This window comes from Ambystoma mexicanum, chromosome 4q (genome assembly GCF_040938575.1).
Source record: "Ambystoma mexicanum isolate Mex_15411 chromosome 4q, UKY_AmexF1_1, whole genome shotgun sequence".
In the NCBI taxonomy this organism is placed as follows: domain Eukaryota; kingdom Metazoa; phylum Chordata; class Amphibia; order Caudata; family Ambystomatidae; genus Ambystoma; species Ambystoma mexicanum.
In genome coordinates, this window is record NC_090928.1 from 980,429,383 (window position 1) to 980,490,330 (window position 60,948).

Sequence of the window (60,948 nt, forward strand, 5' to 3'; positions counted from 1 at the left end):
GAGATGGGTAGCGCCATCCAAAACAGCGCACCAGGCAGTAAGAGGCTGACAGACCTACATTTGGTGCACTTTGCCAGATATTGGGGGAATTCTGGCAGAAATAAGGATGCTCCAAGGAGACATCATGGCCAGACCTCAAGGGGTGAGTCGACACAGTGGAGAACAAGGGGGAAAATCTGGAAAGTAACAAGATGAAAGCCGACCTTGTGGAGATGCACCTCAATGCCAGGATGACTGAGCTGGAAATGCGAGAGGAGGAGGTCACCCTCAAGATGGACCATCTGGAAAATCGCAAGAGCAGAAATAACCTCTGCATATTGGGACTAAAAGAGGAGGATGGAGAGACTCCTGGACATGTGGAGTGAAAGCTGCAGGGGACAGTCGATCTCCTTTTCCCGGCGGAGGGGTAAAAGTTGTGCAATCGGACAGGACGCACAGAGGTGGCAAACCAAACAGTAGTGGCCTGAGATCAGTTATAGTACGATTCACAAGATACAAGGACAAAGTAGAGGTTCTGGCCCGAGCACGGGTGAGACAGGGCTTGGAGTATGAAGGCCCACACATACAGGTCTACCAGGACCTATCCAACCTAAGATTGTCCAGAAGAAGGGACTGGTGAACGCTCACAAAGTGGCTTATGGAAAGCGGCATCAGGTACCAATCGGCGTACCCTTTTGCTCTACAATTTGAGGTGGATGCAATAGAATATCGGATAACATCAGCAGATGAAGCAGAACAAGCCCAGTGCCACTTGACGTGAGACATGGCTGCGGGCGCCGACCTGTGCCAGGGACCAGCTGGCACCGTAAGCAGGCCCCTCCCCCCCTCCACAGGAGGAGAGGGCAAACGACAGAAATGTATGCAGCTGAATGGGCCGTCCCCACAGAAGAACTTAGGGACGCCTCTGCCCTAGCACTGAGAGACAGGTGGCATGGCATGCGCTGAGGTTGGCTTTTGGGTAGAGAGGGCGTGTGGCACCCCTTTCAATGCCTGGTGGGGGACAACTCCTGCTCGAACCTGGTGGCCCTCAGTGGGAAGGAGGGCGTCTCTATGTTTGTTTCTCTTGCAAGTTGTGAGTGGCAGTTTAAAATGTTATTGTTTTTGTGTCAGTTAAATGGTAATAGGGGAAGACACACCGCTCGAAGGGGTAGGGATGGGTGTTGGGACATGACACTGCTTAGTATGCGAACGGGGCTTGTGGGTCATGGCACGATGACTGGATGTGTGGTGAGCTAAGCACCCCGGACACAAGGGTTACACCTTTTTCTCAGTGCCCCACGCCACATACACGAGAATTGATTATTCATACTGCTCAGGGACCAGGGAGGAAGAGTTACGCAATGTGAGCTCAGGCCAATCGGGTGGTCAGATCATGACATGGAACTGGATGTGGGAGAGATCAGCAGGGCGGATTTGCATTGGAGGTGCAATGACTCATTGTTTAGTGACCTGATTTTTTATGAGCAAATTGTAGCCGACATATAATATTTTCAAATTAATGATACAGGGCAAGTGGATATTAATGTTGTATGGGATGCGGTGAAGGCCAGCTGGAGGGGGATGTTAATGAGAGAGGGTGCTTGTAGAAAAAGGGAGCGCAAGTTACAGGAAGAGAATCTGCGGAAGGATATTACAGAAAGGGAGTTCAAAATGCAGGCAGTGGAAGGATAAGCAGAGGAGGACCTAACGAGGGTGCAGATGAAGAGGGCAGAGTTGAAAGTGCTCAAAGTGGGGGAGATGCTGCAGAAACTAAACTATCTCAAGCAACAATTGTATAATAATTGAGACAAGGCAGATGTGCCGCTGGTGATTCGGCTCGAAGCGCAGAGGGCAGAAAGATGGGTTGAGGCGGTGTGCGACGAGGGAGGACAGTCCAGAGGAAGATTGTACGAGATAGCAGACTACTTTCTGTGATATTATGAATCTCTGTATGGCACGAAATGCCTGAGGGCAGCTCAGGACTCAGAGGGATACCTCGCAGAGGTGAATATGATGGGTCTCTCGGATGCAGAGGTGGCAGTGCTTGAGAGTGTGATTACCGCAGAAGAGGTGCAGGCAGTCATGCACAGGCTCCCCAGTGGGAAATCCCCAGGGGAGGATGGATATACACTGTTTTCTGAGAAGATTGGAAGGACCCCTCCTTTGCCAAATGACTAAACTATATAACATCATATTGTAGATGGGTGCAGCGCCAAAGTCGTTCAAGGATGGACTGTGGAGTGACCCAACGCAGTACCCCTCATATGGCCCCATCTCACTATTAAATGTTAACGAGAAGATCTTTACGAATATTGGCCACCCACCTTGAGGGGGAGATGCCGCGCCTGGTGAACCCAGACCAGGTAGGTTGTATTGCCGGCGACAGGATGCAGATGCCATATGTAAAACCTTTTAACCTTATGGAATATGCATATAAAGAGTGAGGTGATTACACTCTTCTCAGCTTAGATGCTGAGAAAGTATTTGACAAAGTCGAGTGGGGCTTCTTATTCACAGTGCTCCGTGAATTGAGATTTGGAGACAGAATGATATACGCTATTGATGCAATATATGCAGATCTGGTGGCGAGGGCGGTGGTAAGTGGGAAGACCTCTAGGGAATTCCATCTGCCTTTGGAGGGGCACCAGGTAGGGCTGCCCACTCTCAACCCTTTTGTTTGCTCTGTCCATAGAGCAGCTGGGGATTAAAATGAGACAGAGGCACAGATTGAGGATATAAAAGTGGGAGAGGTGGAATACATCCTGAGCCTATACACGGACAACGTGCTCCTTCACATTGGTAACATTGCCAGCTCTGCCCGGGGTATAGTCAGATTTCTGGGGAACTATGGGCGGTTGTCAGGGTTCAAAGTCAACACCAATAAATCAATCCTTTTCCTCTTCTGTCGAGATGAAGGGGACTGAGGAGAAGATCTGAGGGACTTGGAGATTCTGATTGAGCGACACAAGCTTAAATACCTGGGAGTGATGATACCAAGAAACCTGGATAACCTTTATGTCACGCACTCCGCTCCACACACCGTGCACTCTGCATCACACATCTCTGTCAGCAACCACGAGATCCCCTTGGCCCGCCCTTGTTCCCCGATCTCTTCACATTCCTCTCCCAAGTTACGGGACTCATGTCTGCAGCATATCACCTCCTGTGTGCAAGCGCGGGTTGCCACCAGCAGCACGCATTCCCGATTGCGCCCGTTTCCTCACTGGCAACTCCCTTGGTGCCTGAAAGACCGGCGAAGCAGCCGTGTACTTCCGCGTCGCCTAACTGCAGCCTCCTGCTCACGTGATCCAAGATTCTCCCCACGTGATGAGGTCACGCGTCACGTGACCAGGAAGTAACCAGCATTTAAACGCACATGCGAAGTTCGTCACCACAGCTAGGTGACACGGTAACCGCGACTACTCTGGTTCGGGGGTTCTCTTGACTCCAGACCTGGGAATGCCAAGTGTATGAAATTCGGTGTGAGAGTGCCATGAACACAGAGCTTGCGATGTACCCATTTTTAGGGGTCTCCTTGAAACAGCGGCGGTGTCAGAGCAAAGGCCCTGTGCAAGCTGGTCAGTCCACTGGTTGACCCAGGGACACTTCCGAGAAGGCTTACTTGCAGGGTTTGATGAAGGTGCTGAGAATAGTTGGTCCCACTATTCTAATGGGTGGCAGTGTCTTCGCAGTCCTTCTAGTTCGATCAGATGGAGAGGAGTCCAGCTGGACAACAACGGGCTAAGGGTGCCAAACGTTCCAGCGGGTCACCAGCGGTTCTTGGTTTCAGTATACTTGGATCCCATCCTTTGTTCTGTGAGAACTCAAGAGATGGACCTGGTATGGGTGTTTGAAGCCTTCTCTTATCCAGAATCTCCTTCTCGCCAAAACGAATAGGACCCAATGGGAGATCAGCTCACATACAGGCACACCAGACGTGGACCAATCACGGACCACGGTGGTCCCAGTCATTCACAGCACACCAGACTCTCTGGCACCCAGGATTTGGATTGCAACTAGACAGTCCACATCCTGGGGGCAAACACACAAGGCATGCAGAAGCCTGTGAAAGATTGGCACTTCGTGGGAAAATGCATGCCCAAATAAGGACTGATCCGGATCGTCTCGACCTGGGAAAGGTGAAGGGGCAAGATGGCCAAAGGACAGGACAAAGAACCTCGTGGCATGGCCATTTTGGAGCCAGGCCACCTTTCTGTTCCAACCGCGGTAAACGCGGTTTGCATGGCGAGAAAGTGTTAAAAATACATGAAAAGATAAGAAGCCACCAGCCACAAGGCACATCTGCACTTCTACTAAAAAATCTTTCGTGGCTATCTAGGGCCTTTGGAAATGACAGGAAGACCCTAGCACTCTGTACAGTAAGGTACATTGTGCACTTGTAACATGTTGCAGAAAAGTTGCAAAATTGGAATGCACTAAGGGAAACAAAGTCTCCCAGTACTGACTGTCTTTAAGGGCATGTCAGTTTCCCCATAACAAAGTGAGCGAAAAGCCCAGGGGAGTGCAGCTGAAGACTGTGCTTCACTGGCAAAGTCAGACTATTGTGTTTAAACAGCAGCAAAAAGTTGGGGGGTACACAACTGGAGGGAAAACTTCACATAAATGGGAATCTTTCCTAACACCCCTGTCCCCCGATCAGGGATAATATCCAAGACCCATCCTGGTTTCAGGATTGGTATGAGGCAGGGCGAGAGAGAGTGGGGCAGGTAGTGAAAGGGGAGGAATTTGTGGAGATTGGGGTTTTGGAGGAGAGTTTACACATCGACACACTGTCAGTGTTTAAGTACCTCCAACTGAAGGGAGTTTTGATATCAGTCAAATGGAAGTAGAAAGGACAACGAGGGCTAACGAAAACTGAGGAAGTGCTCTGCGTTGAGACATCCATGAAGGGATTGATCTCTAAACTGTATCAAACCCTCCTAGCAGCAATAGGAGGAGACATTGGGAGGCACAGGAGGAAGTGGGAATTGGACCTGGGATTTGGGAAGTTGATGATGAGTTATGGAGGCTGCTCTGTATAAACTGCATGGTATTAAATCACTTTACAGATAGCAGTAGGACCTGGTACGCCTCTCCACAATTTTCTCTTGGGTAGACCCTTGTGGCTGGAGGGGGTTTGGTCAGAAGGCAGATTACTGGCATATGTGGTGGGGATGTGTGGAGACCCAAAGATTCTGGAAGGAGGTCCTCGGCTGGATAAAGAGTCTGGATGGGGTAGGTACCCCTTATTGTTTCTGTTTGGCCTTGAAGCGAGTGATGGGGTGGAGGAAATTATCTCATATGGGGCACTTTCTGCTGTTGGCGGTCTACCGAGTGCTTGGCTACTCAACAGAAAGTGCTTGCTTTCAGGAGAACAGCAGTGGGCGCTAAAACTCAGGGATATAGAGTTTCTGCCGGGGTTGGTGCATAATCATTGATCGTCCATGCATATGGAGTGGTCTGTTTTTCTTGATAAATATGGCTGTTGGGGGCTGGGACCTCTGCATGTGTATGGAGAGGAATAATGCAGGGCCGGAGGTGGGCCGAGTGGAGAGGAAAGGATATTTTCGTACTGCCCTCATAGAGAGGGGGCCCCTTTTGAGACGGGCATCAGCAATTGTCATGACCTTAGTTTCAGGCCAAGGAGCTCGGGCTCTCCGGCCCTCACCACAGTATTGTAACAAGACCCAAAGGGCCCTATTCTGCCCCTCTCGGGTCCCTTGGAGTCAGTCCTGGCGCCGTTGGCATCAGGCTCACATGGCAGGTGCGGTTTTCAATGGGCAATGGACTAACATGGCTGACCCCACAAGGACCAATGGGGAACTGCAACTAGCAGTCTAGCATCCAGGGCGGGGCCGGCCCTGAAGGCACCTGGGATACCTGCTGGGTATTTAAACCATGCCCGACTCGAGGCACGCGCTTCGCGTTATTCTGCTCTAACAGCGTGAGGTTCACCGGGTCCTGCTCAGCATCTTGGCCTGCATGGGCGAGAGAAGACGAAGAACCGCAGTCATCCTTACCTGCCCAGCTTCAGCTCCTCCATCTATCCGGAGTCTTCTAGGACATCAATATCTTCCTCCAGCAACATCCCTGGAAAGAAGGACGAGAATAAGACATCGAGTAAGCTTACTCACCCAGCTCTCCTGGAAGGCCATCGCCTCTCGAACATCGTCCATTGGCGAATGGTCCGTTCGATCACCTCTTCCAGGATTCCTCCCGCAACCTGCAAGAAACAACAGCACAGGTTAGCCAACTTTCAAGGTCGCTCTCAGCGTCGCGCTTCGCGCATCCTTACCTTCTCGAGCTCTGCCTCCAATATCAGCTTGTTTCCACCATCATTCCTGCAGCATCTGTAAGAAAGAAGAAGGTTATTCAGAACATCTACAATTACAGACATTTACTCTTAATACGAAAGACTTACCTGAAAAGTGGAGTCACAGCTGGTCTGGACTCCAGGCCCACGTCAGTGAAGTAACTCGACGGAACTGTGCCCAGCAACAACGCGCCCCTGCCCAGCACGGCAGGACGGAGAGCGCATCTTAACGAAAACCAAGGTGAGAGAAGTCCCAAGGGGAACCCCGGGAGGTGGTTCACGAGGGAAGGAATAGTAGCTAAAATCTACCTCCTCTCTTCTAGAACTGACCCCTGGCAGCACGAACCCCGGAGAAGGTGCAGTGTTCCCAGAAGCATCCCAGACCAGCCGAGTGGCGTCCCTGTGATACGAGGTGAGCGTTACACAATCCCCAATCGTTGTGAAAATGATGTAGTGCAGTAGTTCAAGGAAGTTGTGATAGGATTGTTCCCATCTTTGTGTGCCTTGTTTGGTGGTGTGTGGGAAGTGTGGGAGCGGGAGGGGAATTGTTTATTTCAAAGTTCTTCTTTTGAAAATGTTTAAAAACCAGCAGCAACTTGCGCATTGTGTTTATGAGATTGTGTTTATTGCTGTGTACCATTCTGGCGGCTAATAAAGTTCATTTTGGGAGAAAAAAAGTTCTAATGTAGAAATGGGTCCTCTTTCTTCCTATGTTTTCTCTGGCCCTTCACTGTCTATCCAGCACTTCTGGTTAAGGTCAACAATGTTCCACTGCTACACAAAAACGCAGGGGTTCTCCCCTATATTTCGCTCTTCTCCAACTGTTTCACTCTACAGTTTTTAAAGGGGACAACGTCTTCCTTGAGATCCTCCAGTTCTTTTATTCCCATAGTTTTAAGGAAAATACTTATTTTACCTTGACTTCTTCTCCCTTTCACATTCAGCACTTTAGAGTCTTTCCGCTTCACCCCAGAGGAATGGCTCTTGCCTTTGAATTCCTATACATGTTACATTTTACTTCCACGATTCAACTTTACTCAAGGGGCCTGTGTTTTCCCTTTGAGTTTTCCCTTAAGAACGCAGTTCTTTGCAATGTTCAATTTCTCACACTCGTTCATTCTTCTACCCTTGGTATACTCTCCTGCCAGGGTATTTGTAACTTTCTTATTGATCCTTAAAAGGGGTATGAATCCTTCCTTTTGATGGCACAAGTTCAGGTTAACTTAATCCCTCAATCCTGGTTTACTCTCCTTCCAGGATATTACTTCACTTCTCTTCTCACTCCCGGATTATTCTCCGCCAGGATACTACTTCCTGTCTATTTTCAATCCTGGTTTACGCTCCTGCCAGGATATTACTTCACTTTTCACTCCTGGTTTGCTCTCCTGCCAGGATATTACTTCACTTCTCTTCTCCTTTCCTAGGTTTGAGTCTCAGACTCACTGTTTGCCTGGAGTACTAACTTTCCAGGGCTTTTCCCTTCTCCGTTCACTCTTTCTTTCATCCTCGTGACAATATGTGTCCAATATTCGGTCCCTGAGCCTTTCTTGATAAAGTTCACAACTGTGTTAATTCCTCTTTTCAAGTGTTGGGTGCCCGATCCTCTCTCAACACTATTTGTATGTATATCAAATCTTCTTCTCAGGCATTGGGTTTTCGAGCCACCTTTCACACTGTTCGTATATGTATTAAGTATATTAAATCCTATTCTCAAGCATTGGTTCAGCGCCCTGTTTCCAACAATGTTTTCATCCGTGTCAGTTTCTTTACTGTCTCTAATTGGGCTCTCCTGCTTTATCACTGTGACACAGCATTCGCCTGCACGCTCCCCGGTAACCCATTCATTCTCCCTGGGTTTACTGGATGGCTTTGAAGATCCTTGTGTCTCTTCTTCTGCTTCTATCTCCATCTGCTGAATTGGTGTGCGTCCCGCCAGCCGGTCAGTTTTCCCTTTTCCTTCCTTCATTCTGGGCGGCTCCAGCTGCCCACGGTCATCAAGCGGTAAGCTTCCTTCAGCTCAATCTCCCTACACACTGTTTGTTTCAGTCTGTTAGGATCCCACCAGTTGTGCAGCGTACTCAGCCTAGGGCGCTTAATCGCAGTTCTTTAACAAGCCGTCTTTCCCGGTCTAATACTGTGTCGTTCTTCTGGTGTTGGAAGTTGCCATGGCAACGTTGGAGGCCATTGTACACCAGACGTCACTCATCTGTTTGTATGGTTGCCAAGGGGAATGGCTGGGCACGCTCTCACGTGACACAGTAGGATGTAGCGTGCGCCGCCCCCCTTTCAGATTTAATGCCGCAGTCAGCCAGAAGCAAATGCTTATTGACTCGGCTCTGCTTTTTGGACTTGCCTTTTCAGATTATCCTTTGCAAACCAGTTACCGACCCGGCTACCTTCACGGATTCCCAGCCTCACCTTCTGTACCTCGCTGCCCGCATAACACAGAACTTCTGCATATTATCCCTGGACTGCCTCTTCATGCTGTTTGGATACCTCGCTGCCTGCAAAACGCTGATCCTCTGCATCGTCCCTGGACTGCCTCTTCTTGCTGTTTGGACTCCTTGCTGCCCGCAACCTGCCGCTCATCCCTTTATTACTGGACTGCCTTGCGGCTCATTACAGAGCCTGTGCACAGACTAGAGACGCTTTCCTGATATTGGTGCACCTTCCCGGTCGCTCAGGCGTCCTTGTGCCTTCGAGAATTAGGTCCCCACTAACCTCCCTTACTTTACTCCTTCCACGTATGTTGTTTTTCCTTGACTGGATTACTGGAACGCCTTTCCTCCTGGTCTCCTGTTGTCCCGAACCACCGGTAAAATAATACATAATCCACTGAACCCACTCTACCTCTGTTTCTTCAACTGATACCTAACTCCAGTTCTATTATTCTAGTAATCCCAGATCTTCTAGGAAATCCTTGGTCACCATTCCACTTACCGAAACTTTTGATGATAAAACACCACGCAGGCAGTTCACACCTCAGTTAAGAGGTTAGCTACTCTCTCGCTTTTAACACGCCTGTTTCATGTTGCATATTCGTCTCGCTAATGGCTGTTCTTTTCTGTTTTATAGCTGGCGTTGTTCGTGGTGCTTTTTTCCCTGCTCTTCCGCTTAATGAACCCTTCTGTTAGTAGATTCAAATTGATAGAGGGGTGTATTGATAGGAAGAACTCCCTCCTTGTGAGGAAACCTAGACTCTTGTCTGAGTTCCAGTCACCCGCAGTTGCCTGAGGTGAAGAGGAGTCGGTTGAGATACGCGTCAGGTGAGTTGGTTAAGGTCCGTGCTTGGTGAGTCACGACACAGTCTATGTACTGCTTCTGACGGCCGTCTCATTTCTGGCATCCCGACCGGCATCGAAAAACAAGTTACATACAGCTTCTGACTCTGCCTCTCTCACCCAAACGGAGCAACTGTGACAACTTTAAACTTCCCGGTATTGGTTAAAGGTTTCCAAAGACTAGAACGTGGTGTAGGCTTCCCGATTCTAGTCATCTTCATTGCTCCATGCCTCCTCCTCGTCTCAGTAATAAATTGGGGGATGGAATTAGGGTGATTGTTTGGGGAAACCAGGAAAATCATTTTCTATGGCATAATAGGCCATACAGGTATGTTGTAAATGCACATGGGTGCAGGGTTCAAAATTGAGGGGAGCTGAGAGCTATTTAGCTCCTGCTTTAAGCCTAGAAGAGGCATTGACAGCAACAGCTACCAGGAGCTACTTTTGGCTCCTACCTGTCCCTAAATCTCGGAGGGGTTTCCCTGCCTCAACAAAAGTATGGAACGCCTGTATCAGGATGTTAAACAAAAGATCGTTCTGTGTCCAAAAATCCTAAACTGACTCTAACCTCAATATAATTTCTACACAGGAATTCTGGTAAGCTATGTAGCTTTCTCAACATAATGTTTTAATGTGCAGAATAGAAAAGAAATAAAAGTTCTAATAGAGAAAGGGGCCCTCCCTTCCCTATGTTTTCTCTGGTCCTTCACTGTCTATCCAGCATTTCTGGATAAAGGTCAGTAATGTTCCACTGCTACACAAAAATGGGGGTGGGCGTGTACTCCCCTTTGCTTAGCCCCATTTCAGTCCATTGATGCAGTTACTAAGATTCAAACCCCTGTCTACATGTTTGTTAGTACCTAGCTCCTTTGTTTCTGCTCTGTATTGCCTTGAACCCTACTTCTCTCTATTGCCTGCCTTGTATTCCTCTTGGGCGATTAGTGTCTGGTAAGTGCTCTATTATGTATTCATTAATACACAAAAACTAGTACTGCTACATAGAAGGCTTCATCTTGATTATGTGTCATTGAGTAAAGCATGACTTAGTTTGAGAAATCAAGGAGCCTTCTCTGTTTTTTTACTAATGGAATGGATCATAATTGAAGTATTTGGCCCCGAAGGAAGATAAGTCCAGAAGAAAAAACACCATATACTCACTAGGGGTTTATGTAAATATATAGGTTGTATTGAATATACGTATTTACAGTTTAGTGTGAAACATAAAACATTGGTTGTGAAAAAGACTAAACCATAGTGTATTTTTTTCAAATCAAATCAAGAAAAAATATATATATACAACTTCAACATAGTGTGCTAAAGAGAAAACAGTAAATTGTGAGACATGAAACAAGAAAAAATGTTGTCGCTTAATCAGCAATTTGAACTCTTAATGAGTTTTCACATTGTAACAGGTTCATAAGTTGATCCAGTGGTCTAAACGTTGTCCATCTGGGTGGATTGCGTGTGTCTCGCAGTGGTTGAAAGTTAATATTAGGACACGTTTGTCCCGACTGGTTGAATCTCAGACAGTTCCAACTGGGTGTATGCCAACGTTGCAGGGGATAGTGAAAGTGGGAATCCCACTTTCTGTAGTGTTGCAATCTGAATACAGTATTGTATCACTTGACCAAATTAAGTTGGTGCAAAAGACCCCCTTGCTTGCAAAATAACGTTTCGGCGGCCTTGGCGTCCATCTTGTATCTAAGGTTAAAGGGACATGGAAGCTGCCTTCTTCAGGGCGGTTGGGTGACCCCTGTGGAGGAGAGACCAAGAGAGATAAAACAGTGTTCAATTTTTCTCAAGGTACATTGGTGTTTCTCTGCTGGATTTACAAGGGCGGATTAGTAAAAAGTAGACTGGATCAGAACTTAGAGGGAAATGAATCTCCACATGTTGAAAAGTTTTTAGGGAAAGAGGGGAGGAACCTTTAAAAAAATAGAGTGAACTAGGTATAGACTGTTGTCTCTATAGGTCTGTGGTGGGTTTAGTAAATTGAAGTCTCACCACAGACTCCTATTATGTATTCATCCCAGCCTCTGTGTATTGCTTTATACAGAGATTGGCTCCTCTACCCTAGTAGGCAATCTCTGCTCCTTCCTTTGTCTTGTCTTTCCTGAGTCAATAGTGTATCTCATGTAACAGTGTGTTCATTGGCGTTTTCACAGAAGGCATCCGCTGTATTTTACATCTAGACCAATTTACACGTGTGTCATGTAAGTATACTCCTTGCTTGTGCCTTTGGGTCTGGCACAGGAGCCGCTCTTGCAATTACTCTTCAATGGGCTTGCAGTGTATCTGTTAGAGCAACCTGCACAGAGGCAGTGAGCTTACCTTGGTTTTCATACAAACCTCCATATTGGGATCTTTGTGAACCTTATTCTGTCTCTTCCTATTTCCCTTGACTAGTTGTAGTGTTTCAATGTACTTGTGTGGCTGTCCCCATGATTACTAGAATCCTTGGAATGGACAAACGAGGACACTGGGCGATGGTTGCGGAAGGAACAGAAGAGACAGGAAGCAGGGCTACATATCATTAGATCAGTTGGCATGAATAAACATTCCTGTTCAAACCCTGAGCATCTTTCTTGATTTAAGTGGTGCCTCAGATATCACATTGGTAATGAGTTGACCCTGCTGCCTGCCAGCCGACCGAGCGACGACAACCCCAGGACATTGGGCCGGACACAGGGCTGGTCTTACACCAGATTGCACCCCAGGCGGGAAGCATCGTTGGCACCCTCCCACCCCTGACTGACTCACGTCACTCCCAAACTACACCTCTGTCGTGCGACAAAACGCCTCCTCAATATGAAGAAATAATTGCTATATAAATGAAGCTAGTTTCATTCAAGTACTACAGAAGAATTCTAATTTCGATGCAGTTTCAAACTGTCTGTACTGGCACACTGTAGTGTGACCAGCCTGCCGGGGTCTTAGGGCCCACTGACCACTGGCCCTGTGTTGCAGGTGTTCTGTTCGTACCACCTCACATGTATTTCACAAGGGGCAATAATACACTAACCATATTAATAATTTTCTGATAGTAGGTTATCATTCCAAGATGGTCAGTCTTGTACACTCTTATTGTACTCTTTCGTAATACCTCTCTGAAAGTGGGAAAGGGGACAAAGAGCACCAATGAGGATTCCTGTATGCTTTGCATTAAATCACAGATCATTTCGGGACTACAACAGTGATCAGAGATCTCTACTTTTCATAAACAAGTCTGTGATAAAAGGATTGTATGTGTGAATCTCTAAATGCGTAACCGATGCATGGCTTGGTGCTCACATCACGATTCACAGTACTTACCCTAACATTAAAATGTTTGTAACCAAAGCATTTGACCGAGTGGAATGGTCCATGTTATTTAAGACACTTCAATGTATGGGATTTGGGGAACACTTTATTGCCAGAATTAAAGCAAACTACAACGCCCCAACTTGCAGAGTGGCCATCAATGGGGAGGTAACAGAAAAGGTGTACATATCTCGGGGAACTAAACAAGGGTGTCCACTCTCTCCCCTATTATATGCTATATTCCTAGAACCCCTACTGATGAAAATTAGGGAAGCTGCGTATGTTAAGGGGATAGAGATGGCAGGCATGCAACACAAGATTACCGCTTATGCGGACGATATGCTGTTGGCACTAGAGGAGCCGGACCGATCGCTGGCTGCAGCAATGGGAGAGCTAGAAACTTTCGGGGCCATCTCGGGGCTAAAAATCAATAGAAACAAATCAGAAATTCTAATACTGGCAGGAGACAGGGATAAGATTAAGAGAGAAGGAAGGGCACTCAACCTCAAGATAGCAGAGGAGGGTATTAAATACCTGGGAATTACTCTCACACACAAGGTAGACCAACTGTACAGTAAAAACTACCCGCAGCTACTTACTAGCGTTCGAAGAGACATAGGAAGATGGAACCCATTGCTGATATCATGGTGGGGTAGAATTCAGGCGGTAAAGATGACCATTCTCCCAAGGCTCCTATACCACTTCCAAGCCCTGCCGGTGGGGATTCCCTGCTCATTCTTCAAATCACTCCTGAGGGTAGTCTCAACTTTTGTGTGGAAGGGGAAAACTCTGAGGCTGTCCAGGGCGGTCTTAACCTCGTCAACTAGGGAAGGAGGGATGGCACTGCCCCACTTTCAAAAATACTACCAAGCGGCCCAACTAAAGGTGCTTTGGGAATGGCTGGGAGAAGACCCACAACAGCTATGGGCAGCACAAGATAGGGCGGTGGCTAGAACCCCACTAGTGGAACTACTCTGGAAGCAGAAACAGCACAGACATCCCAACATAGGGATCAGCGTAATACTGAGCACGACCTTGGAGGCGTGGGACACCCAAACAAGAAAGGGTGCAATGTCCAACACACTAGGCCCATTCACACCCATATGGAGGAACCCGCAGGGTTGGAGCAGGGTACATCAGACAACTGGGAGGAGGCGGGCATAACGAAAATTGGCGAAATGTTTTGCAACAATGAAATTATTCAATACGAATCATGCCTCACACTCCCAACAAGAACCACACGGAATAGATATAGTTATGAACAACTTAAGCACTGACTAAAAACTCCTGAAATAGCGAAGGCGGCTACGAGAACCCTAACCCCATTTGAGAAATACATCACAACCAACTCAGGGGCAAAGAAATGGATTTCGACACTATATTCCTTTATAAACAAACAGGGTGAAGAGATCAAATGGGCATATATGCGCAAATGGGATAGAACGCTGGGAATGGAACTCACGAGAAAACAGTGGGAGGACATTTGGGCTCAGATCCCCAAACTGACAAGAGTGGTGCAGATGAGAGAAATGTGGATTAAAATAGTGACTCAGTGGCACTACACGCCTGAGAGACTGCATACTATGTTCCCAGGAACATCTAACCTCTGCTGGAGGGAGTGCAGAGAAGTAGGGACGTGGAGACACATCTGGTGGGCCTGTAAAGGAATAGTGCCGTTCTGGGAAGAAGTTAAGGGAGAAATGGGCAAGATATTTCCAGATGTGGGACAACTAGATGAGAGCGTATGGATGTGTGGCATGAGAGATGACACTACAAGAAGCTACACGAAAGCACAATGGAGAAGCTTTGTGGGACTTCTCATCGCGGCATGGACAACAATTGCCCAAAATTGGAAAAAGAAGGATACACCGCTAATATTTACGTGGCTTCAAAAAGTATGGGCGCAGCTAGCAATGGAAAAAGTCACTCACACAATCCAAGGCACTAAGAACAGGTTCACCAAAGAATGGGGTGGGGTCTTGAAACACCTGCAGTCAGACTTTATGGATCAATGGTGCCCCCACAACATAAAGGTCACAGACATTTTCAACGCATAAAGAAATCCACGAATCAAGTCACATGGGTCCCTGGGTGGGAGGGGGGAGGGTGAGTTGGGGGTGAAATGTTGGTACAAAGTTTTTTTTGTGTTTATGACCAATGAAAATAATAAAGATATGTTTTTAAAAAAAAAATGTTTGTAACCATGAACCATACATGCTCATTTGGACAGCTTACATTGTTGGATGTGAGTATTAAATGGCTGCAACATCAGCCACTCAAATGGGGTACATGGGCTCTTATGATTCTTTTTTCTGAAGAATTTTAGATGAGGAAGGGCTGGGTCTCACTGTGGGCATGCCCAACCCAATACAGAAACATCTTTTGGGAATTATATCTACAGACAGGACAGGATACCGCACAAAAGAGACACAATAAACAATGCGCAGAAAGGCTACACAGAAAGGATTGTACCTCTTACAAACTTTAGCCTGACCAGTAATAAGCTGATGAAGCGTTTTAAACAAAACTGGTTTCTAATGCATTGTAAAGGGTCCACAGTTCCTCAGCCACTACCTCCTCACTATTACGCAGGCCTCAGGGGTTATTTCGGCAAAAAAGAGCAGGCCTATGATCTAACTGAGCTAGAATTAGCATCTCTTATTAGTGCTGACATGCAGCAAGTGAGAATCATGGCATGGCAGTGTAGAAAGGGTGTTTGGCCTAGTGGATGTACAATTTGAACCAACTTCTTTGATTGCTTAATGTGTTTACGTGTGGGAACAGTATGGCATGCTCATCAGAGTCACATACACAAAACATTCCATTGTGCGATAGTATGGACATTGGGCACATCGGACAACAACAGGTATATGTGCTGTTACATGTAGGAGTGCCACATACATGTCATTAACCAACATGGTGGTGACTTGGGCAGTGCACAAATCATTGCTGCACACATCACTGCACTGATTTGCCACGGTATATGGTCTGCACAGTGACATAATAAACCCTGCTTTCCTAATTAAGGTGCCAAGTCATATTGGGTTGCCATCTGGTGTGCGTGCTAGGCCTTGGCTGGCTCTGGCTTGTTAAGAAAATGAAAAGACCTTTGATGCTAAACTGATGCATTTTGTCCAAAGCAGACACTACAAGCAAAAGAATGTCAAATAACCTTCCACGGGATGCACCATATGTAACTAAAAAGTAATATTGGTGTATCAAATCAAGAGATATGAAAATAAAGAAAATTGTTTTACACTTTTCTGTGTGGCACGTTAATTCTCTTTGCAGAATGCATAGGTTTGATCAGCTAACTGATACTTGTGCTGGCCTGGTGAATAAAAATGCCCCATGTTCAGTTCTTAAGACTGAAATGTTAAGCACATACTGTATACATACAATGGCTTGTTAAATGAGCCATCACTTATAAATTGCCCCACTTGAAAGGCTGTTAGCCCATTTCTACATGCAACTTGTTACATGCCTTGTAACCCATTTAGTACTTATACGAGTGCGGGGCAGGAGGCTTTTGTTTACACTCGTTCCCGATTCCCATGCTTGAAGAATTCTTAATATTAGGCAGTTCACACCCTTGCTATTGTTAAAGTGAATCTTCTGAAGGAATGTGAGCCGAGGTTAAATGTGCACCAAATGTGCTGCTTAAATTGAATTTAATAATGTTGCTGTATGATGCGATTATAAAATGTTTTTGGCCTCTACCCCATTAGCCTTACGCATCAGTCAAGGGACATAAGCATTGCTTGAAATCAAACACGATTCAAGGTTAGAGTCTATTGGAGCCAAAGTAGATGATTAAAGTGGCTCAGCTTTGAGGACCTGTGGCAGTTCCCAAAAACAACTTTGCTTTAAGGAGACTGGCAGGGGTTAATTGCCATTTGTCTGTTTTTTGGTTATACTTGAATTTTAAACAAACTCACTGTTCCTTCCATTGCTGAAGGGCAGACCATTTCCCTATGAACTGCAAGATTAAATGTTTGACCGTTGTTGATCCTTCCAAAATAATATACCCCTTTTTTTATATAGTGCTTCATGGTGAATTCCTCCCACTATGAAGTGCTATAATAAAGGATGTAATTAATACCCATGTTAATGGTGCCAAATGTATCGACATCAGAATAGCGGATTCCAACTTTGAAGTGCTATCGCAATTCGAGGTAGATTCGTGAAAGCCTGTGTGCCAACTGTTTCCTTCCTACTGAATGCTAGAGCTGGCGGGCTGCACCCAGCAGTCCCACTGTCCAAGGGAAAGGGGGAGACAGAATCGGTGAATGTCCAGGGCAGGCTCTTCAAAACCTTCCGGTCAAGGCAAAAGGACATACATTAGATGCCTGCAGCAAATATGCAAAGACTCCAGTATAGGCAAAGGCGAGACATAGCATTGGGCCACGGCTCCATACTAACACCATTTCAACATTAACCTTGGGGTCATCTTCGTCTCCACGCTCTCCTTCTCTCCTCACATCTCAGATGTCTCTAAGAGGTCACACTACCAGCTGCACCTCCTCAGAGGTATTCTACCTTTCCTCTCCATCCCCCAGAAGCTCACTATCTCCAGAGCTCTGGTTCTCTCTAGGCTGGACTACTGCAACAGTCTCTTTCTAAATCTGCCTGCCTCTACTCTCCGACCTCTGCAGCTCATCCAGAACTGTACTGCAAGACTTGTCCTTGGTCTCAATCCGCATCTCTCCAGGACTGAAATCTCTGCACTGGCTCCCAGTGGCTGCAAGGATCAAGTTCAAAACACTCTGCATTGTCCACAAGGCCTTCTAGGACCTGGGGCCTCAGTACTTTCAATTCTCTCTTCCTAAATATCTTCCCTCTCGAGCTCTTCGCTCTTCCGCCTCAAAATCCCTTAGGGTCAGTCACTTCTCCAAGCAACGAGTTGGTGGTAGATCTCTTTCTTCAGCTGGGGCCTCCCTCTGGAACAGCCACCCTGCCTCCCTGAAAACTTGAGGAGAACCATCTCCGGTTCTGGAAGCACCTAAAAACCTTTCTCTTTGCTTCTGCCTTTTCTCCTCCTCTCCCCTGCTGATCTCCTGGCTGAAACTGAATCTGCACTGGTTACCTGGCCACCCTCTGTTCTCGGGCCCAGGTCCCTCCCCCACCAGTCACACATACCTGCACTGCCTGCCTGGCAACCCCCGCACTTGGGGACTGTTTCTGTATCCCTACAGTCCGACTACAGCACTTGACACCTGATGTCTGCACTTACCTTCGCACTTGCCACCTGCTGGGCGTTACCTTACCTACTGTTATTATTCTTAGCCATGTACTGCACTGTCCCCTCCCACCGCACTTTCTCCCTTCCCCCATCCCATGCACTTGCGCAATCTGAATGACACCTGGCCTAGTAGGATCGTTGTCTGTCCTCCCTTTGTTCCCCCTCCCTTAGCTTGTTGCGCCTTGAAACACTTGTGTATAGGCATGTTATAACTGCCATATCATATCATATCATAACATAAGGTAAGCGAAGCAAACTGCTGCATCTTGGCACCCCTTGATAGTGGATGGAATTTGGGGTACAATACTTACACTTAAATTTCAGGGAGAAGCATACGGCATCCGAGGTCAAGATGGCAAAGGAAGGCTCTGGCTCACTGGGTCTGGCTGTGGCAACGGACACGGACAGGGACAGCAGGTCAAGGAAGGGCAGGCTGCGCAGCCCTCATCAATCTCCCTGTGTCAGTCAATGCACTGTGCAGAGCATGAGCTGGAGGAGGGCACGTGCCCAGGCATGGGGCTTGGCTGTATGGCGGCAGCGCCACACGGGGAAGTGAAATGAAGCAACAAATGTTGCTATTTGCTGCCCTGATCTGAGACTGCAGTGCTAGCACTACATTATAATTTATATAAAAATGAATGTGGCTGCAGGAGATGAAATAATGCAGAGAAAGACTGCTGTCTCTGCTTGCATGCGCTCGCCACTCAGACCTACCCCCTGTATGACTGGTGGTGGTAGGCCGACCGAGTTTGTTGAGTCCTACGGTGTCAGATGAAGATTCAGCAGCCATGATGAATGACTGCTGGCATAGAGGCGTCTCATGCCACAAAATCAAACCTATTAAGCTTTCTTGAGTGATCAGAGTTATGCTTGCACGGGCCACTTTTCCATGGAACATGACTAAATTCCACTTATTCTTGCAGTCACTGCCCCTTTCCAATGGTCTTTCAACCACCATCTGTTCCTTCGTTGACCGTGACCCTGCTCCCTCTCCATGACCCTGCTCCCTTTCCCTTTCCTCCACTCTCCATGTTCAGTGTCCGCACTGCCGTGCCGAGCTACTGGTCTCCACTGGCTTCAGTACAGAGTAATGAGAGCCGCCGAAAGCTTGTCCGCTAAATTAAAGTCACGAAATGATGACCGTGTTCCGTCATGTGAGATTAGTCGATACTGCCTTTTTAGGCATCTGTTTGCAAATGCACACGTATGGGAAATGGAAAACGACAACTACTGAAATGTGCAGATGGCTTAAACTTCTAGAGCTGTGTGAAGGCATCACATGTGACATGCAATGGCTTGCCAGCTAGTGCCTCCCTTCTGGAGGGGACTGCAAGTGTTTCTTTTTTTAGATTGGAAATATACAGCAAAGCAATGACTCCTCCTACAAATGTTGACTGACGCGTACTTATTTAGCACTCAGACCAACTCTACTTTTTCCTGCAGAAGATTAATGGGCATTGCTTGCATTTGTTAAGTGAGGAATGGTTGCTGCTTTGCGTTTTGTATTGTGCTTTTTGCTTATTTACCTCGAGATACCTGTGACAACAAAGAAAGCGGGGGTTAAGTTCTGGAAGCCCTGGGGCGGAGGGGAGGGCATCCTTCTACCCAACGTTATTAAGGAAATGCCTGATTGGTTTCATGGTTCGGCCCCATTTTAACATAATTCTTCTTCACTCCCAAAGAAGGTCAGCGGGAGTTCAATTGAGCTGAAGCTTCCTTGAAGCATTTCAAGTTTCATTGAAGGGGACACTTTCTTCGCTTTTAACAAATATATTTTAACTGCAAACTGCAAACTGTTAATTAACTAAGCACTTGAGGCTCAGACACAGGGCAAACCTTCACATTGCAAGTTTAAATCTCGTGGTGCCACATGGCACAGCCAGTGTGTGTGTCATAAAAAGGTACGGAAGCTAAGAAAGAAAAATGTACTTTTAACTTCTTTTTTTTTTTTAATGAAATACAGACTAGCAGACTGCTGTTACGGCGCCCCTTAGAAGCTGACTGACATCAGGCAGCCGCCTCATCTGCCTGACACAAAGACTGGCCCTGGCCGGACACACCTGCCACCAGGACGCCCAGCTAGCAACATCCAAGCAAAGATTTGTGAGGTAAGTGGTTCGGCCCTCCCCAAGAAAGGGGAGGACGAAGCGGGTACAAGGAGGCTTGCTAGCCTTGTGCGTGTCTCAGTGCGGTGCCAGTGGCGTGTTCACGCTCACTCCGTGCACATGCCACTGCACAGCCACTTTGAGGAAAGAACCTTCCAATGCTCCTGTGTGCAGATCCTTCAACGTAGTCGACCTGACAACGAGGTGACACTCGGGTGAAAATGCTGCTCTGAGAACAGGGGACCACAAATAAAGGAAGCGCAAACACAATGAAGTACAGCACATGAGCGAATTGGCCAAGGGTAACAAGCTTTGACAAACAATGACAACACCCTGCAGCCAGACGACAGCAAGTGTGCCAAATGCCAGTGGGGACTCACCAGTCACAATGGTGCAACAAGTACCACAAAATCTCACCCTCCAACTCGTTCAGCCTCCAGCAACATTTCTCACACGAACTGGCAACCCTGCAGTGCATGACAGAGATGGAAAAAAGAATTTCTGGCATATCTTGAGGCTACAGACGGTCATCACTTTTCATCCACTTAGAAAACAGCTGCTCTACTGAAGTGTTTAGGCTCAGAAGCCCAGGAGTTCAGCAGACACTTGCCAGCCATACAACCACCCGATCTTCCCCTTCTATCCCATTTTGATGAACTACTCCAAAAACTGGACACATTGGGTCTCATCACGAGTCTGGCGGTAACCCTTAAATGCGGCGGTAGAGCTATTACCGCCGCATATCATGGTCTGCCAGATCATGGCTTTGGCGGATTTCCCCCCAGCCACGAGCTGGGGGGAAATCCGCGGCAAAGTTGCTGATTTTCGGCTCGATTACCGCCGGCGGGATATCCGCTGGCGGTAATAGCGCACATTTTCCCCATTGGGCCCAATGGGGAATGAGGACTTCCCGAATGGGCCCAATGGGGAATGGGCAATAACCCTTCCGCCAAACCCGTGATCCGGGGCTAATAGGGCCGGGGGTTTGGCGGTAGGGCTATTAGCGCCGGCATTACCGCCCAACTCGTGATGAGGCCCATTGTATCTTCCAAAGTAAATAGAGCCATGGAACGGCACGTGTTGTGCACAGGAGAGTAGCAGCCAGGTGAAACAATTGAGCAGTATGGAGCTGCACTAATGACATTAGCTGCAGCATGCAAGTTTGGCCCCTTCCAGAATGAGGTGGTGAGAGACCAGGTGATGGTTCACACCAGCAATCAACATGTTCGCGACCAACTCTGGCTAGCCATAGAACCTACCTTGGATGAGGCTATCACTCAAGCGAAAGGTATTGAACAATCCATGGTATGGAATACGGCGATAGGCAAGGAGACCCTGCAGAGCCACAACACAGAACAAGTGAAAGGAATTGAACAATCCATGGCATGGAATACGGCCATAGGCAAGGAGACCCTGCCGAGCCACAACACAGAACAAGTGCAAGGTATTGAACAATCCATGACATGGAATACGGCAATAGGCAAGGAGACCCTGCAGAGCCACAACACAGAACAAGTGAAATGTATTGAACAATCCATGACATGGAATACGGCCATAGGCAAGGAGACCCTGCAGAGCCACAACACAGAACAAGTGCAAGGTATTGAACAATCCATGACATGGAATACGGCCATAGGCAAGGAGACCCTGCAGAGCCACAACACAGAACAAGTGCAAGGTATTGAACAATCCATGACATGGAATACGGCCATAGGCAAGGAGACCCTGCAGAGCCACAACACAGAACAAGTGCAAGGTATTGAACAATCCATGACATGGAATACGGCCATGGGCAAGGAGACCCTGCAGAGCCACAACACAGAACAAGTGAAAGGTATTGAACAATCCATGCATGGAATACGGCCATAGGCAAGGAGACCCTGCCGAGCCACAACACAGAACAAGTGCAAGGTAAGCCCATTTGTGCAGTCAACGCAAGACGAGCCGAAAGGCGACCATCAGGTGTTCCCATGCAGATGCTCAGGGTTTGAACATGTAAGTGCAAACATGCACCCTGCTTTACTTCTTTTCCACTCCTACTAGAATCCTCTGAACGGACACATGAGTAAACTGGGCGACGGTTGGAGAAGGAATGGGAGAGAGGTGAAGCAGGGTGCATCTTGTTGGGTGGTTGGCATGAATAAACCTACCTTTTCCAACCCTGAGCATCTGTCTTGATTTAAGTGGCGCCGCGGACATCAGACCAGCCTTCCTTCTATTCCTCTGTCCTGTTCTGCGCCCCTGGGCTGGCTCTTTACATCAGATAGATTTCCTGCTTGTAATCATTTTTTAGTGTCGTGAAAGTGTGTGAAATCATTTTTGTTCATAGTCCCTGCCCCACCCCAGAATAAAAGGCCTACAATTGTGTAGATATATGGATGGTTCTGACGAGCCAAAATGTAATTAAAATTCAGGTACATGATTGGTTGAGGAGGATTGAAAATGTTCACCCTTGCCACCATGAGGGAGAACAATCTAGGCGGGGGGCTACTCCACTGGCACCTGGGAGGGCTAGGGGATGCACAGAGACATGGAGTATGCCCACTTTACAGGATAGCAAGCTACACAATCACTAGGTCTGTGGACCGAACCGATACATCTGTGCACCTTTCTCCTTCCCCTGACACTTAGGTAAGAAGTTAATGGGCCTCATTCCGAGTACGGCGCTAACCAATGGCGCTATTAACGCCTTGGTTGACGCCGTACCCGGACCGGCAGCGCCTTGGTGGTTGGCGGAATTACCGCCCCATTCCAAGGTTGGCGGGGCGGTAATTCCCCAATCCCCATTTACCCTTCCCCATTCCCATTCTTGCCCCATAGGGCATAATGGGAGTGGGGAAGGCGTCAATTACGCCACCGTAAATTACGGTGGCGTAATTAACATCAAGGTCCCTTAGCGCCATGGTATTTAACGCCTGCTAAAAGCAGGTGTTAAAAGCACCATGGCGCTAAGGGAACTCGGAGTATGGCGGTAAGGGATTACCGCCACCGCTCTCGTTAGCGGTGGCCGCTATCCCTTACCGCCATACTCGGAATGAGGCCCAATGTCCTGCTTGGGGAAGATTTAAACTGTACATACATTCACCCCTGCGCTGCCTTTAGCGACTTGCAACACGAGCAGGAGTTTTTTTTCTGGGAACTTGTAGGGCTATTTATTAACCTAAGGTACTATAATAGAACCAATACCCAAAGCTTTTTTAGTGAATAAGTATTCATATTATTTGACTAAAAACTATGTATGGTGTACGATATGTGTAGTTACAAAAAGTCAGGTGTTATATCCATAGTATGGAGCAATACATCTTTTGAGCCAAACAAAAGGTAACTCACAATGTATAAAGCGCCTGGTTTACCAGTTTATTCGACAACATAAGTGTTAAAGTACCCAGTAATCAGTAACCATTGTGTATTGAGATAGCAGCACGTCCTTCAAAACAGTGCAAATGAATCGCTTTTCCGACCCACTCTGCAGCGGTTTATCATGCATTCTGTAAGCAAGGGCATGCGGCAATTGACTGGGCAATGTGTTTTTTTAGATTGTAAGGAGTGACTTCTGATCTGGCCCAACTGTGCATTTGCGATGACGAGCATTCTTTTTCACATTCAGAAAATATCCTTCTACGGTCGTTTGTCCGCAGCAACGAGAGTCTCAAATTTAAATGATGGAAAAATTCACGATTATTTCAAATGGGCTTTTCCTGAAAGACACAAAATGGTACAAAAACATGATTTGTAAGAATTGTGAATCCATTTTTCAAATTCCTATTAATGCAAGCATATATTAACCGCCGCCAGGTTCACACAAACAGAACGGAATATTAATGCAGAAATGCTCTCATCATTTTTACCGCATGAGGTGTTTGGGGGAATACTGTATGCACTGACTGAACAGCGCATGATTAGGAGTTAGAAGGCAATATGGGACTTCTGCACATTTTTACCTCCACCAAAATGGAGGAGACAAACGCAAATTAAAGCCCTTGCACAGCATGATGAAAACGTTGTGTCTCTATTTGAAGGGGCATTCATAAACCTAATATACAAAAGTGTGTGGGGGAGGTCCTGCAAAAATGAAACTGTCGACATCTTACTCACCCACATTTTCACCCCATACAGATATGATATAAAGAAGGGTGCTTACAGGCCCTTGCGTGAATTATTGTACATAATACCTATGCAGTGTGAACAAGTACTGAACCACAGCCCCAAAACATATCATTATGATTTTTCCAAACTACAGCATGCATTATTTATTATTAGCACATGGAAATCATTATTGACCTCATCTCAGCCAATCAGAATGTTAGGAGTGCAGTCCATGACTACTATTAGCACCCGGGTGAGGGGGAGCAGCCAATCAGGTTCCTTGTGTCGCCTGAACTGCTAATCTAAGCCCGCGTCCCATGGAACCTGAAGGCTCCTTCGCTCGGGCCTTTAACTTGGGCCCCGGGCCGTTAACACCAGTTCCAGCCCTTGGAACGGGTGCTTAACGCTATAGCATTGACTGCATTCTGAACGTTCTATCTTCAGCAGCAGTCAGGGAAACATCAATGCTATTTCCAGGCAAGATTTTTTTCAACACAACACTTCCTCTCTGGGAGGACCTTTCTTTTGGCTGAAACAAGCTATTTAACAAACGAAACAGAAAGCTAAGACATTGGAAAATGCGTTCACTTTCAATTTTTTTTGTTGGATAAAACATTTTATTGTATTTTAGACAGACAAATACAACTACATAACACATAGAAGGTATTCAATTGAGTACTGCCAGAGTCATACTTTAGTCGAGAAAGGCTATTCACAATGCTGTAAATCACATTCCCATTACACGATATATGTCTCAGGTTACCAAAATGCTTCCCAGCAGTTCACATTGCTTATTCTTTTCTGACCACATTTTAGTGAGCGTCCTCCCATTTCTGCCATATTTTCTGCGCCTTCTCTGGGCATCCTCTAGCAGTGTAGACCCTGCGTTCCATTGCGACACAAATGTCTATGTCTGTCAACCATTGTTCGTATTTTGGCGTCACATTGGATCCCCATAGTTGTGCTATGTTCCTTTTTATCAGCACGGTGGAAGTAAACAGAATCTCATATCTCGACAGTTCACCCTCATCTTCCACCCCCAACAGTAGCATTTTCTGGGGTCTGGGGACCGTTCTACGCATGACCCCCCGATAAAGTGTTGCAACACGCCTGCAAGAATTGTTGAATGTGGGTGCCTTCCTCAGTTTTACAGCGCAAACAGACTGGATCACTTATCTTTCCCCATTTAAAAAGTGCTACTCTAGGATAGTATATCCAGTGTAGTATCTTTAATTGGATTAGCCTGAGCCTGGACGATATAGCTATTTTTCTGGGAAACATCAGTTCGGAGACCCATTCTTCCCGTTGTCAGCCATCCAAGCCTGGATGGCTGACAACGGACTATGCCTCAACTCTGACAAGACGGAACTCCTCCTGGTAGGTTCCCCCGACACGCTAAAAAACCTAGATGTCCAATTTATCCACTTCACCATTGACTCCATTAAAATCCCGGTCTCCGATTCTGTCAAAACTCTGGGAGTCTACCTGGACTCCAGCCTATCCATGGATAGACAAGTCAACGCAATAGCATCCGCAGCTGCATATCATGCTAAACTTATCAACGCAATCAGGCCCTTTCTATCCAAAGAGAACTGCACCAACATAGCCAGAGCCATCACCGGCTCCAGGCTAGACTACTGCAATGTACTCTTTCTAGGAACCTCCAACAAAAACTTAGTGAGACTACAAGTAATACAGAACAATGCTCTCCGGGCAGCCCAAGGCATTGCTAAAAGAGAACACATCTCTGAAGCCAGAAAACTAGCCCACTGGCTCCCAATAAAGGAAAGGATCGTATTCAAAGCCCTGACACTGACCCACAAGTGCATTCACTTCACTGCTCCTGCTTACCTTTCTCAAAGGATCCACCCTGTCTCCACCACCAGGCCAACCAGATCCCCGTACACCAACATGCTCTCTGTGCCATTAGTAAAAAGAGTAAAAGCGGGTGGATCCAGCTTCCCCTACCTCGCGCCCACCCTCTGGAATGCCCTACCTCCCACCATCCGTGGCGAGGACTCCCTCACCACCTTCCGCAAAACACTGAAAACTACCCTCTTCACATAAGGACCGACACATCAGCACAAATACTTATCATTTATGTTTGTAATATACGCCCAAATGCAATATTTGTAACAACAGTATGATTTCCTGTACTACTCATAATGTGTCAACAATCGCTATCATATGTACCATGTAACTAAGTTATTGTAAGTAACAGCGCCTCAATGCCCCTGGGCTGCTTGCGCGCTATATAAATTTAAATAAATAAATAAATAAAGTATAGCACCCAGATCGCTTTCCCAGAGCTGATAGTTCGGGTGTGGCGAAGGAGGTTATTGCACTGTAGAGGGTCAAGGTTGTCTTGTGTTTGATTTGCTCTGGGAATAGGTTATGTTCCATTGGGGTATATTCTGGCATGTTGTCCAGGTCAGGGAGGTGGGCCTGTAATGCGTGCTTCAGCTGGGCGTAGTGGTAATGTTTGGTTTGCGGAAGATTGAAGCGAAGGGCCAGGTCCGTGAACGTGATTATGTTACCATCTTTCACGAAATCCTCTATCTTTAGTATCCCTTGCCTTGACCAAATGGGCCATTTTGGGAGTCCATTCACTCCCAGGAGGTTATCATTGTTCCATAGTGGCTGCGCCTGGGTCAGTTTGTTTTCCCATCCAACGTGTTTATTTGCATCTGCCCAGATTCGTGTTATGTGTGATTGCATAGTCGGGTTAGTTGTCCGGATTTTCGCACAGTAAAGGTTTTTCATGATGGGTTTCTCTAGGTTGTCGTTACTAACTGCCTATTGTGTGGTAGGGAGATGTCTTTGTGTAGTTTATCATTCACGACTGCAATCTGACTGGCCCAGTAATATGTCTGCAACAGGGGGAGCCCAATCCCGCCTTCCCATACGGATCTCTGGAGGGTGGCAAGTGCTAAACGCGGGTGACCTCCACACCACAACAGCTTCCTGAGTGTTTAGTCTATTTTGTGGAATTCGTTTTGTGGGATATGTAGTGGAGCAATCTGTAGTATGTATAGGAAACGGTATACTATAAATCATAGGGCACCTGGCGAGGAAACGGGGCAGGGCCATCATTTTGAAAAGCGCCGCTCTACCTAGCAGTGTTAGTGGTAGGGCTGACCAGTGACGGACGTCATCCGCAAATTTCGTCGCCACTGGGTGTAGGTTTTTCGGTATATAATCGGTGAGTTTATTCTTAATTTGTATACATAAGTACCTAAACAGTTCCCTTTCTACACGGTAGGGGCAGTGGGCTGGCACTGCGTCCTCCTCCTGTCCTATTGGAAATAGGGTGGACTTAGTCCAGTTGACACGTAGACCACTGAAAGAACCATATCTTTCCAACAGACGCGTCACCATGGGGCAGGATCTTATTGGGTCTTTTAGGTATATCAGTAGGTCATCCTCGTATAAGGACACTTTGTTCTCCCAGCACTGGCATAACAGGGGCCCCCGCAGCCCCTGCAGCCCCCATGGTGTAGGGGGGCCCACTAGCACATGTCCTGGGAGGGGGCCCCACTGGAGGAAAAAAAGAAAAATATTTTTTTTTCAAAAAAAAATATTTTTTTTCTTTTTGAATGTACTCTGCATTCATAAAGAAATGATTTCCGTAACAGAAATCATTTCTTTATGAAGGCAGAGTGACTAAAAAAAGAAACTTTCTTTTTGAAGTCCGAGGGCACAGCCCTCCCCATGGCATGGAAGACCCTAGGCTGGAGGCCTCCATGTCATGGGGTGGGAGGAGCCCTATGACTTCAAAAATAAATAGATTATTTTTGAAGTCAGTCTGCATTCACAAAAGAAATTATTTCCGTTATGGTTCGGTCCTTAACGGAAATGATTTCTTTATGGAGTCAGAGTAACTTCAAAAAGAAACAATGGACCTCATTATGGGTTTGGCGGTAACCGTGCCAGTGCTACCGGCAGGTTGCTGCCAGACCGTAATGATTTACCGGCGCCTGACTTCCCGGTAACACCGGGGGATTACAACCCCGGCGGTTCGGGAAGTCAGGCGCCGGCAAATGTTAAGTCCCCATTTCCATCGGACTCTATGGGAATGGGGACCACAGAAGCACCAGCACCGTTCATAACGGTGCCGGTGCTTCAGTGAAAACTCTGCGGGTGGGTGCCATTCTGCCCGGCAGGTCTGACCTGCCGGGGCGGGACGGCAACCGCCCGCAGAGCTGTATTATGCCGGTCCGGAAACAACGGTGCCAGTAAACTTACCAGCACCATTGTTTCTGGACCGGCATAGTTGTAACGAGCCCCAATTTCTTTTTGAAGTATTAGGGTTCCCCTCAACCCCATGACGTGTGCGTTTGTGAGTGTATGGTGAAAGGGTGCACACTTAAATGTATAGGTGGCTGCCTGTGTGAGTGTATGGTGAACGGGTGCACACTGTAATGTACGGGTGCCTGCCTGGGTGTGCCTGTATGGTGAAAGGGTGCCCACTTAAATGTATAGGTGGCTGAGTGTGTGAGTGTATGGTGAAAAAGTGCACACATAAATGTATGGTTGGGTGCCTGGGTGTTTGTGCCTGTATGGTGAAAGGGTGCCCACTTAAATGTACAGGTGGCTACCTGGGTGTGCCTGTATGGTGAAAGAATGCACACTTAAATGTATGGATGGCTGGGTGTGCATGTGTGTATATGGTGAATGGTGTGTGTGCTTGCGTTTAGGGGCGCAACAAAACCTACATTTCAGGGGGCTAACCCTCAAAATGTTGGGAGAGGCGCTAACTTCATTGGCGGTGGGGGAGGAGCAAACTTATTTGTTTGGGGGCATCTCATTTCTTTATGAATTTTAATGAGACTATTCTAGTGCAGCTTCAATGTTACAAGCAGTTAACTCTCTCCTGTAATGTTGAAAGCCCCCACTTATGGACTGCTGTGAGAATGAGTGGTCTCCTGTTCCCTCTCTACCCTTCCAATCACTCCCCTGGCATGCAAGTATTAAAACCACCTCACAATTTCAATTGCCTAAAAAATGTGGCATTTGAATGCAGGTTCTAACAGTGAAATGCTTTATGTTACTAATTGCTGCGCTCTTGTTAACAGCAAAACCCTGGTGCCATTTAACATCTATGTCCTCTTCTGTCTGGCAACTGCTCTGAAGGTCAGTCAGGTCGAGTCAACATAGCCCACAATTTCAGGGGGTGGGAGTGCTGAATCCCAGCCAACTCAATATTGTGGCACCAATGCTTGTGTTTAATGCCTTGATTACTCATTACTCCTAGCCCTATTCTTCCTCGTCCCAGTGGGTATGAGACAGTACTTGTGTGTAAGGCACTCTGCCTCATACACAAGTACTTGGATGAGGTCGAGGTACATGGAGGTAATGCCTGATTTAGCTACCTGTAGTCTTTATTACTCCTAGTCCCATTCTTCCTCATGCCAGTACTTACCTATGAGGCAAAGAGCCTCATGAGTAAGCTCTGGGACAAGGAAGAGGGATGTGAAGGTAATTCTGGGCCCAGGAGCTGATTTTGGAGGTTGGGGTAGGGTTGGGAGGGAGAGGGGATGTGTGGGGGGGGGGGGGGGGGGGCAGGATTGTGTAACAAATCATAATGCTGTCCATGTCCAGGTTAAGCAGGCATGATGTGGTATTAGTGGCTAAAGAGGCATTTTGGTGCAGCCAGTCTAGTCATTCGTCCGTTTGGTTTGACTTTTCTTTAACTGGGCATTTCTGATAAAGCAGTCCTGCTAAGTGAATTACCTGGCTAGATTGCCATTTGTGTGCTGCCAATCTAGCCGTTTCTTACTGCAGCATTGTATATTTTTCTGGGCATCTGTGATCAATTTATATGATATAAGTCATTTGTATGCGCCTGTACACAAGTGTTTCTAGGCGCGATAAGACAAGTGAGGGAAGATAGAGGGAGGACAAGACAAACGATCTTACTAGGCCTTGTGTCATTCAGATTGTGCAAGTGCGAGAACGAGAAGTGCAAGGGGAAAGGGAGGGGCGAAGTGCAAGGGAGAGGGGAGGGAAAAACAGGGCAGCAATGCTCTGAGTAAGTGCAGCCAGGGCAGCGGGGCTCTGGGTAGTGCAAGGAGAACAAGGGACTGTAGGGTTACAGTTACAGCCCCTAAGTGCGTGGTAGGCCCAGAGGCAGTGCAAGGGTGATTGATCAAGAAAGAGTCTGGACTCAGTGAGACTCTGAGGGTAGCCAATCAACCAGTTGGTACAGCAGACAGGTAGGTCAGGTAGGCCAGCAGCGGAGGGAGAGAGAGGAAGCAGAGGAGAAGAGGAAAGTTTTGAGCTGCTTCCGGACCTTCAGGTGGTCCGGCTCAGGTTTGAGAGGGGCAGGGAGGCAATTCCAGAAGGAAGCACCTGCAGAGGAGAGAGATCTACCCCACACTCTCTGCCTGGAGACGCGTCTAACCCTTAGAGAGTTGTAGGTAGCTGAGCGAAGGGCTCGAGAAGGAAGATATTTTGGACAAGAGCATTGGATGTAGTGCGGGCCCCAGGCTCAGAAAGCCTTGTGGACAATGCAAAGGGTCTTGAACTTGATCCGTGCAGAAAGTGGGAGCCAGTGGAGAGATTTCAGGGCTGGAGAGATACGATCCCTGGGCTTGAGGCCAAGGATAAGTCTTGTGGTCCTGTTCTGGATTAGTTGCAGAGGGTGTACTGTCGAGGAAGGCAGATTGAGAAAGTGGCTGTTTCTGTAGTCCTAGAACAAACCAGGGCTCTGAAGACAGTGAGCTTCTGGGGGAAAGTGAGAAAGAGAAGAGTCCCTTTGTTGAGGAGCAGCTGGTAGTGGGACTTCTTGGTGACGCCGAGATATGAGGAGAGAAAGAGAGAGTGGACTCAAAGATGACACCAAGGTTGTATGCCACACAGGAAGGCGAAGGAAGAGGGCCCAAGGCGGGCGGACAGAGCCAGGAGTCCAAATGAGCAGGGTCTCCATCTTACTGACATCAAGGCAGAGATCATTGGAGGCACAACAATCCTGGATCGTAGATAGACAGTCAGGAATGAGTGAGAGAGGAGAGGAGTGTGAGGGGAGCCTGAAGGAAAGTGGAGTGACATCTGCATAACACTGAAAGTTTTGAGGAGAAGGTAGAGACAGGTGGGCCAAAGGGGTCAAGTAGAGGTTGAAAAACCAGGGTGAGAGGATGGAGCAGAGAGAAAGGGACCAAATTGGACCTGGGAGGGGCTGTCCAAGAGGAAGGAGGTCAGCCAATCAAGGGACTGATCCGTGATGCCCAGGTCCTCGGGGAGTCGATTGATCAGGATGGAGTGGTTGACCATGCTCAAAGCAGAGGAAAGATCAGGGAGGATGAGGACAGAAGGAATGCTGGAATCAATGTTAGACAGCAGATCTTCAGAGGTGTTCAGGAGAGCAGTTTCTGTGACTCTGGCAGCTCTGAAGTCAGACTGAAGGTCATGGAGACAAGCAACAGATTCTGTGTGGAGAGTAAGCTGAGAGATGGCCAGCTTTTCTAACAGTTTGCCCAAGAAAGGAGTGATGGAGATTGGGCGATAGTTTGCCGGGCAGGCAGGATCGGCAGACGGCTTCTTGAGGAGTGGGTGCATAAGGGAGTTCTTAAGGGGAGAGGGGAACGTTTCAGTGGCGAAAGGGTGATTGCAGAAATCGGCCAAGGCTGGAGCGAGGGTGTCAATATGGTTCTTGATGGTTCTGGAGGAGCAGGGAAGCGCCTGTTTGGGTGACACTTTCATAGATCAGACTTGTCTAGAAACCTCATCAGGCGTTGTCAGAGAGAAAGAGGAGAAAGGAGGAAGAGAAGTAGGGATGGCCTAAGTGGGTCAGGGAGAGGAAGAGGAGATGGAGGACAGGATGTCCTGAGTTTTAGCAGAGAAGTGAGATTACAGAGCCATACAGAGGGTCTGGGAGGGAACAGGAGAGGTAAAGTCTGCAACAGGATTGACCAGTTCCTTGAAGGTTTTAAAGAGTTTGGCCATGTTGTTGGAGACCACGGTCTTCAATTTGTGTTCTCTTCTTGAGGAGTGTAATTGCTTCGATTGACATTTTGGTGCAACTAGTCTAGGTATGTCTAAATGTGGCCTGGCATGCTTTACTGTAACGTTATTACATGTCTACACTGGTCTACATTGTGCAGGCAGTTGGACATGTTTTCATTGTGGCATGGCATTTTTAATAGCAAAGCATCAATGTTCCTGTGCACTGTTGGTGACTTGCATCTATTGGATTGGTGTTACCCTACAAAACAATTGCAAACACTCTGGCTTTGTAGCCAATTTTTCTCAGAAAGTGTGCTGTATATCGCATTAAAATACATATTTACATCTTTCTCCTAGTGCAGTGTGTAGCATATCCCTTCAGCAGCACGTTTGCGCGTATTGCGCAAGCGTGATAATCTATGACGGCCCAGAGTGAGGTGGGACCAGTGATTTGTTTCTGAGTTGGGGGTTGCCCCCTCAGCATGGCTTGCAGGGGGGCCCCCACATTTTGTGTTATGCCACTGCCTCCCAGTCGACTGCCCAACGAAATCCACTCCATGTCCCTGTGTCTCTAAGTGGTTCAGCAAGGGGTTCGATCGCTATCGCAAAAATCATGGCTGATAGGGGGCAACCTTGTCTCGTCCCCTTTCCTAGTACAAAAGGGTTGGACACATATCCGTTTACTTTTGTTACTGCCACTGGAGATTCGTAGAGCAGTTTTACCCAGCTCATGAATTGCGGGCTGAAGCCCATTCTGTGCATTATTCCCCAGATTGCCTCCCAGTAGACTGAGTCGAAAGCCTTTTCGAAGTCTATTGCGAGCAGGGCCAGGTGGGCCTTGGATTGTGGCTGCTCTCTCTAGAGCTGAGTGCAGCCTGCATATATTCATTCGGGTTGATCTTTGCGGCATGAAGCCGCACTGGTCTGGGTGAATTAGTTAAGGTATGACCTGTTGCAGTCGGATTGCCAGTGTCTTTGCTGGTATTTTGATCTCGGTATTTATGAGGGAGATGGGTCTGTATGAGCTGCATTTGTCTGGTAGTTTGTCTAGTTTAGGTAATACTATAATAGTGGCTTTTCTAAGGTCCTATGGTAGGCAACCCTCTGTACGTGAGTTTTCAAACATTTTCAACAGGTGTGGTGTTATCTCATTCGGGCCTATTTTCTTCCACACTTTCGATCGGGAAGCCATTTGGTCCTGGGGTCTTACCAGATTGAAGGTCTGATATGGCTGTGTTTAGTTCATCCTCTGTGATATCTTTTTCTAGCAGGCTTATCTGGTTCGTGTTAAGTGTGGGAAGGGTGGTCTCTCACAGGATTATAATATGATATGATATGATAGGTTATTTATAACGCGCTTAATACCCAGAGGTTTCTATGCGCGGACCCGGGGATCGAACCTGTGTTGCTCCGTGCCATCTTGCTTCCAATTGATGTGTCAACAGGGGAGGTTGGTGTTCTATATAACTCAGCATAGTAGGTTGCAAAACCTTCTGCTATGTCTCGGTCTGCCGTTATCGGCTCTGAGTCTTCTGCGCTGATCATCCTGACCTGGCCGAGGCCCTCATCCCTACGCTCCAGCCAGGCCAGCATCTTGCCCGCTTTGTCTCTTGTCTCGTATACCCTCGCGCGCATTGCTGTATGTGCCTGCTTAGCATTGTCTAGGGCTATATTTTGCAGTTGTTTTTGTGCTAGTTGTAATGCACAGTGTGTTTCCGGCTGGTCGTGGGCCAGGTGGGCTGCCTCTGCACTTTGTGCTCTCGCATCGGCTTCCCGTAGCGTGTTTAGGTGTTTTCTTCTATGGGCCGCGGTCCAGGAAATGATTTCTCCTCTTAGCACCGTCTTGTATGCCTCCCACAGCACTGTCGGGTTCTCCACAGAGCCCGTGTTTAGCTCGAAGTAAGTTTTTGTGGTCTCCTGGATTTGCTCCACAAGGTCTGGGAATCCCAAGTAGTAGTTGTTCAACTGCCAGGTGGGCGGGGGGAGGCCTATTAGTAGTGAGCTCTAATATAAGAGGGGAATGATCTGAGATACCTCTGGGTAGTAGTTGTGTCTCGCGTGCCTGGTGAAGGTTCACCACTGGAAGAAAGAAGTAATCTAGCCTCGATAGCGATGCGTGTGCTCCAGAGTGGTGTGAATATTCTCTTATATCAGGGTGTAGATGTCTCCATTTGTCTTTCAGACCTAGAGCGTCGGTGAACGTAGCAAGTTTAGTGCGTGTTGCGGGATTCTGAGGAGTCACCTGTGATTATGGATGTGATATCATTAATTAAGGACGACAGTAGTGTCGGCGGGGCGTATACAGCTAACATGGACATGGTACGTTCCCAGAGAGTCCCTGTAATATGTACAAATATGCCTCCTGTATCTTGCACAACGGATGAGAGGGTAAAGGGCAGTCTCTTGTGTAACAAGATAAGTACCCCACGGGACCCCATGGTGAAGCCAGAGTGCACTGCTATGCAATAGTTAGTTCGTTTGAATAAGGTACAGTTTGTGCCTGCTAGGTGTGTCTCGGTTAGGAATACGGCATCCGGTGTATGCCGATTTAGTTGCTGCAGTAGTAAGTGCCTTTTTAGGCCGCTGCCGAGGTCATTTACGTTCCATGTCATGATCCTGATGGATCTGGTATTATTTATGCCAGGGGCCTCTGTCATTCAGAGTGTGGGATAGGTGAGTCACAGAGCATCGGCTGTGCAGTGTTGTGGTGTATTGTAACCGTGTGATGGGAGTCCTGCTATGTTTATTTGTTGTGAGACCTGCGGGGGAACTCTGTTTGCATTGCATCGTGATATTTCTCGCTGCCAGGGAGGTGTGCTTGACAGAGCTCTTAGACCCATTATTAACCCAAACAAACCAACTCCAATCCCCCACCCCATACTCCACCCAACTTGAAGTATCTGTCGCCCGAACAATAACGGACTACTGTCAGGAACGGACAGTTGCCAAACTAAACATTAACTAGTATTGATTAACCCAGTTGCTTCTGCTTACTTTCTTAACAGGGCAGCTACCGGGGGGTGGCACGCCAAGGGCCGCCAGCTGTCTGTAGTGCAGGAGGTAGATGTTGCGTTTTGCGTGATAAGTATTGGTGACGTACCAGACCTCTCCGTAGAAAGCTGCCATGGGGCAGCAGAAGTAGCATTGTCCGCACTATTTGTCAGCCATCTGTGGCACTTCTTCCGGTCGTGGTTGTGGTTGTGCGTGTGGTGATCTGTCCGGGCGTGGTCTGTTTCGCCCATTTTCCCTTCTGCTTGCTGGCCTCCAGTCTCCTTCCAGGTGGCTCTCTGCCCAGTTCCACGCTTGCTTGGGATCCGTAAAGTGTACAGTCGTACCATTGTAATAGATTTTCAACTGTGCAGGGAACAACAGTCCATATTTGACGTTCAGTGCCTGCAAGCGCCTTTTGAGCGGGTCGAAGGATTGTCTTGCCTTCTGTACCTCCCTAGTGAAGTCCGGGAAGAAGGCGATTTTCGAGCCATTGTAGGTTATAGAGTCTTTGGTTCTGGCCATCTGGAGCACCGTGTCGCGGTCTCTGTAGTTTAGGATTTTGGCAATTACTGTATGTGGTGGTGCACCGGGGATTGGTCTGCCAGTTGGTACACGATGGGCTCTCTCGATAGAGAAGAATTTCGAGAATGCCTTTGGTGCGAACAGGTCTGATAGCCACTTCTCGAGGAAGAGTTCCATGGATGGGCCTTCAGTTTTCTCGGGCAAGCCAAGAATGCGAATGTTATTACGCCTTGAGCGTCCCTCTCCCTCCTCTACTCGTTCTTCCATTGTCTTCATGCGGGCCAGCATCCCGTACACCTGTTGACTTATTGCCCGTAGGCCATCTTCTGTCTCTCATATACGGGCCTCGGCTTCTCCCCTGCGCGAGGTAAGTTTCTGCAGGTTGTGTCGTAGCAGGGATACTTCTGCGCTGATATTGTCCATTTATTTCTCCATAGATGACCGGGAACCGCCAATGGCGTTCATTACATCTTTAAGGGATAGTTAACCATCAGTGCCCGGTGTATCAGTGGACTTGTCTTGTTCCGGCGGGTTAGTTGGAGCAGGTGTTGTGTATTGTTCCATCTTGCTTTGTGTCGTGATTTTCCTGCTCTTATCCTTGCCCATGCCCGGGTCTCTGCAGGTACCACTTAGATAAAAAGGCAACACTTCCCCTCTGCAGTCAGCAGGTTTATGTGCAGGTCAGGGTCTAGATCGTAGGTCTCAACGGGGGCACCTCAGCTATCCGTAAGGTCTGGGTATATCGGTGGCGTGTTGATATGTATGCCGGTACTGTTATCGCTTATGATGGGCGTGGTGGGGTCAATGACACAGTCTCATACAGTATTACTTGTTGTTCAGTCCCTATAACGGTATTGACCGCGTTCACTTTCTTGATACATCGTTAACGTTTACATTACACCCATGGCATGCTCATGATAAACCTGTTCCAATTCAACCAAGTTGCAACTAAGATGCTTCAATTCCTGGCTACATCTTGCTAGACTTTCCTATTCTCCAGGATGGGGTCTGCCATGGATTCACAGGCTCTTGAATATTCCCCGTCGTCAGGCTGGGAATCCTCAGTAAAGAAAAAATCAGTTTCACTTTCACTTCTGAATTGTCTTTCTCCTAACAACCAATCACTGATCTCTGGGTCATACAGCCCCCAGCCAATGACTGCCCTCTACCTATGCCCCTCCTCTGGCAGCCATCTTCAGATTTTTACCACACGTTCAAGTGTTGGGAGTCCTCGTGCTGTAGCTCTTGAGCTTTTACTGCGTTTTGCGATTTTTCGAAGAGTTTACTCTATTTTTCTGGTCAATCAAGCCTCAAGCTCCATCGATCCATCATCCAACTAACAGGGGCCCGTTTTTTGGAACTCACGCCTCAAGGGTGATTTTTCGTTGATTTCCCTTCTTGGAGGATTCCAGAAGATTCCTTGAGGCCTACCCCGCGTGGACATGGCTGAAGATAAAGGAGACTCTGTTCAGAACCTTTTCCTGCACTACGGGCACTCTCTGTGCCTTTACTGCCTACATTCCGACTAAACGCATGTGGAGGAGACCTGTGCATACTGCAAGGATATGGTGCCCCGCACCTTGAAGGACAGTCGCAAGCGCCTCTCTGAGTGGCTCCAGATGAAGATCACGGCTGCGGGTCAGCCCCGAGCCTCGCCCAGCAAGAGGAAATCTGTGCGGTCTTCTAAGACCTTTGAGGGCGCCCCGGCTACAGGGGCCCAACATAAGGCAAAGCACTGCAAGCCCGCGGGCACTGGGAGCGTCGCTGGGATGGGCTCCTCGGCGGCCAGGTCGGGCACGGCATCCCGGCACCTTCAACCACGAGCCAACGGGTCGGCGACGAAGAGGAAGTCGGACCATCCAGGTAAACTTCTGGAGAAGTCCCAGTCGATTCCGACGGAGAAAGCCAAAGGGGAGCGGGGCGCTGACCCTCCCCCCGGTGAAGGCCTCAAGCGCGCCCAAGGTCGTGAAGGCCCAGGTTCACCAGGCAAAATCTTCCCTTGAAGGAGTGGTGGCGTCCCTAGCAAAGGACGTGGATGCGGCTTCCTAGGAGGCGGCTCCTAAGACGAGAGATTCCCTGCCTGTGCGGAGGGAATCGTCTTTTCTACTCATCGAGAAGACACCAGTGAAGACGATGCCGATCATCTCCCCTAGACCGTCCCCGCTGGTCGAGCAGAAGGGGGGGCCCTGTATTCCTGCAGGGCTAGGACATCTCCGACGAGGAGGAGCTTTCTGGTCTAAAGGCCGTACTGGACAAAAAATGTGTCGAGTCCAGATCCTATGGGAAGGACCCCAGCGAAGCAGATGAGGAGAGCGGCGAGGATACCGACAAGGAGCAGCAGGGCGGTGAGGAGCCGGATTCCTCATGCGGATATGTGTCCATCGCTCCCGTCGTAGCCGCCACCACCCCGAGCGGACGTGCCGGCGGATATTCTACAGGCACTACACACCTTGTGTTCAGAGATCCGAACAAGGATGCCCCTGTTGCCGACGGGAGATCCCACGGTACCTGGGCAGTCAGGGGAACCAGTCGTCAAGAGAAGGAGAGTCCATCCTCCACCTCCTTGCCATCCTTCGCCACCATCCACTCCTCTGACGGACGATACAGAACCGGATACAGCGACGACGAGCATGGGTACGGACAACGACGAAGGAGGGTACCTCCCCTCTCCGGTGCCCAGGGCCTCACCAACCGACGAGATTGGCTCCTTCCATGCCATGATCGCTAGGGCCTCAGAGATGTTTCAACTAGCCCCCGATGAGAAGAAGGAAGGCTTCCTGCACCAGCACCGGGAGGCCAAGAGGAAGACTTTCTATCCCTCTATTGGACGACATTTGGGACGAGGGGCTGTCCCTCATGAAGAACCCGTCCTCAGCCCTGGCGAAGAGGGACCGGTACAAGAAGAAATACAGGGTGCCGGACTCTGCACCCAAATGCCTCAGATCCCAACCGTCCCCGGACTCGGTGGTCTCAGCGTCAACGTCCTCTTCCCCCCGGACGGTGAGGGAAAGAATCTAGACACCATGAAGCGGCAGGTCATCTCGTCGGCTGCGATGACGATCAAGGCGGCCAATGCCTTAGCCATCATGGCCCGTTATGACAGGGAGCTGTGGTTCAAGATCGCTCCCCTTCTGGACTTCCTTCCCAAAGACAAGAGAGCAGAAGCGCTGGAGATCCTGCAAGAAGGCGGGGTTGGTTGAAGGCCACTAGCTTCTGCCAGGACGTACAGTCAAGGGTGTTGGACATGCCCTTCGACGGGGGCAACTTGTTTGGCAAGACAGTGGACGAGTCACTTCAGGCCATCAAGGCGGATACCGAGATGGCCTGGGTGTTGGGCACGCTCCAGCAGCGACGGCCGTCCTTTTGGGCCTCCGGAAAGTCCCAGGGATACTCCAAAGGTTTCGGTGGTGGCTCTTCATCCTACCGTCAACGGTCCCACTCTTCGGCTCAGGGAGCCTACAGGGGCCGCAGCAAGTCCGGAGGAGGTCGATGTCATCGCCAAGGTCCCCAAGGTGGCGCCTCCAAGGCAAAGCAGGATTGAACCGGCCGCAACATCAGGCCCCCACCCGCGCAATCGGTGGGAGGCCGGCTGGCAAACTTTGTCAGCATGTGGAAGTCCATCTCCACTGACCGTTGGGTGCTGGACGCCCTGGCCCAAGAGCACACCCTGGAATTTCAACGGAAGTGCCCGCGCATTACACTGGTGGCCTGGAAGGAAAACCTCATCCCTCAACTTCTGCTGGAGGTACGGGCCATGCTGAAGAAGGGCACGATAGAACTCGTCCCAAAAAATCTCTTTGGCTCCTGAGTGTACTCCAGGTACTTCCTCGTCAGAAAGAAGATGGTGCAGTTGGAGACCCATACTAGACCTCTGCCGCCTTAACAAGTACATCAGGTCCCAGAAGTTTTGGATGGTCACCCTTAAGCACGTGCTGGGACAACTGGAAGAAGGGGATTTCCTATCGTCGCTGGACCTGGAGGATGCCTATTTCCACATACCCATTCACAAGGGACACCGCAGGTTTCCGTGCTTTGTGGCCCAAGGGCAGCATTACCAATTCAAGGCCCTTCCCTTCGGATTGAAGTCGGCACCAAGGGTTTTCACCAAGTGTCTGGCGCCAGTGGAGGTGCGGTTGCGCCTGCAGGGGATTCCCGTCTACCCCTACCTGGACGTTTGGCTCATCCGAGCAAAGGTGAGGGAGTCCACCATCGAGCACACGGCGGGGACCGTCCGACTACTCACGGAACTGGGGTTCTTGATAAACCTTGCAAATTCCTGCTTGGTGCCATCGCAGGATGCGCTGTTTCTGGGGTCCCGGCTCAACACAGTGTTGTGTCTGGTGTCCCTGTCGGAGGAGAGAATAGCTGCCATCCTGGGCAACGTACAACAGCTGTTGACCCTGAAGATCGCAAGGGTGAGGTCCATCAAGTCCCTCCTTGGCATGATGTCCTTGTGCATTTACCTCATGCACCTGTGCAGTCTGCGGATGCGACCGCTGCAGGAGTACCTCGACGCCCGTTGGATCCAGGTATCAGGAAGCTTCGAGGACAAGATCACCCTCGACGAGAGTTTGCATCGAGCGATTCCGTGGTGGGGTGTCTGCGCGCATCTGTCGTCAGGCGCGGATTCCCAGACCCCCCCTCACCAGGAGATGGTCACGACGGACACATCCTTGGAGGAATGGGGTGTGCATACCAGTCGTCTCCACGCACGAGGCCTGTGGCTACCGCAGGAGCAGTCGTTGCACATCAATGTTCTGGAGATACAAGCCTTGTTTTGGACCCTCAAGTCTTTCCTTCCGTCCCTCAAGGGCAAGGTGGTGCAGATTTTCACAGACAACACCACCACAATGTTTAACATCTGGAAGCGGGGGCAGGAGTGAAGAACACTGTGGTCGACTCTCTCAGCAGGGAACTGCGCTCGTGCCACGTGTGGGAGCTTCGGCGGGACCAAGTGGATCTTCTTTTCCGACTTTGTGGCAATCCCCAGATCAATCTGTTTGCGACGGTGACGAGCACCAAGTGCCAGAGGTTTGCCAGCAGGTTTGCCAAGCCAGGGAGCATGGGGGATGCATTCTCCTTCCTCTGGTACGGCCTGTTCCTCTATGCTTTTCCCCTGTTGCCGTTGCTTCTGCGACTCATCAATCAACTCAGATGGCCCCAGTGCAGGATGATCCTCGTTGCACCGGCGTGGCCGCAGCAGATATTTTTATTTGTATTTATTTATTTATAACGCGCAGCCTTGCCCTCGGGCATCTGGGCGTGTGGTTACAAGAAGGTGGTTACAAGCAGATAGAGTAAGTTACAACAGTGACATAGTCTTAGTCATGGTAATACAAAAGCATAGCAACGCTTAACAGACATAGTGCATAATAGTGCAGGATACCAGGAGTGAAGCTGAAGTAGGAAAGAGATGAGAAGGTGCGCAAGGCTGAACATGGTTAGTGTCAAATAATTAGTGTTTATTGCCTATGGAGAGGGTGTTGTGGGCTCATCAAGCTTGTGGAGCCAGAGTTTGGTTTTGTTTTTGAAGGAGACGAACGTGGCTTCTGCTCTGAATGTGGCAGGGTTAGTGTTCCAAAGTTTAGATGTAAGAACTGGGAAACTTGAGCCCCCAGCAGGCTGTAGCTTAAATCTGGGTATGGTGAGAGTGTTAATATAGGCTGATCTCAGCGGTCTGCTCGAGACATGATGCGTGAAGCGGCAGGACAGGTAAACTGGCACCTGGTTGTTCTGAGCCTTGTAGGTTAAGGCTAAGGGTTTGAGGGAAATTTGCTGTCCAACAGGGAGCCAGTAGAGGCTGCGTCTGATGTCTGAGATGTGAGATCTTCTAGGGATGTTGAGGGCCACCCTTATGGCATTGTTATGAGCAACTTGTAGCTTGTCAATGTTTTTTTGACTAGTCCCTAGGTAGAGGGCGTTGCAGTAGTCTATTTTAGCCATTATTAATGTTCTGGCTAGGATTATGCAGTGATCTGAGTTCAGGAAGGGTTTGCAGGCTGTGATAAGTGTGCAGGTATATGCCGATGCCGCACTACAGCGTTGGTTTGTCTAGTTAGGGAGAGAGTAGCATCCAGATAGATGCCCAAGGTTTTTGCTGCGTTCAACACGTTGATGATGTTACCAACTATGGTGAATGCTTTGTACGCTGGATTTAGTTTGGCCAGTCTGGTGTGCGAACCGAGGATAAGTAACTCCGTTTTCTCATCATTAAGGCAGAGCCCATGATGAGCCATCCAGGCCTGGATGACAGAGTAGATGTCATTGAGAGCCTTAGTAGAGCAAAGTCACCAGAGATAGGGATGAGTATCTGGGTGTCGTCGGCATAGTTGGTGTACGAGACACCCAGATAGTCAAGTATGTCAAAGAGAAGCTTGGTAAACACATTGTATAATGTGGGAGATACGCAAGATCCTTGAGGGACTCTGCATGGAACATGGGCAGGATCTCCAGAGGCTAGTGGAGAGAAGACCATCATGGTACTATTTGCTAAAAATGAGCTGATCCAGGATGATGCTGAGTCAGAGAAATGCGCTGCCGTTTTGAGGTGGTGGCAGAGGATTTTGTGATCGACCAAGCTGAAAGCTCGAGCAGCATGAGGAGTGCAATCTTGCCCTTATCTTTTAGGTCCTCAATGTGGGTTTTTAAATCTAGCAGAGCGGTTTCCGTGCCATGTTTCGGACGGAAGCCCGATTGACGGAGACCCAGTAGTTGGTTTGATTCAAGATATGCCTGAATTTGCAGGTATGCTGCACGGTCAAGGATTTTTAGTAGGTATGGTACCGTGGTGATGGGACGGTAGTTGGCAGGGTTGGTTGCGTCCAGGGTGGGTTTTTTGATTAAAGAGATGACCCAGGCATCCTTTAGGTTGTCAGGGGCGATGCCTGATCTGAAGGAGGCGTTAATGAACATGGTGATGAAAGGCGCATGGTCGTGCGCAGCTCCCTTAATGATTGGTGCAGGGCAGGTGTCACCTTGGCAATTTGAAGGTTTAAGCTTTGAGATAACATTTTCCACTTCCTCAATGGATAACAGGGAGAAACTGAAAGGTTTTTGGTGTCGCGAAGAGGTGGCTGGGAGGTTGAAAGATGGGGTGTGCAGGGTGAAGTCAGATAGGTTATTCTTTTTAGTGTTTATTTTCGCTTGCAGTAAGGCAATTTTATCCAGGAGTGCCTTTTGAATATTCGTGCACCAGGCCGCGTCTGGTGAGCAAGTCACCAACGGGGCTAGAGGGGACTCTAATTCCTTAAGGATCTTAAAGGTTTCCTTAGTGTTGGATTGTGCCTGTGTGATACGTTTGTTGTAAACATCTTTTTTGGCAGCAAAAATAGCAGCTTTGTAGGTGGAGGAGGCCTGGGTTAGGTTGGTTTTGTTGACCTGAGAGGGTATATTTTTCCAAAGGGCATCAACCTTTCTTTTTTCTTTACGTACGTCTCTGAGATGGGGGGTGAACCAGGAGTTCAGTTGAGAACGTGGTTTCTGTTTATGTAATTTTAGTGGAGCAATAGTATTAAGGGCTTTGAGCATGGCCTGGTTGTAGATATCGACTAGGACTGTATGGTCTGAGCTGGTGGTAAGAGGAGTATTAAGTAGAGGAAGGAGGATGGGAAGAAGTTTCTCAGTGGAGATGTCCTTATTACGGTTTGAATGGCAGGTGTTAGATTAGACTTGCCGATTTGTGGACTTGAGTTAATTGTGAAGGTTATTTTGTAGTGGTCTGACCAGAGGCAAGGAGGCACCGAGACCAAGTTGAGCTTGCAGTTAAGATCAGCAACCGGGTCAAGGATGACCCACCCAGACATGGTACCCGGACCTTCTGGACATGTCAGCGTCCCCTCCAGTCAAGCTACCGGCGGACGCAGATCTTCTCACCAGGGAAGAAGGCGCGATTTTGCACCACGGGCTGTCTCCTGCAACGCTAGAGTTATGTGGATACGATCTCCCGGTGGACTGCAAGAAAGTGCTTGCCAAGGCCAGGCCTTCGTCTACACTGAAATGCTACGGACATAAGTGGAAGAGGTTCGCAGTATGGTGCCGTGCACAGAAACTCAACCCTCTACGGATTACGGCCCTGCAGGCGCTGCCATATTTACTGTAGCTGGCCAAGGTAGGGTTGGCCCATGCTTCCATCAAGGTTCATCTGGCGGCTATCTCCCGCTACACCAGAACTCTGAGGCGGTCGTTATTATGGTCACACTGCCTGGTCAAGGAATTCATTAAAGGACTTTTCCTTCGTTCCCGCCGGAGAAGGCTCCGGCCCCGGTGAAGGAGATCAATGTGGTGCTGACTAGGCTCATGGGGCCCCCGTTCGAGCCCATGCATTCGGCGCCGCTGAAGTTTTTATCGTGGAAAACAGCGTTTCTTGTTGCCATGACCTCCGCACGACGAGTGGGAGAGATTCAGGCCCTCTCTTATAAACCACCTTACTTGACATTCCACGAGACGAGGGTGGTGCTGCGGGCGCACCCCTCCTTCATGCCCAAGGTGCCGTCGGACTTCCATCTCAATGAGCCCTTGGTGTTACCTGTTTTCTTCCCGTTGCCGGCTGAGAGGACTTTGCATTCGCTGGATGTGGCTTGAGCGCTGAAGTTCTACGTGGACCGCACAAAGTATTTTTGGAAGACATGACAGCTGTCTGTGAACTTTGGCCCTGTGAACCAAGGAAAGACCCTCTCCAAGGCTTCCATTTCCAGGTGGCTCTCCGGCTGCATCACCCATTGTCACTGGTTGGCAAACCGACTGTTGCCTGGCCGTCCGAAAACCCATTCGACCAGAGCGATCGCTGCAACTACGGCCTTCCTGTATGGTGTGCCCCTGTTGGACATCTGCAGGGCTGCTACGTGGAGGTCGACGCACACCTTCACGAAATTCTACTGCGTCGACCTGGATTCCAGGGAGGAGTCCAGAGTCGGCCAAGCAGTGCTGCGCAACCTGTTCCCTTGAAGGTGAGCCTGGTAAAGAGGTAAGAGATGCTTAATGTTGAGATGTTGAAATGCTTAATGTTGAGCCTTGCCACCTCCCGAGGTTGTGCATGTGTGTACTGCTATGTATTCTTTATTCATGAGCATGTGAATCCATGCCAGACCCCATGCTGGAGAAGGAACAAGTTACTTACCTGTAACTGTTGTTCTCCAGCATGGGTCTGGCATGGATTCACATGCAAACCCTCCCGCCTGCCCCTCTGCGGCTCTTCTCTTGGTCCTACTGCCACTTTACGTGCTACCAAATCTGAAGATGGCTGCCATAGGAGGGGCTTAGGTAGAGGGCAGTCATTGGCTGGGGGCATTATGACCCAGAGACAGTTCAGAAGTGAAACTGAAACTGATTTTTTCTTTTCCAAGGATTCCCAGCCTGACGGAGTGGAAATAATCATGAACATGTGAATCCATGCCATACCCATGCTGGAGAACAACAGTTACAGGTAAGTAACTTGTTCCTTATGTTCTAGGTCATACCCGCCCTCCCTCAAGGGTGCTCTCCTTCATTTCCCTGGATCTTCATGGATGTTAGGTTCTTCCAGCTCTTGGGGATCGGCTGATTGGCAAGTACTTGTTATCACACTCTGGGCTAATGAGTACACCTAGTTGTAAATATACAAGATGTGTCCTGATTCTGTGGGTACGTTTAATTTACAGAGATCCTATTCCCATTCAACCTATCCCCACCATTCACCCCTATTTTCTGTTTGAGCAACCTAGTTTGTCTTAGTTTCTTCATCACTGGAGTTGCTTAGGAATGGCAGCTGCGCACCTCAAGTGAACCTTTTGCATTGATCATCAGCTCCTTTGCCCCTATACACAGTCCCAGATCACCCCCCCACCCATCTCTGCCCATTTAGACTTCTGTTGCTAGGGCCACCGTACTACTCACCGCTCCCGTCTACATCCTTTAACTTCTGTGACACGGTTCCCCTAAATCGTAGCTGCTTCCTCCATGGAGAAAACCGGATGCATCCTTCCTAAAACACATGAATCAAAGTTTCTCTCTTGTTGACCTATTTTCGAGATCCTCCCGCTTCTCTTAGTAGCAGTGGGACGTTCGTTTATCATCTTGCAGGGTCAGCAGCCCAGGTCCCTACATTAAGGTGTTGTGGGAGTAATCTTTCTGTTGCATCAGTGGTGTTTACAATTCATGGTGTAGGGATGTTGCTGAAGGTTCCTAGTGCTTTAGTGGTGCTAGCACTGTGGTGGTGGAAGAGGTTTGTTCTAGAGGTCCTTATTGCAACAGAGGAGTCTATGAGCTATGCTGTGGAGGAGGGGCTGGAGGATTCTGATGCAACTGCTGTGGTTGAAAGTTGTGGTGTATGAACCATGATATTACACGGGGCAAGTGTGAGTGGGGATTGGGGGTTACATTGAACCATTTCACAAATGTGTTTCTTGTGCCTCCAAATCTGGATGTGGTGACCGGGAATATGATCTCCACAGATGAAAGAAGTACTGTTAACGCGGCCCTTTGAATCCACATCGTCAAAGTGAATGCCTTCCTGTTACCGATGACAGGTGAACAGCTGTTTAAACAAACATGTGCTATTTCATCTAGACAGCGCTTTAAGGCCGAAATGTAAATTAGGATGTTGCCATTGAAATGGTTGGCAAGAGATAATTTAGTAAAGGAAGCAAGGGTTTGTTTTTGTGTGCACCATGAGATGGTGGGTAAAACAGTGGGCGGTGGCCATTGTTGGAATGGCATATACAACTTTTCACCCCAGGTCCTTCCGGGCACAAAGGGACAGGTATGTACCCAAAGCTAGCTGAAGTGTGTTGGGGAATGTGTCGGGGGTTAGGTGGAAGTGAAAATAGTACTGGCATAGGTACTGTAGATATCAATGTTTCAATGGATGGCATGGAGGTGAGCTTGGACGGTATGGGTGTTTCTATAAAATCTGTGGCGGTCGTCATTTTAGGAAGCAAAACCACCATTGACCTTATATGCTCAGGTGGTCTGGCCACGCAAAATAAAAGTTATTTGGTTTGTTGCTCCTCAAACATGCCAAACAAGTCCAAAATATCAATGTCAGACACCTGAGGTTGTCCAAGCTACTTGTCCGAGCCACTACTGTGGGCATTCATGTGCTCGTGAACATTGTTCATATCACTTGCAGTGCTGTGCTTAACCTGCCACAAAATTCCTTTCAACCCCTCCATCTTTCCATCCTTCTACTGGCCCAGGATGCCAATACATGTGAAGCACGCTATGCCTTAGAGCACGCCCCTTTTTTGAACTGAGGAAAGAGTGAAGCACGCGATGCCTTAGAGCACGCCCCTTTTTTGAACTGAGGAAAGAACTCACCAAACCTCATCCACGCTCGAGAAGAAATGCTGTCATATATTATTACATGGATACCTTTTCACTGCTCTCCATGCGCCATGGCCAGGAACTTGAGTTTGCATCGTGGCAAGGTTGGGTTATGGTAGAACCTGAAAATGTTGATTCAGTGATCTGCACTCTGAATAGGTGTGTAGTTTCTAGGATAAATACTAGGGTCCCACAGTGGTCATAGACCCTACTCACGGTGGTTCCCTTGTTTAACTACCCAGAGGTGCAGTTTGATGCCCAACTATTTCTCTTTTCTACTAACCGCAGATGAAGAGGGCACTTGACAGTCACAATGCAGCAGGTCCAACATCAAGTTGTGAAGGTGCATTCGCACCAGGGGAAGCGCGCTCGGCCACAGTGGCGGAGTCAGGTTTTGTTGCCACGGGTGCTAAATACTCCTTGCGGGGCACTGCATTGGTCGGGGCAGAGAGGGGTCGGCGCACTAGCATTTCTTTTTTGCGGGTGTAACTAGGAACTGTTGATAGGGAGGCATACTTTTTTGTGCATTATGTCTATATGTTGCAGCGTTTATTTGCTGTTCAAGTATAAATTAAACGATTACTATAATTTGTAAGTTTCAGCATTATTTTCCTCCTTCACTGCAAACTGATGATTGGGATTTTGATGCTTAGTATTCGAGGCAACACTGGCAGGTTTTTAATTTAACTTGCAATGATACCGTTCCATTGCATATTGAAGACTCAATCTATAATATTTTCTGTCATGTTACTTATGTCACTATTTATGCAAATCATAGGACCGGCCGCCCGGCCCTGTCTGCAGTCAGCAGTCAGCCAGCCCACGGTGACTTGAGGACACTCTGGTGGGTGATCACACAAGCCTAAGTGCCAAGACACTATGGATTCACGTGTGGTTTATCACAGTGCCGCTTAATGCAGCCCTTTTCTAAAAGAAATGAAAAATAGCGCTCTGATAAATGATTGGGTACTTCACTTCCCTGGGTTCTCAGGGGCAGAATGATGAGTGCCTATGTTTTGTGAAATCTTGCTTATTTTCTGCCAAGGTATCATCTTTATACAGCTCCCAGGCCTAGAATCGTGGTCATCAGCATTTGATTAATGTCACTGGAATACATGGGAGAGAGAAACTCCTCCTGGCTCGACTTCAGATCCATCGTCACGATGGAGGCAGGCGCTCCATTTCCTCGACGGGCATGACTCTACCTTTGCAAAGAGACTCGATGAAGACATGCAGGAGGCTATGGCCATGCTTTAATGTTGCGACTGTGAAGTACAAATGTAGCAGAGGGCAGGGCAGATTCCCACAACTATGTTTCTTGACATTCATGGATTTATTCTAGGTAAAGATGAATAATGCACACCCCAACCCCAACCCCAAATATGTGCCCAAGCCACAAAAGCAAGAAAATACACGTGTTTGCCTTAGTGAGAAAGTTATGGACACTCGAAGTATTTGATTGTCTCAATGGATGGAAAATGGAACAAATGGCAGTTGCAAAGGAAGGAAATGCAAATAGTGTTAACAGGTACCAACACCCTTATTATGAGTGTGCTGTATGTAGACAAAAGCAGGGACAGTACTATTAATACGGTGACTAAAAATGTCATCCAGTACTAGAACTGCGCCTATGCGTGCTTTAAAAATCCCGACCCCCATTACTGCGACTACGGGGAGCGGGTGCTTAAGGGGTGTCCCCTGCTTCAGGGACGTCATTTCACCAAAATGCCAGAGGTAGCGGAAGTGACATCACACGACCCTTGACTGCTGATGACCCCACCCCGAAGTGATATCACAGTAAGCGATGGAACACAACCTTTCACCCCTTGGTGAAACAGGAAGTTGCATCACATAGCATTGTTTACGATATCACTGTAATGTGATATAAATTTCATACAAGAATGAATCACCTTGTGTGTCGTTAAGATCAGTGTGCATACGCCCATGTTACCAAATCACTGTGAATGCAACCAGATGTCCAAGGCCAAGTGATAATGAGTGTTATTATATAACACTACGCTTAAGCGTTTTTTTTATAGCACAATCCATGGACAACTACTTGCTATTCTCCTCGAGAGACCAAAGTTATGACACAGCTGCATGTTTGCACCTCGTGTAAGGAAGTAGGAATACAGAGTCTGTCAGAACTTTTTTGAAAGGAGTGGTACCATCTGAGAATCCGTGTCCAGGGCCACTTTATGAAATAAATGATGGGGCGGAAGAAGTGTCCCCTAACCAGAGTCACTGCACCATTGAAAGATGGAGCAGGTCTGAGAGATGAAATATAGGACCCAAGAAATAGCTCCATCTACTCATTGAGGTTAGCAAGAGGAAGAGAGTCTGGTATTTCCGAAGTCAGGAAGACAGCAGACAGCAACTCAAATGGTTGCAGGTGGTTCACATTCGGAGATGGAACTCTACCACCCAGCAGGGATCCTCAGCCAGACCGGGGTGTTAGGAAGTTGCAAACAGCTGCCAGCCATGTTTCTGATGTACACAAGAGGACTATGACCCTGATGAATGTCCGGCAGCTTTAGGCCACACAAGGACAGAAACTTGTACAAGTTGTGCTAGAAACACAGCATGTCAATTGTGTGTAGTAAACTCACGCAAGTGTTAACCAGATCATTGAGATACTGGACAAAATGATCTTCATTGTGTTTGTTTGTACTTCTGTGCAACTTTGTACACTTCTGTGTATTTGACAGGTATGCATCCCCCATCTGCATATTTTCAGTGAGTCCAATAAAAGGTATCAAAACTTAGATTTTGTTTGCTTTTAAAACTCGACTAGCACAGCGACATACCTTTCTCTCCGCACAGAAAATATAAATAGATATGAGCCACCATGATGTGGAAAAAATACTCTCATTCTATAAATGGTGGGTGTAACCGGGAAAATTATTATTTGTATGTATTTAAAAAGCAATTGTATGTGTCATACTGAAATGTTTTGGGGAAATTAAGGTTTTTGAGACACATTTGTTGACAAGCAATAGGAGTGTATTTAGAATGTCTAGTAACTTTTAGAGTGTAATATTTATTTAGAATTGATTATGGAAATAAATGTCTGTGCGAAATAGAGATTCATGTAGGCAGGTAAAATGTGGTTTTGCTGACCAATTGTTTTTGTGCCTACAACATTGGGGTGATTTGCCTGCCATAATGGAGACCACCTTTGTTTAGATTTTAATTTTTTTTTATACATTTGAGTTTGCTTAAAAATTGCCTGTTCCTTTCCCAGAATTGTGTGGTGGAACTGTATAAATGGGGACATGGGATTAGTCATGTCACGTTAATGGGAGCGCATAATTTAAATGTAAAACATACATATCTTTACAGAGGAGACCAGCAGAGGTATTAGGAATCCAATGGGATAAGTGTTCATCCAACTAGAGCACATCATGACAGTATCAGGCAAATAGTGACTCGATGAATGCTTGATTGTTTTGAGTATTCACGCAACTACGGTGGGCCTGAACCTGCCAGGACAGGGTCAGGTCAAACCTTACTGGATCAGTGCTCAATGGGAATGAACCAGCAGAGATCCAGAAACAACACACACTGCAGACACTGGCTTCCTTAACTTCAAACAACCAGGTATTAACCAACCTGGCAGAGAGCAAAACAAAGAACCATCATCTGGATTGAAGACTGGTGGCAACGTCCGATTGGAAAATTCCAGTTGACCAGTTGCAAACAATTTCTGCTCCATCCAACTATGGCATATGGGTTTCTGAACATAAGACTACAGAGGTCCCACACAAAAAACAGAGAACATTCTATTGTTTAAGTATAAACGCGGACTGCAAAATGATGTTCTGTTATGTTATGTGGAATTTGCAAATGCAACTGGAATCATATTCTAGAAATCGAATGAATCCATGTGTAACCAGGAAACTGGAATTTCCACCAGTGCACTGTGCAGCTCTTTGGAGATGTGCCTGTAATTCGGTACCTGGTTCAACATATGTTGAAGTGTTCAACTTATTCCGATGGAATTATGTTAAAAGGAAGAATTACTTACACACGTATTACTTTCAGGAATTAATATGCGATAATTGGACATTAAAGATGTTTCATGAAACTCCGTCGTGTACGCCTATATGTTACTCCCTCGTGTACGCCTATATGTTTTTATGCTTCTAAATACAAGCTGAAATTGCAAATATAAATAGTCTTACCCTGGTTTGCAAAATGCCTCTTCTCCCTTGCGGGCGGGTGCGATGTAGCCCAGGAAAGCCTGCTTTCCATGGCATAGGATGGAGGCTGAGCGAGGACAGTGGGGGTCTTCTGCGGGAAATGCCTCCTCTGGGCCCGGAGCCAGGACTGCTTACTGTGCGCCTGGACCATGCACCAGCTCTCCCGGCTCTCGTATAGCTCGACCAGGGCCCGTTCATCCGTTTGCGCCATTTGGACCGTCGTTCCCTTTGTTGCAGCTCAGCTGATATTTTACTAGGGCCATAAACTCCCCTTGTGCCGGAGTGCAACTCTTCTCGCGGTGACAGCTGACACGCTGCCCCGTCGCCATGGAAGTGAAACAAAAGTTGTCTCCATGACGAAGAGGTCTCCCACGGCTTTAATTAGCTGAACTCCCGCGGCCGATTTTCAACACAAAGAATTCTGCTCTGGACAAAATCCGGCTCTTCTAGAAATGTGTTTGGTGACATGTATGGACTGGAACCCGGAAATAAATAAATAACACATGTTGCTATGTATGCGCATTTTTAAGGAACCTTTTGGGGTAAATATTTCTCTGGCAGACAAGGCACGCAGTTTTAACATACACAGCGCTAGAAAAAATATTCTGCACTGGTCGGTGCAAATGTAAATTGTTAGGCCTAGTTGCATTTCTATTTTAATTTGCTCCATTTGTGCAAAATTGCCTCGGGTAATGGGTTCCGCTTGCCATGGGCATTTTATTGTGTACTTTCTGATGTGCAGACTGTGTGACCCACAGATAAGTTTAAGCAAAAGACATAACGCAAGTGGAAGATGTCAGCTGGTGCCATCGATAATCCTTTTTTTTTGCAATGGAGAAAAGTGACAGAGACATGTAATATAAAACGAGTATCTTCATACCAGCATCCAGCTCGGTTTGGGAAGCCCGGCCCCAGGACTTCCCGTTTGGAATTTCTTGCTGCACTGCCGAGCTTGTTTTCCATTTTGGGGGCGTTGATCTATATGTTGTGACGCGCGTTCTTCTTGCCCTGTCTTCCCTGCATGCATTCGAGGTCACTCCTGTTCTAGGTTTGAAATGCTGTGTGTCAGGTGACCCGTTGATTGTTATTGATATGACAGTTGGAGAGAGGCTGCTCGGGTGAGAGAATATACGGGTTGATATAAAAAGTTAAATGTTAAGGGTATTTGTACCACGCACTGTCACCAACGGAGTTGGCCCCCAGGCGCTCTGGCGGATCTGTAAACGAGAAGGCGGGTTGGGTTAGTCAGGTGAAGAGGGAATGGGATAGTGAGAGGAGTGGTGTTCTATTGGCAGTTTCAGTTCGGTACACACACCCTTAGCTATGTGTGTGTGTGTGTTTGTAGTACTGCCATGGCTGCTCTTGTAACTGTAATTTCAGAATAAATATGCCTTCATTTTATGCTTCTGGCTTGTGATCATTAAGGACACAGCACAACCCTATACTTGCATAATTACAAGTGGAAACCGTGTCATCTTATCCATTGCTCAGAACAACAACAATGCCAGCATAAAGCAGACGGAACCCATAGGAATCCATTGTACACGATGCCTGCGTGTACGCATGGCAGGCAGCGTGAATGAAATAAGGTGAGGGTCCAGATACCAGCAGGAACCAGGTAAATTACGTAGGTGTATTGTACTCCGAAGTACACTAGAAGTCCAAGTGTAACACAGAGAAAAACACTGGCCCATCCACACACCAGCCCAGCTCACACCAACTGTCCCTCAAGAATACCACCATTCAAACTGTGTCAACATTCCATGCCACATTCTATAACCCAGCACGTTCCACTGACTGCAGCACAAAACTACAGTGTACAATTACAATTAAACGCTGTACGACATGCTCGCATGTCAGACAGCATTTAATTGTAATTGTGAACACTGCTTACCATGCGAGCATGGTAAGCAGGGTTCACATTGACAATTAGCCGCTGCCCGACATGCAAGCTTGTCGGACATCATTAAATTGTAATTGTGAGCGCCGCTTGTCATGCAAGCATTTAAAAAGTATCACAATAAAAAGTAAACGTGGGCAGGCAGCTTTTACTCAATTTGCATGGCGGAGTGCAAAATTGCAGAGCAAAATAAAGCGTACACCCTCTCCAGTTCAATTCTACTGCTAAGGTGAAGGACCGTTTTCTTATCTCTTTAGAGGTGCCTAAGGCTTCAGGATACCTCTCACGTCCAAGGGCATTTTAGCTAGCGTGTTTAGATTTGCCAGATACTCTGCTACATGTTACAATACTAACCTTCTCCCATTTATTTATTTAATTGGTCAGAGGGAACCTATTTCCTAATGCAAAATCTTTACAGAACCATGGCCTTCCCAATGGGTCCTCTCCATGTGAAGGAACTTACTGCCTCTGGTTATTGTTGCCCTCTCCTCCAGTAGTCCTCAGGGACCATCTTTAGATTGTAGACCCCCCCCCCAGTTCATAGCGATTTTGCGATCCCACAAAATGCAGCAAAAACAGCCGTTTTGCGCAAAATGCTGCAAAAACAGCCGTTTTGTGCAAATACTGGTGTTTTTGCAAAAAAACATGCAAAAACAAAAAAAACAAAATCATAATCCTCAGGGTGCCAAATTCTCAAAATTTATCAATGCAAGAAATGAAATGCGCAAACACATCTCATCACTTGCGGCCAAAAAAAGAGCAGCCCAATCCACAAGGGACACCTGAATGGGCACATTTTATGAAAATGTGCCCATTCAGGTGTCCCTTGTGGATTTTATTGCGTGCCCATTCAGATGGACTTTTTCACCTTTGAGTAAATCAGGGGGCGTTTCTGCCAATTTAAAAGCGCATCCTAAATTTCCACGCAAGATGCACTTTTAAATGTGCAGAAATTGTAGGCAACCCTACACGCACAGGAGTTGGGGGTACAACTGCATGATAGGGGGCCTCATTACAAGTTCGACGGAGTGCCGCCGGAGTCATTTTTGATCTGGCGGTCCCCCCGGCCAGGTGCTGGAAAAAATAAAATCCCAATTCCCATCAAGTCCCATTGGACTCAATGGGAATGGGCAGGACGGATGCACCGGCACTGTGTGCAACAGTGCCGGTGCATCCGTCAAGGTCTGTGAGCAGGTGCCGTTCCGCCCGCCAGGTCAGACCTGGCGGGCTGAAAGACACCCGCTTGCAGAACTTGTAGTTTGCCGGTCCGGAAACAACAGTAGCGGTAAGCTTACCGGTACCGTTGTTTCCAGACCGGCAACCTCATAAGGACCTGCAGGGTCTTTCTTAACCCTGTCATACATTTATTTAAGGTATGAACCGCTGCTATGTCGCTTGCATTTCTGTTCCTCAAACAATATAGAAATCCGTTTTTTGGGTTGCAATTCACAGTGGACGCGCTGGGAGCTTGCAGAACACTGTCGGGAGTGCGCTTCTATTCAAGGTACTACCCATTTTGACCGCCAAAAAAATCGATCGAATGGTACAATTTGACCTATTTCACCAGTACCATTCGATTGATTTTTATAAATACCGAACATGTGGAGCGGGGGTTGCGGGGGTGTCACCCGCTCCCTATGTTCAGTATTTTGGCCTTGGGGGTTGCAGGGTGTCACCCGCTTCTTCAAAATTGGAGGTTGGGGTCTGAAAACAAAAACTAAAAAAACTAAAAAGGGACCCTGCAGCGTCGGATCCGTCCTGTGTTAGAGGGACTGATCTGACACCGCAGGGTTGCAGGGGAAGCAGCCGCGACCAAGCAGTTAAGAAGGGGGTGTGGGTTGGTGGTGAAAGGTAAATTTTGGGTTGTTTGGCTGAAGTCCAAATCTATTCGTGGCAAAATTGACTGTGGTCAATTCCGCCGCAAATAATTACACTTCGGTCAAACAACCCAGAACCCTATTCAAGGCAGCTGGCCAGTGCACAATTTGCACTACAGCTCAGCCCCGTGGAAATGCGCAGGTCACCTTTGAGAATAAGGTGACCTGCCCATTTCGATAAATAGGTTATCTAAAAATAGCATATCCTCGGCTTAAATGTCACATCAAGGTCAAAATTTACATTTTAAAAACATTGTCAACTATGAAAGGGAAAGTAGAGAGAGAGGAAGAGTGATGGGTGAAATGTGACATGATAGGCAAGAAAGCAAAAGGAGAGCGGTGGGTCAGAGGAGGAAGCGGTGCACAAGAGAGCACAGGAAGCAATGATGCGGTGGGCCAGAAATATGAGAGCGAGCGGAGGTACAGAAAGTAGAGGGAGCGTGTGGTCAGGGGGAGCAGTGAGCCAGAAAGCAGAGAGGAAGCGGTTGGCCGGAAAGAGGCAGTGAGCTGCAGATTGGAAAAAAGATGAGGTGAAGAGTGCGATAGAATGGGAGAAAGGATGCAAGATGCAGAAGGAGCACAAAATAATGAAGAACTGTATATTGCGGGAGGAATTGTAGAGTGTAAGGTGTGAGTTGGGAGTATGATTTGGAGTTTGGCTGTGGCAGGGGAGTGCAAATTGTGACTTGACAGTGTGACATAGCACGTTAGTATTTGTATGACAAGAGTGAGAGGTTCAGGAATGCAAGTTGTACTGGGGAGCTGTGTGATGTGTGTTGGTGAGAGAGGTGTGTGGGTGTTTGGGGGATTGGAGAACATAGAAGGGGAAACGTTTCAGCATTAAAACTGATAATTATCAATTTAGTTAATACTATTAAATAGGCATGCACATTAAAACAAAAATATAGCCAAAACAAAAACTGTTCTTCCAAGCCAGAGACATCGGGATTCTTCCTATTAAATGAATACAAAAGATACATAATAAGGACACCCTGACTCTCTTTTAGCCTTGCATTCTGCCTCTTTCCTACAATGTGGCAATCTTACACCCTCCAGAAAATACAAAATGTCCCGCAAAAATGCTGCAATAAATAAAGGGTTGTGCTGCAAAATTTGCCATTTCATGCCGCAAAATTTGCCATTTCATGCCGCAATATCCTGGAAGGTCTATATGCTCAGAAATAGCCTTTTTCATTGAGAGATATCAGTTTCCATACTTTGTGGCTGCTCTTTATTTTAAGTCTGGTTCCAGTAGGCCCAGAGTCTTCTGTCTGAGAAAGCAGTCTTTGTGATCTGGGAGGAATTAATGGCTCATTTGGTCTCCCTGCCCTATTGCTGCATTGCTGCAATTCATGGTTGGTGCAGGGGCCAGGATACATAGATTACATTTTGGTCGTTTCCAGGGTATCACCTCTACCCCTGGTCCCCCCCTTGCCCAAACTGATCTTTGCTCGATTTATTTTGATAACCTTGTGCCTGGATCCCCATGGTTCTTCTGCCACGTTTTTCAACAGGATCAACCCTATTTGTATGTGTTTGTTCTTCCCTGAAGTCATTGTCTATGGTTGACAGGCTTTCAGATTGGAGGTGCACCCTTGGACTTTTGAGGATTGAGGGACTCTGATCAGTACATGCACTTTGTAGAAAATGAAGTAGATTCTTTGCACTCCTGGAACTCCTCCCCCTTGACTGGAGCTGTGCAACCCTCATTTTGACAGACCATTCCAGAGCTATCATTGCAAAAAGGATGAGGGAATTATTGATCCTTGTTCCATTTGGCTGTGCTGCTAGGTTGTAGGCATGAAAAAGTCAATTCCCTTCTTCTTGGTTTATGGCTTAAATGGGAAGGGTGTGAGCACAGGTGTGACAGATTTAAATCAGTCTCCATGACTCCTCATTTAGATTGTCAAAGTCTGACTTTACGGTTATGGTGCCTTTTGGAGTTCATGGTTTATTTTCTCTCCCAATGCGCTTACTCCATTTTGTTTTCATACTTCAGTTATTCTAGGGTCCACAGGGAGGGCCCCCAAATAATCTTCTGTAGTCTCCTTTCGCCCCTGCAGGATCTGCTTTTGCCTTCTGGTAAATATGGCAGTGACCATGCCATGAGCTATTGTTTGCTCAATTTCTTGGATGGCATCTGGTTGGAGTAATCTTTCCTCATCACTTTGAAGGTTGTTTGGCAAGACCTTCAGGGACAGCAGTTTTACTCAGGAAATGTAAGCAGGATTTATTTTGCAAAGGGGTTTGGTTGTCTCATTTGACATCCTGGCCCTTTCTGTGGGATGGTGCATCTTCTCTTTGGATTATGTTTGTAACAGAGAAACAGTCTTGTATGTTCTCATTTTGTGTCAATGTTTGATTAACACTCTGTAAACTCGGGTTCTTTGTTGTATGTTCTCATTTTGTGTCAATGTTTGATTAACACTCTGTAAACTCGGGTTCTTTGTTGTGTCAGCCTGGTTTTCCGGATGTAGGTTTTTGATCCTCTCATATCCAGTTGGTATTTAATCATATATTATTTCATATATGGTACTGTCTTTAGTGAAATTTGGCCTCTTGGGCCTAGGTGAGGAAGCATCTTCAGTGACTGAGTTGCTGGTTTCTTAGCTAACCTTCCCATCTATAGTTGGGGGGCCGGCGGGTACATGTTGCAGGCAGTTATTCTCCATCTAGTTCATGGAGTTGCTGCTTGGGAATCTCTACTTGTTTTTGTTTCCCATTACTGTCATCTCTTGTGGGTTGATTTGACATCCTACTTTGGGAGTTTGGTTCGGGAAACAGGAGCGTAAGGTGCTACTTATCTTTGGATCAGTGGTACTGTTCTCCTGATTTGTGTGATTTTTCTTTCTATTGCCTAATTTTCTAACCTCTGGTACACATCTGTAAGTAAGGACTGGGAAAAGACATGGGGTTCAGTAATGCCTAAATTACTTCTGATAATCACCATTACTCCTACCCCCCTTTTTCACAGTCCTTATGACCCTTCCAGCCCCAACTTTCATCTGTGAGGTTTTGGCTGTTTGGTTGCCACAGGAACAACAGGAGGCACGCTAGGAGTGATGCTCCTTTATCTGGTAGGGAGGTCATGGGTGGTAGAACGGGTTTTCTTTTTGCAGGGGAAGATTTCAAGTCTGCATGAGTTTCTGGTGGTGCGTTGTCTGCTGGAGTGTCTGGGTTTCTCCGCAAGGTAGCTGGGTGACTGCCTTATAGATGATGCAGCAAGAATTGAAGGGGATTTGTGCATACAATTGGAGCCAGTGAAGGTCGATGAGGGCCAGGGTGATGCCTGTGTGTAGGACACTTCCTAGGGCCACAAGGGAGAATGACAGGAGGCCTTCGAGGAATGCATTGCACCCATCCAGGTGCGATAGGACCAGTATTTGAATATTGGATCTAAATCTGTACGGAGGGAGGAAGGGCTTGACTTTCCAGCTGGAGGGAGAGCTGATACCAAACTGTCTGAGTTTTCATAGCTATGTGTGTCTTGAAGGAGAGGTGTTTGTCGATGTGGAACCCAATGTATTTGGCGCAGGAGGTGAGCTCAAGTGTGAAGTCCTCAGAGTTCATGGTTCTTAGCCAGGTCTGTATGTCTGGGTGTTCGGTGTTGTTGGTGAAGAGTAGGAATTCGGTCTTGGAGGGGTTGAGCTTCAAGTATGCACTGGACATCCAAGACTGGATCAGCGAGAGGCAGGTTTCGAGCCAATGGATGTCCTTGATGGAGTCGATCTTGACGTATAGCAGTTTATTAGCGGATGTGGATGTTGTGTGTGGCTAGGAGGTCTTCCAGCAGCTCCATGTATAGATTGAAGATCACTCGGGAGAGGATGGGAACCCTCAAGATGCATGCTTTGAGAATAGCACTTTGACTTGCTGATTCCACTTTGTCCTCACATTGTCGATCATAGCTTGTCAGTGAGGTTCAACCTTTACACCAGGTTGGCAAGGACATATCTTCTAGACAAATTGCTGTCAGCTTCAGTTGATGAATAAAACACAGTGTCTGTTGGTATTTTCTCCAGCCTCATATCTAAGTCTGTTAATGTTGCCTCTCAGTACTCTTTGGATTGTGCTCACAGTATTTCAGGAAATCTATGTGAAAGGCTGAGCTTTCTTTGCTTTTTAGGGCAGCCGGTCAGTCTCACCTGCTTCACCTCATACATTTTCTGCTTCTAGTACTGTCCTCCCGATGCAAAGCTCGTGAATTTGGGGAGGTGACGGGCAGTGAAACTGCAGTTGAGGATAACTTCTACTCAGCCCAAAGAGAAAGCTTGAGATGTAAGATGTAGTTGGACTTCCTTTTGAACTTGTGATGTGGTGCTAACCAATGGTGGAGGTTGGTTTTGGTAGAGGGAGGACAAGGTTAGCACTCCAATAATAGCTTAGGAGGCTTTGGAAAGAGCCCTGAAAACTAGTGAGGAGTTGAAAGGAAATGTCTGAAATGCCGGAATAGCTTTTTATATTTTACATATACTGATTTATGATTAACCGTTGATTTTATGTATACCTGTGATAAATAATTACATTTAAAAGCTACGTTTTTACGGCCTGCAAAAATCACATTGTGACACCTAAGGTAAACCATCCTCTCAGCCCCATAGAATGGATTCGCCGCTATGCTGCACCACCTTCACCTTGGCACCCATGTCCAGTGAATAACAGAAATTACAGACTCGGCTCCCGACTCCCTCCAACTAGGTCCACCAATAAAAAACTCTGCACTCTCTATTCCCTACCCAAATCGCCACTAGCTAACCCCATGATCATCTTGGACAACGTTCCAAAAACTACTATCAGCACTCCTGAACCCCTGCGGATCAAAGGTGCTCTCATCAATGCCTGATCATTGGTTGCTCACGCACTCGATATTGCCGACCTTATTTCCGCCAACGATCTCCACTTCCTAGCAGTCACCGAAACCTGGCTGCATCAGGCAGCTGGCCCAGCCTTGTCCCTCGCCATACCTGAGGGTTACTCTATACTAAGGAATGATAGAGCTTCTGGCAAAGGAGGAGGAGTGGCCTTTATCGTCAAAACCTCCCTTGGTCACAGAGCCACCTCCTCACCTAGTCTGCATTCCACTGAACTCCTTTCAGTTAAGTTCCAGTTGTCTGCTGCTCAAACTATCCTTATGCACCTTATCTACAGACCTCCTGGACACATCTCATCCTTCGAGGAAGAGATATCTGACCTCCTGACTACTAATACTAAACCAGGTTCTCAAATCATCCTAATGGGGGACCTAAATCTAGGCCTTGGCGACCCTAACGATACCAATGCACTCTCCCTGGAAAACACTATCTCCCAACGTGGGTTCAAGCACAGGGTTACAAGTCCAACTCAAAACAAAGGCAGAACGTTGGACTGGCTAGCCGATCACAACTGCTCTACTACCATCCTCAAAAATGAACCAATTGCCTGGTCAGACCACCACATCATCTCCTTCTCCATCCAAGGATAAACAATGCCTATTAAGGCTCCAGAAATCATCCCGCAAACCCTATCTAGGAACAACCGTAACTTCACTTTGCAAAATCTTCGCACGCTAATTCATAATATCCTGACCCCTGCGAATTACACCAACTTAGAAGAGGACAGTCTTGATGACCTTTACAACAAAACCCTTGAATCAGCCATAGACATAATCACACCTATCAAACGCTCTAAAGCTAAACCAGCAGCCCACCTGAATAAATGGTTTACCCCAGAGCTCAAAATATTGTGAAACGCCAAACGTATGGCTGAAACTACCTGGTGAAAAACTCCCAACCCAGCCAACAGAACTTGTTTTACAGTAGCATCCTCTACATACAAAGCAGCTATCCTTAGAGCCAAAAAAGAGACCTACGACACTAGAATTGACAACGCAAAATCAAAAACAATGGAGCTCTTCACCATCCTAAGGGAA

General features: G+C 47.6%; 1 long non-coding RNA gene across 1 annotated transcript; it reads right to left on the minus strand.

Moving 5' to 3' along the window:
* Window positions 1-23,556: 23,556 nt before the first annotated feature.
* LOC138467134 (uncharacterized) lies at window positions 23,557-51,601 on the minus strand. The gene is made up of 2 exons (XR_011268064.1): window positions 51,246-51,601; window positions 23,557-23,918 (listed from the first exon to the last, which is right to left on the minus strand). It is a non-coding gene; the product is annotated as an uncharacterized lncRNA (long non-coding RNA).
* Between the last annotated feature and the right edge of the window lie 9,347 nt (window positions 51,602-60,948).